The 72,089-nt window shown below is 40.8% G+C and overlaps 1 protein-coding gene and 1 pseudogene across 2 annotated transcripts; both read right to left on the bottom strand.

The window, feature by feature from the left end:
• Nucleotides 1-19,751: 19,751 nt before the first annotated feature.
• Nucleotides 19,752-20,268, bottom strand: LOC127213468 (60S ribosomal protein L12-like; annotated as a pseudogene).
• Nucleotides 20,269-36,683: 16,415 nt separating this feature from the next.
• Nucleotides 36,684-68,342, bottom strand: Elovl4 (ELOVL fatty acid elongase 4). 2 transcript variants are annotated; one of them, XM_051207881.1, is made up of 6 exons: nucleotides 68,194-68,342; nucleotides 47,303-47,490; nucleotides 45,470-45,550; nucleotides 42,572-42,743; nucleotides 41,187-41,314; nucleotides 36,684-38,869 (listed from the first exon to the last, which is right to left on the bottom strand). In XM_051207881.1, exons 1-6 carry the CDS (start codon nucleotides 68,291-68,293, stop codon nucleotides 38,594-38,596), a joined length of 945 nt encoding a protein of 314 aa, XP_051063838.1. In that variant the 5' UTR covers nucleotides 68,294-68,342; the 3' UTR covers nucleotides 36,684-38,593. The 2 variants fall into 2 exon arrangements, with proteins under 2 accessions (XP_051063838.1, XP_051063833.1); XM_051207876.1 differs by lacking the exon at nucleotides 68,194-68,342 and adding an exon at nucleotides 67,628-67,976.
• Between the last annotated feature and the right edge of the window lie 3,747 nt (nucleotides 68,343-72,089).

Raw genomic sequence — 72,089 nt, 5'->3', positions numbered from 1 at the left:
TTTTCTTTAGATAAGCCATGAGGGTGGAGAGCTTGAAATTGGGAAACCAGGCACCTGTAATGGGAATTGCAGACACAGGAAAGGAAGGATGGAGCCATGGGAGTGAGTTCATACTCCTCTGAAGGCAGTGGTTCTCAACCTTCCTAGTGCTGCAATCCTTTAACACAGTCCCTCATGTTGAAGTGACTCCTAGACATAAAGTCGTTTTCATTGCTGCTTCATAGCTGCAATTTTGCTACTGTTATGAGTTGTAATGCAACTATCTGATATGCAGGATGTTTCATATATGACTCTTCTGTGAGGGGTACCATATTTCCCGAACCATGTGAGTCAAGGAGGTAAACAATTCCTTTAGACAGAATTTAAACTTGTCATTGGAATGGATGGCTAGCTACAGTAGATCCTCCAGTAGCAGTGTGTTTGGTCTCCTCCCTTCCACATCTGGCACTCCAAGATTGCTCATGCCCTTAATATCCTATGAATTGTAGCTTGAATAGCTATAGTGATATTTTACTTTATATCCCCACAAACTAAGGAGACTAGTGTTCATTATACTTGATATCCTTTTCCCATATTTTATCTGTCTACTTGTCCCAACTTTAATGATACCTGTTTTTAGTTAGTATAAAAAGCAAAGATTTCATTATGATTTTTATAGATATTTATCAATTCACTTTACTCATATTCATGTGCCCCCCATTACAAGCTCTTGTCCTTTCTCCTGCCTCCTGCTGGTTCTCTTTCTCACCTCAAATGGTACACTTTCTATAGGCAGACTTTTCTGTCCTGCCAGCCCACTCCCAAATAATCACACTGAGACTTATTACTAATTATAAATGCTCAGCTGATAGCTTAGGCTTGTTACTAACTAGATCTTACAAATAAAGCTAACCCATATTTCTTATCTATGCTCAGCCATGTGGTTGTACCTTTTTTCAGCACATCATGTTTGTTCCCTCCTTCCTCTGCATCTTCCAGGTGACTCCACCCTTCTTCATCTCCATGCTCTCTTTTTGTCTGCAAGTCTCACCTAACCTCTACCTGCCTGGCTACTGGGCATTTAGCCCTTTATTAAACCAATGAGAACAACAAATATTCACAGTGCACAGATTGTTCTTCTTTTATTTTATCCACATTTTATGTAACACCATAGCAACCATGTGTTATCGAAAGCATTGGTGTGCCGGGCAGGGGGGGTGGCTGATATAAGGACCTCCCAGTGCCTACGACCGATACCAACATTTCTAAGTGTTCCAGTGCTTATATTAAACAGCATATTTACATATAGCCCACACACATCCTTCTGTGTACTTTGACTCATCTCTAGATTAGGTATCTCTAATACAGTATAACTGCTATGTAAACAGCTATTATTTGTATTATTTGGGAAATGATAACAAGACAGAGGTCCATACACATTCAGCACAGAGCACTTCCCCTTCTTCAAAATGCAGTTTTTTTTTAATTCGCAATTAGTTGAATCCACAAATGCAGAGCCTGATAGTATAGAAGACTATCTGTACTGCTAAAATCCTGTGGTGTGTGTGTGTGTGTGTGTGTGTGTGTGTGTGTGTGTGTGTGTGTGCGCGCGCGCGCGCGCGCACTCTGTGGTAATCTCACCTATTTACATTCCTCTATTATAATGAACATGGTGCACAAACTGTCCTTTCACAGTGCTACACAGGAGCCATGTAGCACAGGTAGTAGGTCACAGCACTTCCCTTCCTAAGAATGAAGAGGAATGGCTACCAGGCTGAGACATAACTCAGGGAAGATTCCTAACGTTTCCACAAGGAGTCACCAGACTTTAGGAAAACTGACTGCATTAAGGTGTTCTATAATACTTTTGCTGGAGGCTTCACATAATTACACTAGTCGAGTCACTAGGATTTCCTTCACCTTCCTGATGAAGTCCGGTGGAAACACGGAAGGTGCTGACACCCGCTCCAAAACACTCCTGTAATTTCAACAATGCTTTAAATACTTATAAGGAACAACGGGATTTTTGGACTGACCTGGAGAAGACACAAAGAGCTCCATTCCTCCAGACCTCGCTTACCATACAGATGTGGATGCCATACATCTTTAATGTCTGTGCCACTCAGTGGGCTGTAACACATGACACCATGACTAATTTGTGGTTCTCTGACTCTGGGTGCTCAGTTTTTTTCTCATTTAAGAATAATGTCAAGAAAGCTCCCTCGTTGTTCCATTTCAGGGTAAGTTGTTCTATGGAAGAACTAATAATTAGGGATGAGTCAAACACCACAAAAAGGAACTGGGTGGAGCTTAACAAAATCTTAGTTTCATGAGATGGGAAATGTAAAAGAGGGCACTTTTTATTTTTTTTAAGGGCTGATGGGATTTATTCCTAAAATGAAGGATTTAGTTTCTAAACTGAGTAGCAATCCTATAATTTCAATGTGGAAACTTTTACCATAAGTGTTTATTTCAGAGTTTATTTATAAATATTAGTGGCTAATTTTTACATCATAGTTTCCCTACTCACCTCTTCATTAAGCAAGTCTATATACCCCAGGCAAAAAACAACTGGAATGAATAACTCTGGTCTCTCTGTTAAGTAAAAGCCATCTGTGTGGCCACACCTAACCATGGGAGCCTGGAAATGCCAGTTTTACTAGGGTCTGTACAAATTACCCACACCTGAGCCTTACCATCTCAATTTGTCATCGCTTGCCTCTCTCACAAACAGTATGAATTCTTTCCTTCTCCATGACACCAAGACTCTAGGCACACTTTTCTAGAACCTGTCCTGACTGCACCCCAAATGTGGAGTTCTGGAGATCTTATCTGCAGTGAGCAGGTTAACCAGACTTTGATCTAGGTTCTCTCTCTCTCTCTCTCTCTCTCTCTCTCTCTCTCTCTCTCTCTGTCTCTATCTCTCTATCTCTCCCACCTCCCCACTCCTCTGTCTTAGTGAAAGGCTTAGCCTTCCTATTTCATTCAGAGGTGGCTTAGTGGCCTGACTGGTCTGGACTGTGACTACTGTGACTAGCATCCAGTGGCTGGTCCTCTGCTGCTTCCCTTGTCATTCTGTCCCCAGATGAACTTCTCAATGGAGGTTCTACAGTTTACTAAGCTTCTCATACCGACATGGCTCATAAAGTCTTTCCCACTCATCAACTCTTTGAGCATCTGCAGGTATAGTAGGGAAGACTGTATGAACTTCATTTTAGAAGTGAAAATGTTTATCGTTAACTGTTTGGCATACAGATTTTAGTGAGTGACTCCTACGCCAAGAACTGAGCCTGTAGGTTGTGATCCCTTCTTCCATGCCGCTAAGTCACAGCTATCCAGATAAAAAAGGCAGGGCCCTGAGTCCTTCCATTTCCAATGGTTGAAAGCACAACATTTTGACTTTTGCTTTTCCAATATATCTTTTCTCCTTGTGAAGCTTCAGAGCACTGAAAATCCATTCTAGGGATGGAAATACACATGTGTTTAACAAGCACCTCTCCAAGGGAGATAAAGCAAGAGGGAAAGGCTAAGGGGGAATGCCCTGGGCATGGCCTTTAGAGACACCAAAACAGTAATCAGTAACCAAGATGAATATTTTAATAGAATAATGTAAAAATAAAAGCTGAAGTAAAAATTCCATGACAAATGTATGGAAGGAACATGGGGGAAATGATGAAAATTGTTTGGAAAATTACATAAGTGATATTTTCAATCTACTTAGAGCACTATACCAACCCAGCACTCTCTGCTTCCAGACTTCTGATTATGAATGCAAGAAATCAAAAACATTCATTTATTAATATGCTACTATGAACTATGTTTTCTGTTGCTTGCAGCCAAACACTTCTGTAAAAATCAATAATTTTGAGTCCCAGTGGCTAAATAAACTGATTTCTTAGGATTATATCATACCAAAGAGGTACACAATAAACATTTATCATTCTGATGGAAGGCTTCATTAATTGGAGATACCCAGAAAATAAATGCTTGTAAATTACAGAGATCATTCAAAATTTCTGGAAACAAGAGGCAGGGTTTTGATAACAGGTAATCAATCAATTGAAGTAATAATGGTAACTCATCTTTACCAACTTTCATTCTACTTCAGAGGATGTCCATTTTATATCTGATAGTAGATGCATTTTGAAGCATTTCTCAAATGTACTGCCCTTTTTTGTTGTTGTTGTTGTTGTTGTTGTTCCTGGATGCTGTCCACCCTACTAATTTATTCACAGGATGAATTGTGCATTAATGACTTTCACTACTAGGCAATTTGCAGCAGCCACCTAAAAACTCCCATCTTTGCAAAACTCTGAACACTTAAACTTCTGCTCAAAGACAAATAATACATTGTCTGTCTTGGCCCTCAAAGAACTTACTGCCCATGGAGAGGTTCCAAGTGGATTTTTCTCCCACCACCTCAATTTACCATGACACCAATCCTAATTCAGGTAGCCCTGATCCAAGAGTTACAAGTCATAGCTTGGAGCTGAGCAGGTTCCTGTTACCCCTGGATATCAGGGAAGGCATTAGCACTTCAGTGTAGGCCTCTGATGGGCTTTTTCTACAACACTGTAGACTCTTTGTGACTACGTTCCAAGTCTAACTTTTAATTTCTCTTTCCTGTGTCCATTGAACCCTAAGTTCATTCACTATGTTGTAGGGAAAGCAGAGTTGAAGCCACATGTGACATAACTTCAGCAACAAAATTTTGGAACACGGTCCAACAACAACTGAAGACTACCTATATTGCTTTTAGATGGCTTGTATAATATCACAAGATATCTTAGGAGCATTTTCATAGTTTCAATCCAAACCAGGAGTGGCAAATCCAAACTTGTTTAGCAGGGCAACTCTGTTGGCATCCTTTGTAAATAACAAACACCAAGTTAGCTATTACTCCAGAATTAATGATTGTCTACATATTTTGGCTTTATTTGATCCAAATTAGCTCTGACTTTTCATATATCAAAACATTTCTTAATTAGTGACATGTTCTCATCTCATGATATTTTTGGCATTTGACAAGTTTTACCACAATTATACATTTAAAAGGCAGATTAAAATTTAGTGCACTCTCAAGTGTCATATCAGAAGGCTCAAATATTATACAAATGCTTGATATTAAATATTTACTACTAGCTATAAAGTTATTAGCTACTTGATATGAGCTTTGTAACTAATAGTAAATATTCACTGGCCTTTAAAATTACAGCATGTTCTTACAGTAACTATACCTACATTTCCCACTAACTATTTATCTACTTCGTTGACACAGGCCATTGGTTTCTAATCATAAAAGAAACAGAACAGACTAAAGTAGGAATTGTGGAGTCTAGTTCAGACTCTCACTGCTTTTTCCCCTGATCATTCTTGATAAAATATATATATATATATATACATATATATATATATATACACATATATGTGTGTGTGTGTGTGTGTGTGTGTATGGATGTATATATGTACCACCTTATTTTGGATATATACATATACATATCCAATAGAAATTAAATGTTTCCATGGACACACTTTTTAGTCAATGGACTTTTTAATTTGTTTACCTAGAAGAAGCACATTCCACTAACATTTTATGTCCATCTCAGACAGATTGGCTTATATCAATATCATGTACAAATCTGTGCTCTCCAGCAGAAAACTCTACTATGATTATATAATGCATTAACATTAATATAAATTAATAGATAATATACTTTGAATGTGTGTATATTCATAAAAGCTGTTTATAGGGAGATGAAAATTTTTATGAGGTGGTTCTAACTCTCATGTTTGTCTAGGCTTCAGTTACAGCATCTTTTGTAATATAATTATTAGTGCCTTTACCCAGCTCTTGTCAATGCTTTCTTCAAAGGGTTGTGGTGTATATCATTATCTTTTTGAGCCTAGTACAATAATTGGTACATACAAGAAGTTCATTAAACGTTTGTTGACTGAATGTGTTCAACAGTAACCTAAGCGTATAAAGTATAATTACCACCAAAATTATAGGACAGGCTTTTTATTTTATCTAAGGTCTAGAATAAGCACAAACTGTCTTATCTCCCAAACTATACTCCTGCCCCCTGGAGGTCTCTATGAATCTGAGCTACAATGAAGAAAGCTCTGACTCAAGATTGAATGTGAAGTGACAAACACTGCCATCTTAAGCATCACTGAAGCTGTTCAAAAATAAATCTTTGAAAGATGCCTAAATTCAGATGTTGGCTGAATTCCACAGCCCACTGTGTCCAAATGATCCAGGGGCTCAGATTCAGATTAAAACAATGCATTAAATTATAATAAATATTTAATAAAACTGTTAGAAAAAATACTAAATGATCCATTTGTCTGCATTTTTGTCATGCCATTATTGTATCTTTCCCTAAACTAGAAAATAATTAGTATTCCATACCCACAAGAACAGGGAATCTTATTAGATTATTTTCTATAACTTGTGAGTCAGAAAACCAGACCTTTCCTCTAGTTGTATATGTTATGCTTATTAATTTTGTGTAGACTATTGCCTAAAAGAAGCTCTGAGTCTGGTTCCTGATGAAGTGAACTTGTCCTGAACTGAACTAGCTGTCAAAGTATGTTTCCTGTGGCTATTGGTGAATGTAGATGAAAACTGGGTAATTTACAAATCAAAATAATTACTATGTGGCATGCATAGTTGATGGGAGATGCCATTATGTATATATGTTTCTCATATTGGTTAATGAATAAAGCACTGTTGGCCAGTAGGAAAGGAAGATAGGAGGGACTAGGAGACAAGGAGGAAAGAGGAAGTAGGAAGGAGGAGTCAAGATGGAGAGTCTGGAGAGAATAGAACCGCTAGCCGCCTCTTGCTGGTAAGACCACGTGGAAATACATAGAAATCGGTTAATAATTAAGACAGAGCTAGCCGATAAGAAACTAGTAACTGGCCAACAGCATAATATCAAATACAGAGTCTCGGTGTATTAATTGGGGCTGGAGCAGCGGCGGGACAAGACCAGCGGCGGCGGGCAGAAAAACCATACTCGTTACACATAGTGTGTATCATTGTTGTGGCAATGATGTTATTGAACGTCTGTAATAAATAATATTTAATATTTGGCACCTGGGGACATGGCTCAGTGTGTAAAGTGCCTGCCACACAAACATGAGGACCGGAGTTTGAATCTCCAGAGAAAATTAAAAGACAGACACGGGGCACTGGCTTGTAACCTCAGTGCTGCAAATCTCTGGAACTCACCGGCCAGTCCGCCTAGCCCAAGTGATGAGTAACAGGTTCAGTGACAGGCCCTGTCTCAAAAAGCTAAGAAGGACTGAGGTTGATATTCAGTGTTGACCTCTATATGCACCTGCACACATGTAATTACACATCCACATGAACACATACATATAGTACACACACACACACACCGATTTTGTAATTACTGAATACTCAATATTTGATAAGCCCAAAGCTGACTTCTTTTCATGCAACTTCTCACTGAATCTTCACCCTTTCTTTCATAACTGAAGCCCAGATGAGTGGTACTGCCCAGCTGACATAGCCCAGATGTGTCAGAGCCTGGACTCACACACTTCAACAGCTGGACCCAGAACCCACACTTCTTGCTTGTATCACAGAGATAAGAGGAAGGTGTTCATTTAACACTGAGAGTCCTGTGAATACATTGCTCACCACTCAGTCGCCAGCTCCATTTTTGAACAGTTTTGTTCAAGGAGATTCTGTACTCTGCCTTCCTATGCTCCTTCTTCCAGTCAACAGAGTGAACATTTTATTACAACAGGTTGTCAGAGTCACTGAGCAGGTGGTGTGACATGATTCTACTGACCATCACAGACAGGAAACATTCCATGATGGATAATTTTCTCCTTGCAGATCAAGTATGCATGTGGTCAGCCTCTCAATAATGTGAGAAAAATCTCATGCAGCTCCCCTATTCATGAGGAAACCTGAGCATGTGGCTGGGACGGTGTGGTTGGTGCCACCAAGGCCATAGGAAACCCCACGGGTGACCATCCATAGTTGTAAATCGGTACTTTTTAAAAATCAGTCTAATTTTGAATACGGTTTTATGAGTTTGAAGATTAGATACCTGGTTTGTATTCCATATACTTTTATTCCTTCAGGGAAATATGTATCTTCATAAGCAAAACCACCACCTTTATCAGAAAAGGCTCATCAGCATGTGATAGCTTTGCTTTATATCTGAGGTGAATCTCCATGCTGTAGTCTTCTACAAGAGCCTTCTTTTTACCTAAACCACTGAAAGTATCATTCTATCTATTACTCAACATGACTGTTACAAGACTAGTTATTATGTTGTACCTGTTTATCATTTTTAAGCCCAGTGTACCTTTCTTCCTCACTCTTATCTCCAGTATAATTTGTCTTTTGTACCTTGTACAAACTGCTGTAAAAGCCAATCCCAGCTCTTAGCAAGTTTTACAATAAAATTTTTTGTCATTGTCTAATCACAGCTCATTTCAGGAAGACAGTCCCAAAGATGATGACACAGAAACCAGATCCACCCTTAGAAGCATGCCAACATTCTTAATCATAGAATAATGATTCACATGAAGGAGACTTTCATAAATCACTCTGGAGCCAGCCTCTTCCTCTTACACTTCCAAGTCAGCCTCACTCAGCATAGGATGCTGGGGAATATGCAGCCAGACAAATAGTGACAATGGACACTAATGAGCATCCACATTTGTCACATAAGGACTTTTCTTGGTTCAAGGTCCCAGCTTTAATAATTCAGCAATTCACTTAAACAGTTAACTAATGAAGATGATGGCTAAAATGTTAACATTTTTTATTAACTTTTTCATGGGCTCTGGTGAAAACTAGCTACATGCATACTCAAAAAACAATAGTTACTTTGCCTCTGACCATTCAACTAAAACAGAGAACTATGCAAACTGACATGATTGTAAATGCAAAAAGGAAATAGAGAGTAAACTAAGGTACCAATGTTTCTCATGTGAGAAACCTCCTTCTCTTCCTCTCCCAACTTACAGCATACTAACTGCAAAAATAAATAAATATTTACTCAACAATATTTAAGATAAAAATGATTATCTAAATGAAAAACATAAAATATAGTAATAATAATAAATTAGAACCAATTATTTATAAATAATTAAAAATTCCAAACGTCTGTGACTGATCATTCTAAGAAGCAGGTTAAATGGCTTTGATAAAAATGTATTATTTTTGTAACGTAATATATTTATAAGGCCATCTTACCTCTAACATGTAAGGATACAATAATTTTAAATTACTATCTGTCCGGTTTGGGAAGCCTAAAGAATGATATATAACTTAACTCAAAAATGTGAGATATCAAATGACAAGCCACAGAGTGGGACAAAGCACTTCTTAATTTTTTATTAACTAGTCAATTAATTAGTTTTTTCAGCCTGATCACAGTTTCCCCTCCCTCTTCTCCTCCTAATCTCTCTCACCAATCTCCTGCCTCCCCCACATCCACTCCCTCTCCCTTCCCTTCAGAAAAGTTCAGGCCTTCCATGTATAGTCAGCCCTGAAATATCAAGTTGCAGTGAGACTAGAGACCTCCTTTCCTATTAAGGCTTAATGAAACAACCCAAAAAGTAAGAAAGGGTCCTAAGAGCAGACAACAGAGTCAGAGACAGCCCCTGCTCCCTCTGTGAGTCTCACAAGCAAACCAAGCTACACAACTATAACATGTTCAGAGAGTCCAGATCAGCCCCATACAAGTTCTTTGGTTGGCTGTTTAGTCTCTGTGAGCCCCCATGAGCCCAGGTCAGTTGACTGTGTTTTCCCATGGGGTCCTTAGTCCCTTGCTTCCATAATCCTTCCTCCCTACCTTCCACAGGATTTCCCAAGGTCTGCCTAATGTTTGGCTATGAATCTCTACATCAGTTTGCATCAGTAGCTGGGCTAGGTAATGACTTGTGAATATAGTACAATATCATTAAGAATCATTTCATTACATTTTTTTAACCAGTCATGTTTTGTTCTATCCTATGTCTCTGAGCCATTCAGCTTCTGGGTCCTGACACTGTAGGCAGTGTAAGGTGTGGGTTCCCTCTCATAGTATGGCTCTCAAGCTGAACCAGTCATTGGTTCGACAATCTCATAATTTCTGCACCACCTTTGTTCCAACATATTTTATAGGAAGGGAAAATTGTAGGTCAGAGATTATGTGGCTGAGTTGGGGTCCCTATCCCTCTACTAGATGTCATTGTATTTAAACACATGAGCCATACTCCACTGTATAAATGTATCACATTTTCTTTATCCATTCTTTGGTTGAGGGACATCTAGGTTGTTTCCAGTTTCTGGTTATTATGAATAAAGTTTGTGATATGAACATAATTGAGCGAGTGTTCTTGTGGTTCAGTAGAGCATTCTTGGGATGTATGTCCAGGAGTGGTATAGCTGGATCTTGAGGTAGATAGATTAAACCCTTTTAATAGATCGATATGGTATAATCTATTATTCCAAACTCAGAGAGAACTCTTAAAATTCAATAGTAAGACAATTAAGAACCCATGGCAGTTTAACTCAGCGGTAGTCTTGACTAGCATGTTCAAGGTCCAAGTCTGTCCTGAAAAAGCAGATGGTGAAGTGACAACCCAATTGAAAGTAAACAACAACAACAACAAAAAATCCAATAGGTTCTTCACCTAGAGGGAAAAAAACTAAAATAAAAAAAAACACACTTTTTAAAAAGTATACATAAGTCCATATAAGATGCTTCATATCACATGTCCTCAGGGGTAAACAGCTTAAAGCAGCAATGAGATGAAGCCATAGGACAGGAATGGTAAAAATCTAGAACAAGGACATTACCAGAAGCACCAAGGGCGAGAGATAACAGGAACTCACCACTGCTGGTGAGAATGCAAAATGGGTCTACCACTATGAAGTAAACTTGGCAGTTCTCACAAAACTATTCATATTCTTGATATTTACTCCTAAAACATGAAAATTACACACATATAAAAACCTGAACACAGACATGGACAAGCAACTTCAATTGTCCAAACAGATACTAGCAAGAAGTCCTTTGTTAGGTGAACAATGTTCCCTCCAAACAATGGGTCATAAGTCAGTGATAAAGAAGAATGAGCCATCAAACCATGGGAAAACATGGAAGAGACCTTAAGCACACACTAACTGAAATAACTGTATCGAAAGGGTCACGGTATGATTCCAATTCTGGGAGATTCTGAAAAAGGTATAAATATAAAGATAGCAAAAAGATTCATGGTTGCCAGGCTTTGGAGGAAGAGCGGGGAGAACAGGCAGATCACAAAGGGTTCTTAGGGCACTGAATCTATTCTGTATTATAAGATAATGATGCATATGTGAGCATGGGGTTCATATAGCACCAAAAGTGAACCCTATTGCAAACTAGAATTTTGAAGTATTGCTTTGTTAACGTCAATGGAAGTCATGAAACTGGGCAGGGTTATATTTCTGCTCAGTTTTCTTCTATGAACCTGAAATTACTCTAAAAATGAACTCTATTTAATAGATAATTATAATCATTTTTTTCATGTCACTTCAAAGAACTGAGTGTATCAACAATAACACCAGTAATATAGTTTTGTTTAGATAATTATTGACACTTTTAAAGATCTGTTTTATTTTTAATGCATGTAGTGTGCATTACTGTGTCAGAACATGTGCATGTGAAAGCAGATACTCTTGTGGTTACAGGCAGTTGTGAGCTGGGAACCCAACCTGGGTCTTAAACACTGAGGTATCTGTGCTCCCCCAATTAATAATAAAATAAATGAAGCAGAGTCTCAAGCCTGGTCTTGTCCTGCGCTCAATTGATTCCCCCTGCCTCTGTTCCCCAAACAGCTTAGGCATATGATTCTATGTCCAGCTAATAAATGTTTTTGAGGTCCTAACACTGAAACTGAAAGAGGTTTGGAGATGCATAGAGTGAAGGGCATGGTATTAGCAATGTTGTTTAAGCCAGGGATCTATGGCAGGCCCCTGAGGATTTATAGTCATTAATTTCTATTATTGTCACAGTGTCTCACCATGAACCCTCAATCTGATTATCTTTCCTGCTATTCTACCCCCACACAAAGAGTGCACATTACTTCCTTCAATAAAGTAGTAAGAGCTAATACAGAAAGTTATTTAGGTTTGTTCTGATATTAAGTAAACTTAAGTGCATAAGTAATTACTTCTTTCTATACTGATTTTTGGTGTCAAAATCTAAATTATAGCCCATCAGTTTATAGTCAATAGTATCATAACTTCAGGGGTACAGTTAATATCCCAATTACTCCTTAACTTGAAAGTTTCTATCTGCAAAGCAAATTTTGCATTTGCTCTGTGTGTGTGTGTGTGTGTGTGTGTGTGTGTGTGTGTGTGTGTGTGTGTGTTTCACAAGGAGGCATCAAATCATGGTAACTACTTGGTTGTGTTATAATGTGTATGTTATATAATCAACAATGCAGATAATCTTCTAAGGAGTAATTAATACACATGGTGCCATGGTGCATATGTTAGCTTTTAAATTATTAAGTCATTGTACTAGATCAGTTCACTATAAAAGCTCTATCATTTTCTCAATATAGCAAAGCTACTTCAGAAGTATGCTTTAATCCATGAAGAGAAAACAAAGTGAAAAATTGTTTTTTGTTGATCCTGCTGCTCCTGTCTCCGGTCCACATCGAGAGCACCCTTGGAGCTCTGATACACCCACACCCATCCCCACTGCCAGCCTAACCCCCTTACCCTGTGCCCTACCCCACCCATGGTCCTGCTGCTCTGGTTGAGCACTGGGACAGAGGGTGGAGCCAATAGTCCACCCTACTTCGGAGACTTCTCTGAGCAACTCTGAACAAAGGAGACCTGACTATCCACGCGGGACCACCCATAATTTCCACCTGCTTGGTCTCTGACCCCACCTCCAGTCCTCTGCTGGAGTCCTGGGCCCCTCCCAGAGATCCGCCTATCTCTGCGGGTCCACTCTGAGTTCCTGCAGGCAAGAACCTTGACCCCCAAATCCGGGCCTCTGCCAAAGAAAGAGGTCTCAGCTGGAGAGCTCCAGTTTCCAGTGAGATCCGACTATCCTGCAAAACCTTCTCAAGTTCCAGCTCAGCCCTTGTCCTCTTCCGCCAGCTATTGGCCAGAGCTATTGGCCAAAGGACCACTGTGAGTGCCTGCTGGCATCTTCTTCTGGATCCTCATCCTTGACCCCATCCCTGGATCCCTGGGAGAAACCTCCTAGAGAGCTTGGACCACACAGAGCTAGAGATATTGAATCTCAGACCCACATAAGCCCATCAGGGAAGTACCATAGAGAGAGGGGGAGACCCCACCAACACCTACTGGAAGAAGCTATGGGAAGACGGCAATACAAGAGAACACCTAACAACAGAAAGACAAGCATGACACCACCAGAATCTAGGGAATCTACACCAACTAGGATGGAACACAACAACAAAGCAGAGGAAGCAGAAGGGTACGACTTAAGAATTACCATCATAAAAATGATAGAGGCCCTCAAAGAAGATATGAGAAAATCCCTTAAAGAAATGGAGGGAAAAAAACAAACAAAAAAGTGGAAGAAATGAACAAATTCTTTAAGGAAAGTACAGAAAGCCAAGAAAAAACAATTAAGTAGGTGAAGGAAACAGTTCAAGACTTGAAAACTGAAATAGAGAAAATAAAGGCAACACAAACTGAAGGAATGATGGAAATAGAAAAGCTGGGCAAAAAATCAGCAAATACAGACACAAGCATAACCAACAGAATTCAAGAGATGGAAGAGAGAATCTCAGGCGCAGAAGATAAACTAGAAGAAATAGATTCATTAACCAAAGAAAATCATAAATCCAACAAATCCTTAACACAAAACATCCAGGAAATGTGGGACACCATGGAAAGGCCAAACCTAAGAATAATAGGCATAGACGAAGGTGAGGAAGCCCAGCTCAAAGGTGCCGAAAACATATTCAACAAAATCATTGAGGAAAACTTTCCAAATCTGAAAAAGGACATGCCCATGAAAGTACAAGAAGCATACCGAACACCGAATAGGCTGGACCAAAGAAAAAAGACCCCTCGACATATACTAATCAAAACACCCAGCATACAGAATAAAGAAAGAATATTAAGAGCAGCGAAGGAAAAAGGACAGGTAACATATAAAGGCAGACCTATCAAAATTACACCTGACTTCTCCATGGAAACCCTCAAGGCCAGAAGGTCCTGGATAGATGTTCTAAAAGTATTAAGAGAACACGGATGCCAGCCTAGGCTACTGTATCCAGCAAAATTCTCAATCACTATAGATGGAAAGAACAAGATATTTAATGACAAAACCTGATTTTCCCAATACGTATCTACAAATCCAGCCCTACAGAAAGTATTGGAAGGAAAACTCCAACCCAAGGAAGGTAACTACACCCACAAAAATGTAGGCAACAGATAATCCAACTACACCAGAAACCAAGGGTAAAGCAGAACTAATATATTCACTATACCACTGCCAACAACAAACCTAAATCAAACAAGCATCAACAATCAATGATCCTTACTCACCCTCAACATTAATGGTCTTAACTCACATATAAAAAGATACAGGCTAACAGAATAGATACGAAGACAGAATCCATCCTTCTGCTACACACAAGAAACACATCTAAGCTTCAAAGATAGACATTACCTCAGGGTAAAGGGTTGGGAAAAGATTTTCCAATCAAATAGAAATAAGAAGCAAGCAGGTTTAGCTATCCTAATATCTAACAAGTTAGACTTCAAACCAAAATTAGTCAAAAAGAGATGAAGACCGTCATTTCATATTCATCGCTGGAGAAATTCATCAACACAAAGTCTCAGTTCTGAACATACATGCCCCTAATACAAAGTCACCCACATTCGTAAAAGAAAACTACTAAAACTCAAAGCTCATATAAAACCTCACATACTTATAGTGGGAGACTTCAATACACCACTCTCAACACTAGAAAGGACCACAAATCAGAAACTCAACAAAGACACAAAAGAAATAACAGAAGTTATGTCTCAACTGGGGTTAACAGACATCTATAGAACATTCCATCCAAAGACAAAAGAATATACCTTCTTCTCTGCTCCACATGGAACCTTCTCTAAAATCGACCACATACGAGGTGACATAACAAACCTCAACAGATACAAGAGAATAGGAATAGTCCCCTGTATCTTATCGGACCACCATGCTTTAAAATTGGAATTCAACAACAACACAAATAGCAGAAAACCTGCAAACTCATGGAAACTGAACAATGTGCAATTGTACCACTCCTGGGTCAAAGAAGAAATAAAGAAAGAAATTAAGGACTTTCTAATATTCAATGAGAATGAGGATACAACATACCCGAACTTATGGGACACCTTGAAAGCAGTGCTACGAGGGAAGTTCATTGCACTAAGTGCCCATATGAAGAAAACAGAGGATAGTCACATAAGAGAATTAACAGTGCAACTGAAAGCCTTAGAACAGAGAGAAGCGAATTCACCCCGTAGGAGTAGACGCCAGGAAATAATCAACTTGAGGGCTGAAATCAACAAAATAGAAACCAGGAAAACAATACAAAAAAAATCAATGCAACGAAGAGTTGGTTTTTTGAGAAAATCAACAAGAGAGACAAACCTTTATCCAAATTAACGAAAAAAGCAGAGACAGAACATGCAAATTAACAAAATCAGAAACGAAATGGGGAACATAACAACAGACACAGAGGAAATCCAGACAATTTTCAGGTCATACTTTGAAAATCTGTATTTCACAAAAATTGAAAATTCAAAGGAAATGGACAAGTTTCTGGATAATTATCACTTACCAAAATTAAATCAAGAACAGACAAACAACTTAAATAGACCTATAACCCGCAATGAAATAGAAGCAGTCATCAAAACACTTCCGACCAAAAAAAGTTCAGGGCCAGATGGATTCAGCGCAGAATTCTACCAGACATTCAAGGAAGAACTAATACCACTACTCCTCAAACTGTTCCACAAGATAGAAACAGAATGTTCAGTGCCAAACTCTTTTTATGAGGCCACAATAACTTTGGTACCCAAACCTCACAAAGACACAAATAAGAAAGAAAACTACAGACCAACATCCCTGATGAACATCGATGCAAAAATACTCAATAAATTACTGGCAAACCGAATTCAAGAATACATCAGAGAAATCATCCACCATGACCAAGTAGGCTTCATACCTGGAATGCAGGGATGGTTTAACATACGAAAATCTATCAGTGTGATCCACCATATAAACAAACAGAAAAAAAAACCATATGATTATCTCCCTAGATGCGGAAAAAGCCTTCGACAAAATTCAACACCCTTTCATGATAAAGGTCTTGGAGAGGTCAGGGATAACAGGAACATACCTAAACATAATAAGAGCAATATACAGCAAACCAACTGCCAATATCAAACTGAATGGAGAGAAACTTAAGCCAATTCCTCTAAAATCAGGAACAAGACAAGGCTGCCCTCTCCATATCTCTTCAATATCGTACTAGAAGTTCTAGCTAATGCTATAAGACAACAAAAGGAGATCAAGGGGATCCAAATTGGAAAAGAAGAAGTCAAACTGTCTTTATTTGCAGATGATATGATAGTTTACATAAGTGACCCAATAAACTCTACCAGGGAACAGCTACAGCTGATAAACACCTTCAGCAATCCAGCAGGATACAAGATAAACTCAAAAAAATCAGTAGCCCTACTTTTTTCAGACGACAAAGAGACAGAGAAAGAAATCAGAGAAACATCACCCTTTACAATAGCCACAAGCAACATAAAGTATCTTGGTGTAACACTTACCAAACAAGTAAAAGACCTATATAATAAGAACTTTGTGGCTCTAAAGAAAGAAATTAAAGAAGATACCAGAAAATGGAAAGATCTCCCATGCTCTTGGCTAGGTAGGATAAACATAGTAAAAATGGCAATCTTGCCAAAAGCAATCTACAGATCCAATGCAATCCCCATTAAAATCGCACCACAATTCTTCACCGACCTTGAAAGATAATAATCAACTTTATATGGAAAAACAAAAGACACAGGATAGCCAAAACAACCCTATACAATAAAAGAACTTCAGGAGGCATCACCATTCCTGACTTTACGCTCTACTACAGAGCTATAGTTCTGAAAACAGCCTGGTATTGGCATAAAAATAGACAGGTAGAACAATGGAATCGAATTGAAAATCCTGATATTAATCCACACACCTATGAACACCTGATTTTCGACAAAACAGCTAAAATTATACACTGGGGCGAGGACAGCATCTTCAACAAATGGTGCTGACACAATTGGATGAGGGTGTGTAGAAGACTGCAGATAGACCCATGTCTGTCGCCATGCACAAAATTCAAGTCCAAATGGATCAAAGACCTCAACATCAATCCAGCCACATTGAACCTCTTAGAAGAGAAAGTAGGAGGTACCCTTGAACAAATTGGTATAGGAGACCGCTTCCTGAACATAACTCCAGGGGCACAAACACTGAGAGAAACAATTAATAAATGGAACCTCTTCAAACTTAGAAGCTTCTGTAAGACAAAGGACACAGTGGACAAGACCAAACGGCAGCCCACAGACTGGGAAAAGATTTCACCAATTCTATATCCGACAAAGGGCTGATCTCCAAAGTATACAAAGAACTCAAGAAACTAGTCAACAAAACACCAAATAACCCTATTAAAAAATGGAGTACAGAACCGAAGAAAGAAATCTCAATATAGGAAATCAAAAAGGCTGAAAGACACTTGAGAAAATGCTCCACATTCTTAGCTATCAGGGAAATGCAAATCAAAACAAATTTGAGATACCATCTTACTCCTGCCAGAATGGCTAAAATTAGAAACACCAGTGATAACTTATGTTGGAGAGGATGTGGAGAAAGTGGAACACTCCTCCACTGCTGGTGGGAGTGCAAACTCATACAGCCATTTTGGAGATCAGTATGGCAGTTCCTTAGGAAGATGAGAATTAGTTTACCACAGGACCCGGAAATCCCCCTCTTAGGCATATACCCAAAGGATTCACATCCATGCAACAAAGACATCTGTTCAACTATGTTCATAGCAGCACTATTTGTAATAGCAAGTAACTGGAAGCAACCTAGCTGCCCCTCAATTGAAGAATGGTTAATGAAGATGTGGCACATCTACACAATGGAATACTACTCTGCAGAAAAACATAATGGTATCTTGAAATTCCCAGGCACGTGGAAGGCACTTGAAGAAACCATCCTGAATGAGGTAACCCAATCACAAAAAGAGGAACACAGTATGTAAGCACTCATATATGGATTTTAGACCTAGATCAAAGGATCACCAGCCTATAATTCACATCACCAGAGGAACTAGGATACAAGGTGTATTCTAAGAGATTCATATAAAGTCCCTCACAGAACTGGGAAGGGTCAAGTCCCCCAGAGCTCAGGTGAAGTGGGGGGGGGGCAGCGAATGGAGAGAGAAGTAGGAGAAAATGAGGGGGAGGAAAGGAAAACATGTGCGACCAGGAAGATTGAGCCTGGTTAGGAATAGAAGATAGGAAAGAGAGAGAGAGACAGAGAGAGAGAACATAAAAGAGGGAGCCAATATTGGTTTGAAGATAAAATTGAACACAAAGAAAGGTCTAGAGAACTACAAGACTGTTCCCAACTAACAATTTGACCTTCCATGGAAAGGCTATCATAAATGCCCTTCCCAGAGAGTGAGATCAACAACTAACTTATCCATGGAGCCCTCAACTAATGCCTATTGGAAACAGGAGCAAACACCCATACATAAACACTGAGTGGAAGTAGAACCCAGATGCAGATGGAGAGGACAAGACCAGGCTGCAGAAACACATACAGACAGCTTACCTGAACAAGGAGGAGCTAACGGGCCACTAGACTGATAGCTGGGAAGCCAGCATGGGACTGACTAAGGCCCCCATGAATATGGGTCTCAGCCAGAAGGACTGAGCAGTCTAAGGGACCTCAGACAGTGGAGCCAGGATGTATCCCTGGTGCACAAAAGGACTTTGCGAACACATCCCCCACAGAGGGATAACTGCCTTAATCTAGAGACAGGAGAGAAGCCATAGTCCCTACTTCACATGACCTGTCAGATCTACATGACCCCAACTGGATGTCATTCCCCTACATATGGAATTGGGGTGGGGGATGGGAGGGGAGGGTGTTTAGAGTGCATGTGAGAGGGCAGAGAGGGTAATAGGGAGGGAAGGAGGGAGGGAGGGAGAGAGGGAGGGAGGGAGGGAGGAAGGGAGGGAGGGAGGGAGAGGGAACTGGGATCGACATGTAAAATAATAAATTAAATTTAAAAAAATGCTTTGACTCCAAAATTTAAGTTCAAGGACAAGTTACTGGGGAAAAGGATTTCTATTTTTGTTTCCACAGAAAATGAAAAGATGTGGATTCCTTCCAGACTAATGTGGTTTGATCACGCCAGACCTCCTGAAAAAGAGTACAAGGTGATCCTACATTCAAAACAGCTGGACAAAGCAGCCTTACAGACTACAGCCAAGATTTCTGAATCTTCTTCGAATCCCCCATGACAGGGCCCCTTACCAGCAGGAAGTAGTTTGGAAAGAACAACGCCCAAATTCCCAAATATCGTGTATATATGTTTGTTTTCATTTAGTTGGACTTTGTTATATAAAATAAAATAAATTAATAAAAAATTGTTTTTTGTTATCAGATATCTTTTATTGAAATATTTTCTCTTGTTGCTTCTTAACTAGCTTGGCATTACACTACATTACTGTTGATGTTATCATTGATGTTATGAGGGTGGCAGCCATCCACATTGCAGCCTACAGACTGTGCAGTACCCAGGATCTCTTTAATAGTTCCAGAAAATTCTCTGGCTAAAGACCGGTGTCTCATTCGGCCGGCAATGCTGACAATCACATCAAAAAGTGATATTTCCACTGTGTTTAATGTTCCTCTGCTTCTTTCTGTCCCTTGGTGCCTCCTTGAGGGCTTTAATGATCAAGGCAGAGGCAGAGGGCACCACCTCAAACTGGGCCTGTCTGTTTTAGATGGTCAATTTCACTGTAAATACTTAGACCTTTCCAGTCACCTGTTGCCTTGGCAATGCCATCACCAACTTTTTTTTTGGAGACAGACCCAGAGGATCGATCTTGGGGGCCAAGGCAGATGTGGCACCGCCCTCCCCTCTGGTGCACCTCAAGTACACGACTTTAATCTCATTGGGGTCGAATTTGGGCGGCATGGTGGAGGCAGCTGGTGTTGGATGAACCCAGATTCGGGATTACCGAAGAAGGTTGCACCGTTGCTTCCTCCGAGCTGAAAAGGGGAAGATATCTTATTATCAAAGTAAGTATGCAATAAGTAGTCTGTTTCTTTCTGTAAGTAGATAATATAACCCTTTTTGGAAATGAACTTAAAGATCAGGTTGTGGATAATTTAGTAGAAAATAGCCTATAATTCATTTTCTTTTTATTACTGTGGAAAGAATACTAACCATGCAAAACAGCAAACTTTCTCCAGAAGTGTTATAAAACAAATTAAGAAATAATAATAAGACTATCTTAACAAGTGGAGGATGGGTAGAACTTTTTGTACAACTTTGAGTTAGGTATGAACTCAAAACTATATATATACATTTTTACTATCTTCTGTTGAGTTAGGTGTCACTAGCTACAATTTACATATAAAGAAACAGCACTAGAAAGATTCAGTAACTTGTTCCAGGTCATAGTGAAGTGACAAAACTCAGATTTTAGTCTCTCTCAGGTCAAAACACACTTTCAGTTTTGTTTTGAAAAATATGAATGAATTTTCTGAGTTCAGGAAACAGGACAAGCTCACCCTTGACCTTCTATCCTCTGATAGCTCTGTTAAACACATAGTAGAGATGATCAAACTGTCAAAACCCATGTTAATAGGAGAATATAAAGGAATTGCAACAGATAATTCAATAACATTTGATAAGATAGAACACAGGTCCTTAGTTGTTGAACCACAAAAATCACTCAAAGAGGGAAAGAAACAGCAAGCTTTTCTTATAGTTTCCACACAAAGACCAATGGGCTATCAGAAGTGAGAAGTCAGTCTGAAAAAGAAAGAAAATGGGCTTAGGAAAGCTTACACCTAAACAGATCAACCATCACTTCCTGGTTACCCTCAGCCATAAAATCCATTACATCAATTAACTTCCAATTTCAGAACTCTTTTAAAACAATTATGGTGAGGATGAGGGTTGGCTTATGTGGGGGTTTAAATGAGGTGTCTCCCAATAGTCTTGGTCATTTGAATACTCGGTCCCCAGTTGTGACTATGTTTGGGAGGTGCAGACTTGTTGAAGGCGTGTCACTGGTGGTACACGTTGAGGGTCTGAAGACTTCCACAGTCTGAGTTTACTCTTCTCAGCTTCATGTTGCAGTTCATGGTGTGAGCGTTCAGCCTTGCTCTTCCTTAGTGGGCTCTCAGCCTCTGAAACCATACGATCAACTAGACTTTCTTCTGTAAGTTACCCTGGTCGTGGTGTTTTGTCACAGTGATAGAAAAGAAACGAATATCGTATAAATGTGGCATCTCTTCTTTCTGGCACTGGGAATCCCTCTGTGTGGCAGCCTTGCCCACTCACATGAAGGGCATCCAAACAGCCAGCATACCCTGAATGACTTCAGTCTTTGTCTTGTGCCATAGTCAAACAGGAACATCAGGTATGAGTTACACAGCTCTGAGATAGAAAAAATAGAATAGACACACCAACTATCTGACCGTAGAGGAAACAAAGCAGCTAAGGGAACAAGACACTTTTTGAAAAAAGTCTCCAAATTAAAATGTTAAAACAAAAAACAAACAAACATACAACAACAACAACAACAAAACCCCGACCAAGGAGAAGGTTCAGTGGGTGAGGCATTTGGTGTGCAAGATGAGGACTGAAGTTGAGATTCTTAGAAACCACATAGAAGCCAGGCATCTGTAGAAGCCACTTGTAATCCCAGCTCTGGGGAAACAGAGAGACGCTAGGTTCAGTGCAGGACAATGCTGTAGTGAGATATCCACCCCGCCCACACCTGCTTTACTGACCACACCCATTGGAGGCATGGGGACAGGTGTGGGTGTGACTGGTGGAGTCTAGGTCTGGGTCCCAACACGTATGCACTTACTTCCAGGTCAGAGACCCGGAGGATCTGAGGACATCCTTGGAGCGGGAACCAATGGCAGTCGTCTGTTTCTCGTGTAAGTGAATTCTCCCCCAATAAGCCTCAATCAGCCTATATTGTGTTCCAGAATCTTATTACCTGCATTACAATGCCTCGTACTGGAGAGAGGAATCAAGGAAGACTCCTGGCATCAGTTTCAGGCCTCCACACCCACATGTATGCACACAAACACACACACACACACATACAATAGTGTGTGAATGTACATATGCTGACACACATGAAAGAATGCATACCACACATGTAAAAAAACATGGTAAACATAATCAAATCTTGTTGTTACAGTCCTGCAATCCCAGCTACTAAGAAAGCTGAGGTCAGATGATTGCAAGCATGTGACTTTAAGACCAGCATGTAAGATCCTGCAACAACAACAAAAAAAAAATAAATGCTCTGAAAAAAGAAAGGGCAGGAGCAGTGATGCACACCTTTAATCCTAGTAGAAGCATAGACTGGCAGGTAGATGTGAGTTAGAGGCTAGCATGGTCTACATAAATGAAGTCCAGGCCAGCCAAAGCTTTATAAGTAGACACTGTCTAAAAAAAAGTAAATAAGTAAAAGTAAAACAAAACTTTAAAAATTCAAAAAAAAAAAAAAAAAGGCTGGGAATGTGGCTCAATGAAGTGTGTTTCTCTACTATGTATGGAGTCTTGGGTGAAAGAAAATAATGATAAGGCATGGTGGTTGGTGCTCATAACCACAGCATTTGGGAGGCCAAAGTGGAAGAATCCCAAGTTTAAGGCTAACCTGGGAGAGATGATCTCAAAACAAATAAGACACACAAAGTCTAGAACCAAGGCTATGTGGGTTCTCACCAAACAATTACTTAGTGTGGCTCCAGACCTTAAGGATCATTTCTGTAGTGCTGGGGTACATTCAAGGAAAATGGAGTGATAGAAAGAAAGAAGCAAGCAAGGGAGGAAGGGAGGGGGGAGGAAAGAAAGACTACCCAAAGAGGGTAGGCATGATGGCTCAGCTGGTAAAGTTCCCTTCCACTGAGTCTCACTGAGTTTAATCCCTGGAACACACATAGTAGAAGGAGGGAGCCAAGTCCCACAGAGCTTCCCTAAACTCCACTCATGCATCATGGCACATGCCCAAGCACTCATTCACACAAAACAAATAAGAATGGGCTTGCATTAATGTATTTATATGTATTTTCTGTGCAAACCCAAATGTGGGTCCTTACACACCAGGTAAAAAGCCAATCACAGCAATGCTTATTTGTAATCCCATCACCAAGAAGGCAGAGACAGGTAGATCTCTGGAGGTGACTGGCCAGGCAGCCTAGCTGAATCTCTGAATGCCAGTACAATGAGAGAGCTTGTCTCAAAAAAACAAGGTGGAGCTAAGGCTGGGAATGTGACTCCTCCGTTAAAATCCTTGTCAGCTCATGAAATTTCAGGTGGGGTGGTGCCTGGAATTCCAGCTGGGAACACAGAGATTAGAGATCTCCCAAGCATGTTGGTTATGAGACTAGCCATATCGATGCACTCTAAGGTCTATTGAGGGATCCTGCTCCAGTGAATAAGGTGGAAGACTGAAGAAGGTTCCTAATATCAACTTCAGGTTTCTTCATGCATGTGCACACATTTGTGTTCACATACACTGGGAAAGAAGAAAAAGAAAAAAAAAACCAATTAGGGAGAAGAGTGACAGAGGGAGACACTTAGAGTCAGCCTCTAGTCTCCACACACGTGTACATACATGTATGCACACTTGCAAGCACACATGCACATGCATACACAAACATATCATACATTCATGGAGCATACACAAACATAAAAAATAAAATTAAAAGGTAAGAATGTTCATTTTCAAATACTATAACCATTCAACTTTTCATGGCTGCTGCAACCTGAGAGTGGGATAAATTTACATCATATTGCACCCAGTTTAAGTGCTTATTGGGTTTTTGTATTCACCTGTAACGTTGAACATTCAGTACAAAGAACAAATACCAGAGTTTTTAAGCAGAAAGGGTTTAACAGAGGAAAGTGTGTGCCTAAAGGCACTACGCTGGACGAACAGAAGGCAAGAGCCCCTCACTCTGCTTTCTTGTCCATGTGATGTTGTGCATCGGCTGAGCCCAGAGACAATTGTTGGTCCTGGTGCTGTCAAAGCTGGCCCATGTTAAAGGAGCAGATGATGTGTGACAAAACACAGGATCCAGCCTGTGCTCTCAGGGTACCCTTTCCCTCCCCAAATCTCACTTCTTCATCTTTTGCCAACAAAGGGAGAATATTGCAAACCCAGAACTCTGGCCTCAAGTACTCCTGGGAATGGGTTTATTGAACACTACCCTTGCAACAGGTGAATTAAGAAGAGTGTAAAGAGAGAGCAGGAAAGGACGCTAGAGTCAATAAACAATATCCCACACAATCTACCTACCATTCACGGTCTTCTCCTGGGGTTTATCTTCCAAACAAAAACCAGAGCAAAATCAACACATGGTATTCAAATTTGCATAGTATGCTTGACTCTCACATAAACTGGGTGTGTCCAACTCTCAGCCCACCGCCACATGCAGTCCAGGATATCCATGAATGGGGTCTACCCAGCACAAAATAAAAAGGCTGTTTTAAACATGAGTGGTGTGCTGTAATTTATGACACAAATGTGTGGTTCTTAAACATGAACTTTGTAGAGAACAACTCACACCACAATGTTACCAAAGGAAACATGCACACTGTCACTATATGTTCACTGCACGCATGGCTTCAGTTTTACTGTGGTACGCTGCTTCTATCATGGTTTGTTGTGGTTTTTTTTTTTTTTTTTTTTTTTTTTTGCTTGTTGGTTTGGCTTTTTTTTTTTTTTTTTTTTTTTTTTTACAAATGCACCATAGAACTGGTACCACAGATGTTACATATATTTGTGTTGACTCCGTAGGTAAAACAGAACTCTCCAGCAGTGTTTTCACACTCTTTTGCAAACAGTGGGCATTTAATGAAGACATTTGGAAGATGTAAGTGTTCTCATCTGGTTATTAAGGGCACCTTCACATCTCAGTGCATTTCAATCACTGCCTGCTGGTTTTACAGTTCTCTTTCTGCTTCATGCTACATCAGCAACTGGATGTGAAAAAACCCAAGCCTTGCTTTCTACATAGAAGAAGAAATAGTCCTTGAGTTGGAGAGATGGTTCAGCAGTTAGAGCCAGTACTGCTCCACAGAGAATCCAACTTTAGTTCTTAGCACCCATATCAGGCAGCTCACAGTCTCCCAGAGGATCTGACCTTCCCTTCTGGCCTCTGAAGGTGCTGCCCCTGTGCACATGTCCCCACACATGTGCACATACACAGAGTTAAAAATATTTTTAAACATTAAAACAATTCCTTATAACTTACTCTGTTTTACTGCAACATGGCTTCTACAGTGTCTCGAAGGAAAGCAGAAGCCCAAGAAAGAGCCATTACACATGAAGGAAGATCATTCAGTGGACCAATGGCATTCTGCTTAATTTGTAGGGAACTTGTGCACATTTTCAAAGGCTGTAATTTGAAAAGGTATACAAAAACATGCTGCCAAATTTATTTTGTATCAGGGACTGTGCCAGGAGAATCAACTAGCAGAATAGGAAAAGAAAAATCTGTCTGCTCTTAAAAATTGTTTTTTAAAAGCTCACAAAAGTTCTCTTGTTATGTTGTAATATATTTAATGGCAAGAGAAACCAAAACCATTTTCCAATAGTGATGAGAGATGTCATTCTGTAAATATGTTACTGGTTATTGAATACTGGTTATTGAATAAAGCACTGTTGGCCAATAGAAAAGAAAGATAGGCGGGACTAGAAGACAAGGAGGATTCCGAGTAAGTAGTAAGGAGGAGTCAACATGGAGAGACAGGGGGAGAGTAGACTCTCTGGTAAGATGAGACCACGTGGAAATACTTAGGTTAATAGAAATGGGTTAATAATTAAGTCAGAGCTAGCCGATAAGAAACTAGTACCTGGCCAACAGCATTATATCAAATACAGAGTCTCTGTGTGTTAATTGGGGCTGGTGTGGCAGTGGGACCAGACCAGCGGTGGGGGAAAAACTACTCCTTACACAATAGTGAGTTTACTAAACAATGTATAGAGAGAATAGCAGATGCAATATGCTCTGAAAAAAAAAAAAGAATTCTTCTAAAATCAACTTTTTTCCAATCAGAGGAAATAAGAAACTGGAGAAATTTATTCAAAAGAGTTTAGAGAATAGAGCCATTGATTTTACTTTTATGCCTTGGCAACGAGCGACAGTGCTGATTACAAATGGGACTAATTTGCCACTTTGCATGTGAGATTAGATTATATGGGATAGGTTCATGTGAGTGAGTGTGCATGTGTGTGTGCAAGTATGTATGCATATGTGTGCTGTGAAAGCCAGACATCACCCTCAGGTGTTGTATCTCTGGGGCCAACTACCTCAGTTATTTTTTGTTTTGTTTTGGTTTATTTATTTGTTTATTTATTTATTTGAGACAGGATATTTCATTTGACCAGGGAGCTCTCCAACTAGACTAGGCTGCTAGCCAGAAAGCTCCAGGCATTGGCCCATTTCCCAACCACCACCACCACCCCCAGCACTAGAGTAATAGAAACATGCTACCACACAGGTTTTTACATGGATGCTTGGTTGAACTTGAGTTTCCATTGCTCATATGGCAAGCATTTTACTGATTGTTCTGTCACATACCCCCACAACTGACCACTAGAGACAATAATGATGAACAGAATCATACTGAATAAATGGCTTATTTGGTGTCATTAAAAGATACAGCTAAAGAGATTTATATGTAACAGTGAATGAAAAGTATATTAAACCAATTTAATTTTGTCTGTTGTCAACATAACTGGTAGAATTACTGGTGATGCCCATTGATGATACAAAAGAGAGAGGCAGTTATCATAAATCTGATAAGAGTCGATGCAGATGCTGTCCCAAGCTCACCTTTAAGGAAGTATCATTGTACAGTGTTTCAGGAAAATGTATATACAAAAGTATAAAAATGAGTAACAACATGAAAACTGTCATCGAGACTGTGAATGTCACAAAGCCCAAAAGATTGAGTTACTACCAAATCCAGAAATTCCTTAACAAGGTTGACACTGATTGTGGCAGCATCATTTACTACCAGGAGAAAGGTAACTGAGTCGTCGAGGACAGATGTTGAGGTTTTATTATTTGCAACATGTTACCAAGTCCTTTGTGGTATCAAAAACAATATTTGCATCAGAAGTTGACAATAAGAGCTGGCATACAGATTTAGCACTGTTAGTGAATTAAATATTTAAATGAGATAAATGTGTGTCTTATGGTGAAAACCAAGTTAGCAATACAGTTCAAACGAATGAAACTAAAATACAACAAGCTCAAAAGAAGGCCAATGATTCTGTGCATTTTGACAGGTTGGCCAAAAAGTCCTATGAACAATGAAAAGTATGTAAGTGGTTTCAATTTGATACAAAGCTTAGAAAACAGATTTTAAGACTCCTTGGAAAATAATCAGCATTTTGTTGCATTTGCAACCCTATTTTCAGTCAACACAAATGTGTTTCTTGCCGATTTTCAGATGGAATGCCTATAGTTTCAATCTGGCATTTGACTTAAAGACAAATTCATTGTGCTTTTTACTAGACTGTATAGGCCCTGTCTTCCCAGAGACAGATGTCCTTTCCTTCCTTTGATTATTACAATCTTGCCCTATTCATGTCATCACTCTCTGACAGCATCGTTCATGTGTGAGCAGTTGCTGTCAAGAGGAGAACTGAGAGCAGAGTCAGAATCAGGCACCCATGAGCACCATGGGCGGCTCAACTATTTCCATTGAGCCAAACACTAAGGTGTTACTTTAGCATTTCTCAGTCTGTGGGTTATGACCCCTTTGGATATTTAATGACCCTTTTACAGGTGTTGCCTAAACAATTGGAAAATACAGATATATGTATCATAATTCATAACAGTAGCAAAATCACAGTTAAGAAATAGCAACAAATATAATTGTATGGTTGGTGGGGCAAGGGTGTCATGAAAACATAATGAACTGTATTAAAGGATCACAGCATCAGGAAAGTTGAGAACCACTATATTAGTTTCTCAAATACAATGTCAAATATCCCACTAGTTTTATATTGTCTTTTTTCTTTTGTTTTTATAATAAAAATACCAAAATAATCCATAAAACTTTATTACTTACTAAACTCATTCTCTTCATTAGAAACAACTTGAGACACTGAATGGGTCCCATATAACCAGGGTGGTTAGAGACATCTGTGCTTATCTGTGGCATCTGCTATGTGAAAAATATAAAGACTTCTTTGCTATCCAGAAGTCTTTGCTCTCCAGGTTTTGTGTTTCTATATTTAATGTGTGGCCTACAACAGTTCATTTTTGTTCCATGCAGTCCACAGAAGTCAAAAGTTTGAACATCCCTGGTAACAAAAAATATGCTCACCCTTTCCTACAACTGGCAGGTCCAGCTAGTGGGGTTGTTCACTTCTAGTGCATGTGTAATTCCACTTGGTTTCTCTATTATAGATTAGATTTCCAATTCTACCAACAATAATATACCTTCAGTCAAATAGTAAAGGGAAAAGAGAGGTTGTGCTTTCATTTTGTTTAGCATACATCAATATCAACATCAACATGAGCTAAAGAAAATATTCAAAGCTATCACAAATAGGCCACTGTAGTCTACAGAAAGATGACTAGATGTCTTGAGAGTGTATCATTTATTAATAGGTAAATTTCTGAGTAATATGGAGCAATGCTATGAAGTTCACAAAATAATGCTACTACTGGCAAATCATTGAGTTCATAGTGGGTTATCCCAATTACAATGGACTACTGTGTTCTCTGCAATGAAAGCTATCAAGTGGCTGTCTAGTCCAAGGATAGCCCTGCACCAGGATCAGCATCAGGCTCCACTGTGGGAGGCTGGCCACTCCACAGACTTGCCCACCAGATCAGCCTATTTGAGCCCCACTACATGAGTTACAAAGCAAACATGAGCTGTCTAGAGAAAGCAATGGATGGATCACCTGTCATGTGTTAAAAGCCTCTGTACAGTGAGCATCCACATGGAAATCAAAATGTGTCTCGTTAAGAACTTCTCAGGACACCTTGTCATTGGTCTTCAATGTTACTCTTCTTACTCCTTCATCATTTGGCCAAACAATTACCCATTTGTAATTCTGATCATTTTTCTTGTAGGAAAAGTCACCAAGAAGATGTATAGCTTAATGTCCTCTCCCAGGAAATTTTCCACACATCTTTTAGGGCCATCGTGTGTGTGTGTGTGTGTGTGTGTGTGTGTGTGTGTGTGTGTGTGTGTGTGTGTGTTACATGAATATGTGTTGCATACCTGGCTTCTTATGTCTGTGTTGGGTATTTGAATTCCTGTCTTCACAATCTTACCCACCAAGGCATCTCTTTGCAGGCCACTTACAAACTCGGGTATAATGCTACTGCAGCCCATTTCCAACTAAATGTTAAATAAAACGATTTGTAAGCCAAGTTTAATTATTTCCCTTTTCAGTTTCTCAAGAAGGGGCCCTGCACGAATCAGATTTCGCCCCACATGGCTTGCATGAAGAAGCTTTAGTGAAAGGGTGGTGTGCAGAAGTAGAGACAGGGAGGAAAGAACAAGGAAGGATTGAGGTTCAGGGAAATGAACAAGGGTTGGGAGCTGTTCTCCCAGAAGTGCAGGAAGGGAAACTCTTGACCTCCGTGAGAATCAGGAGGAGGAGGAGGAAGAGACTTTGCCAGTGGAGGCTGTGTTTTTTGACTCAGCAGGCTGAGTTGGAGAGACAACCCAAAGTAGGGAGAGGGAATGGTAGAATCCTTATCACTCTGGAATCTTTGGGTCACCTGTTCATTACCTGTTGATTGAAATAACCTGGAGGCCAGTTGGCCAGAGAGCTTGCTGTCTTTCTCCATTTTCTGTGGGTATTGCAAAATTCCATACCCTGGGTATTTCACAAAGAAAAGGGTTAATGAGATTATAGTCTTGGAAGATTGCTTGGCATGTGGAGAGGGTCTTCCTACAGGGCTAAAACATGATGTAAAGTATCACATAAGACAGCAGGCTAGCCAGAGAGTTCACTTATGTGACAAAGCCATACTGCATTCATTCATGAGGGACAAATCCCTCTGTCCCACAGGTCCCACCTGCAAATACCACTACCACATGACTTCATGAAGCCACGGAAGGAGCTGAGATGATGGAGTCTGTATGGTTTAGCGCTTTCGAACATGTATCAGAGGTGTGCAACCCATCAGCCACTGTTTAAATAAAGGTCTTAATGAGACTGTTGTGGCGTGGAATGTGTGATATGAGGAAGGCATGAAGCAAGAGCAGGCACAGTGGGAGTCTGAGGGCAGCTCAGGCCGTGTACCTGTGCCTCCCACTCTAGCTTATGAGATGGTGGGTCAGATAACACCCAGTCCAGGGTGAGCAGCTCAGTTTGCAGAATCATTGCATGCCATGCTCTGTAGTCAGAAACAGAAATGCATAGCAAAGCCCAAGCATAATCTTGGATATGTTTCTTAATAATTTGGGGACTAGGCCGGGGCTTTTACCTAAAACACTAAAGGATTGCACCTTGATTCTAAATCAAGGGTTTTTCGGATGTCAACCCCAGAACACTTTCTGTCAAACACTTCAAGCACCACTTAATCTATTGGATCCTTAATCTTAAACAGCAGAGCACCTTGCACTGCAATTCATGATGCCTGAAAAGCCTTTTCTTGCCTTTGACCCCATTCAGATCTGGCAAGCTAATGGCCTACCTAATAAATGAGAAAGAGCAACACCCTCAAATGTGTGTGTTGTTACAAAAGTCAACAAGATAACAGCTATCTGGTGATTGTTTAATAGTTATTGGTGGTAGACAGCAATGTAGGTACCATACACATCCATGACCCTTGAATTTACCATTTATTATCCTTCCTACTGCTGGCATACATTTTCCTTTGCCAAAGAATCTGTGGTATTTGCTACATTCTCCTCATGGCATCATTCAGTGTGATGCTATCCACAGTGGACTCTTATAGAAAAGGAATGAATGGCATTATTCTCTCTTGAAAATGAAGGAAAATTACTAACACATTGATAGCTATCAGCTGCCAAAAACCATGTTGGTTTGCTTATTTACAGACTACATCTGCAACAGCTTTGCATGGTTAGTTTATAATGAAGAGTCACTCTCCAAGACCCAACTGTTTTTTTTTTTTTTTTTTTTAAGTAAAACAGGAAGAGTTAAATAGGGACATGGCAAAGACTCACTAACTTGAATTGTCCAGACCTTGGAGGACAACATGAATAGCTGACATTACCAAGTAATATGGCGCTCATTACTCGTGGCATTACTTGTTTTGACTGGGAGAAAATGTTTTAGCTTTGACTTGTTCTTTCATACCAGTCCTCTCTATATTTCATGAGCAAGGGAAGCAGTGTAGAACCCAAGAAAGATGGTATGTTTAATCAGCTATACGTGTGGTAACTGAGGTGTGTGTGTGTGTGTGTGTGTGTGTGTGTGTGTGTGTGTGTGTGTGTTGATGGGGATTAGTGAGCTCAAGTAGGATGGACTCAGACCAGAATTCCATTTATCATCCAGCTTCTACTACCCTCATTCTGACTGGAGACCCTATTATTAACTTGGATGCTTGATGGTGGAGATGTTCCATGTTCCAGCATCCCCCAAACTGTTTCTTTTCTCTCTTGGTGAAAGGTAAGAATATGTACTTCTTACCTCATGGCACTACCCTGGGAAATTCCCTTCACTGGGGTAGCTCTGTGGTCAGACATCAGGGAGCATGCCTGTAGTCCTACCCCTCTAGAAACAGGTGAGAGGAAAGTTGGAGCCCAAAAATGCAAGACTAGCCTAGGCAACATATTGAGACCCTGTCTCAAATGAAAGAAGGCAAGGGAGTGAGGGAGGGAGGGAGGGAGGGAGGGAGAGAGGAAGAGAGGGAGGGAGGGAGAGAGGGAGAGAGGGAGGGAGGGAGGGAGGGAGGGAGGGAGGGAGGGAGGGAAGGAGGGAGCTCCAGATCTGTGCCCTGGATCAGATGTGGGAATTGGTAAGGGAATGTTCCTTTCCATTGTGGCAACTCAGGCCTGAGTTCTCCAGATTTTGTCAATTACACCAATCAATAGGACTAGAGTAAGTTGCCCATTATTTCTGACTCAGTCACATCGTAAGCAATTATGCCCACATCCTCAAACTAAGCCATTCTAATATCCATTGTGACTCTACTGTTATGATGGTAGACATGGCCACACTATCTGGCATTTAGGTACCTCTCCAGCCTCAGCCTGTGACACTATTATTCTCTTCTCCCATCATCCTCAGCACTTTTTCAAGCATCTGGTGGTCCTTACCAAACAGTGAGGGAAAAGCAAAAAATGACAAAACCCCTAACCTTAGTAGCTCCATAAGCCTTTTGATTCTCACAAACATGTTATTCCAATACTTTTCTGATTTCCGTCTTATTTTAAGTAGGCTATAAGTCCAGGTTCAGTTAGACAGCTGACAAACCATAAAGCCACTCCTCACTGGGGAGTTCTAGCCTCAACTCAAGAATTCCTTGTACATTATACAACTATCAACAATTTCAATTCATTCCATGTATGTGTCATCCTGCCTTGGTTAGTGTCCTGAGAATCTATTCCTATGTGTTACTACAGATAAAAATCAGCCAAGTCCTACCATTGCTCACCATACAATTCTCCTAGATGCAATGGCACAGCCGAGTGGAAAGTATCATGGGAAGGGTAGCTACCTTGGTTAAACTCATAAGATTTCATGTAACAAAGGCCTATGTCACCTGATAAAGGAAGAAGCCTTGCTTTAATTGGTCAGGCCTAGGTCAAAGGGATTGAGAGATTCAGGTTCTCATGTGCAGCCAAATCTACACAAATGCAATGCAGTTCTTTATATCCCTGTCATTTCACAACCAAAGTCACAACATTCGCACAGAAAACTGTTGAGGTTGTGGACTTAAGTTTTGGCTCTTCAACCCACAGGAATAAACTTTGGATCTTGTTTGGAGGCGTTTTGGGTTTGTAAGTATGAAGCACCAGGAAGCCTTTTGCAACAAGATGCTCCTTGTCCTACTCTGGACCAAGAATTTTAGATGTGAGCTAACTCTGTGATCTGTGGTGCAAGCAGGGGCAGCCTTGTCACGAATCTTCATGTCCCTCATTTGCATCATAACGGTACAATACAGCAAACATTTGGTCTGTCAAATGTTTGCCTTTAATTACAATCCCATTCTAGATGACCATGGGTCAAAACTTAGCTACATGTCTCATGGAAATACTATTGCATTTCCCACTGAACATCAAGTTACTACTCCCTATAACAACTAACTCCACATAGTTTTAGAGTCATTTCTTGATCATGTTTAGTGCTGTATACATGCTGAGTTATATATAAGGTCCAATGGAAAAGATACCATTCAAGGTATCTCAAACACACACACACACACACACACACAGAGAGAGAGAGGGGGGGGGATTAAATGCTCTTAAAATTAGTAACTTGGAAATATGAAGGTCAGAAAACCTCCTTTAACTTTGACTTCAAATGTGTATGACTGCACCTGCATGACTGATGTTACTAGAACTGTCTGCATCCACAGCACTGATGTAGACAGCAGAGCATACATGCTAGCACAAGAAAGTGCTTCTGCCTTCTTAAAGTTTCAGTCAATTGCCTTGCGGTGACAAAAGTTGTCAGAGAAACACAGTTCACAAAGGAATGGAAGAAATGGAAATTTAGTTTTTCATTCTCTGCAATGCCACAGGAAAGCAGGAAGAGCACCTCAAGCGGAATGGATTCATTGTGCCAGTCAATGTCTAACACACTATCAAAGATGGAACTAGAATTATGGAATAACTAATCTTTAGGGTAGGCCTCTGGGATGAAAGCTCCAAATCTCAACTGTAAGATATCTGTTCTGCAAACTTATTTGGATGCTCTTTTGCCTCGTCGCCAGGATATTTTCTTAGTTCAGAAAAACATTAGGTTTCACTTTTATAAGGGCTGGCCATAATTCTTCAAGCAAAACCACAGCTTTTTTTTTTTTTTTTTTAAACACAAACTTGAAGAGAGGTTATTTTCTCTTTGGTGATCACAAAACATCTTTAAAATTTTCCTAATTAGAACTGAAATTAGAAAAACATGAAATCTAGGGATGTAGCTCAGGGGTAGAAATATTGCCTGGTATGCATAAGGCCTCAGTTTGATATTCATCACTGAGGGACAAAAAATATATATTAAATATCTATGAATGGAACTATTTATGAAGAGCTAGTGCTCTTAACTATATAATGTGCCTGTGGAATGTGTTGTCCAGGATGCCCAGATTAAGGACATTAGAACGTAAACCACAAGGCGGGGCACAACTTGTTAGCATAATGCTTCCATATCATGCAAGATGATGACATCTAACCACTCCCTCATTTCCAAATAACTAGGTAATCATTATTCTTGAAAGACTGGTTTGTAGAATCCTTTCTTCACAGGGAGGAGAGACTCGGTTAAATCTAATGTATCACAGGTGACAAAAGAATTTTAACTAGTGCTTTCCTTCAGCCCCTGGCAAACACAAAGAAAGGAATTCTAAACAGAGAAGAGGAACAAAGAACTTGTGTCTAAAACAGAATGGAAGGAAGGATGGTTGAACAGGAAGCGGAGGGAGCAGGGGAGAATTCAGATGATTGAGGTGAAACTTTAAGGAGGAAAGAGCTGAGAGAATGGCTCAGTGTGAGAGGTGGCCCACTCTGATGAGATGGAGAGGGGGGGAATATTCACTCTGATGGGATGGGGGGGGGACTATTCACTCTGATGAGATGGAGAGGGGGGACTATTCACTCTGATGAGATGGAGAGGGGGAATATTCTGCCCCAGTAGGCGACATATAGTGCTCAAATTGGTGAGGTATCAGTCAGTAGAAAATCATTTCTACTTCCAGGTGTTTTGGTTTCTTTGTTTTGTTTTCCTCATACACGGAGTACTTACATTGCATATATAGAACAAATCTACAAATTAAGAGTTTCTTTTTTACAGCTGTCCACCTCATCTTTTATTTTTAAAAGCCTAAAGCTTAGATATGTCCAAGAGACGTGTAAGAAACTGGAAACAAAGCAAAAGCAACAACTCTGGAGCTAAGCTCCAGAACATTAAATTCAGGTGCAGTTGTTAGGAAAATCCCTTTATGCTGTCAGACAGAAATGCACTCTCACAAGTGATGGCCATCTCTGCCTGTCACCATTAGCATCATCTCTCCTGTGTAGACCTCATTAACACAGTCACCTCAGTAATGGGAGAACCTAGAGCAGACAGACACCAGCCTGGCAAGCAGCCTGCAGCCTGCCGAAGCCCACAGGAGCAAGCCAACGGCTCTGCTAACTATAATTTTTTTCTCACACTAGCGAACCCAGGGGCACAAATAAGCAACGTTGCCAAAGTGCCACCAAGGGACAGCTGTATGACTCGGTCATAATGTCTCCTTTCTTTCTTCCTGCTCTTCGTTTGGGGGATTGAACAGGAAAATCACTGAAAGCCCTAAAAGTCTCTCATGAATATCTACCTGCCCCGGGCTTTTAGGACGCCCTCTGAGGACACTGTGGCTCCTGTCCCTCCCTAAGCAACAGCCCTCAGTCACAAACAACAGAATCCACTAGCAAGAGCCGTGACAGTTCACTGGAACAGTTCATGTTTCAAGACATGAACATCTTGAATGTTCAGATGCCTGGAGTGCGGAATGGAAGAATGGATGAATTAGTAATGCTGAAGCGTCTGTCCGGACACCGATACCAGTGCCGGAGTGGCGGGGGAGGGAGACTACAGTCATTTACTATACTGGAAAGCTGGCTGTTTCAGGTGTTTATAGTCAAATATGAGGGTGTGCAAACATTTAACAATTCTCTATTTTCTACTTAGGAAGGTATTTTCAAGAAAGACATTTGAGTACAAAGGAGGTGGGACCCTTGTTCACTGGGTGTCAGCAGCAAGGCATATGACTATCCTGTGATGATTCAGAAGTTATCAAAGCTATTAAGAAACCCTGTCATTTTGGCATTTAAAGTCATCTTCCATAAACTTATAGGAAGGACTTCGTGATTTAAACATGAGATTCTAAGAGCCTCCTCTGGATTATTTAGAATATGTTTCATGTCTGAAAGCAAATAGAGCTAATTTTTAATAATAATAAAAAAAACATAAAAATGAGTTTTTAGTTCTTCTGTACTCCTGTAATCCCAGGACTCTGGAGGCAGAGGCCAGTGGAGAGTGAGTTCATGGTCAACCTGAGCTACATAACAGCACCCTGTCTCAAAAATAAACAAATAAATACATACAAAAATAATAAACTTTGAATCAAAAACTCAGAGGCCCAAGATCTAGTTCCATTGCTTGTAAGAAGTTGTCAACAGAAAATAAATTAGAACAGAAACAAACTGATTAACAAAAAGAATCACTTTTCCCACGGCAGTAGTATATTTATTGTGCTGAAATCGGATAGCAGGGAATGAAGGGGGTCTGGGAAGCCAGTACAGAATGTTCACAAAGATTTACACATCTCTAGTCATTACACACTGGCGAAAGACAAAGTGTTGAGTCTCTTAGACCGCACTATTACTGTATGTGCTGCTAATTTTCTGCAATGTTCATGACTGCATGCCTTCAGGGAAAATGGAATCTCAATGCACAATAAATATAGTTTACAAAACATTTGGAAAGTCTGTACAAACAGCAGACATCCTCCTACACATGCAGTTTCAACAAGTTGGAAGGTTTAGAAATATTCATGCTATTTTTGTCATATTTTCTCTTTCCACATGATCCCTCTGTGACATCCCATAACAAAATAATCTGTTTTTAAAACAATGTGGAACAGCATCACTTCTGCAGCTGTTGGTTGTTTATTCCTATTACATGAAATACGTCTTGACTTTTTTACAGTTGTTTGTTCCTATTACATGAGATACATCTTTTTCCCAGTTGTTCATTTGTAGTACATGAAATACGTCTTTTGTAAACACCGAATTTGACTTGAGAGACCTGACTCAGACTCAGGCTCACATTTTCTCATCTTGCAATTACAGGTAACACCTTGTACCAGCAAGCACTGAATTTATTGATCATTAGCACCAAGGAGTCAAGGTATTGCACCAAAATGCGTTGATACTTCATTTCTAGTTAATAAAGAAGGTTTTGCAATGTTGTCATAGGGGAAATGAGCATCACACAAAATGAGACACATCGAAAGAGATGGATGACATCACAGAAATGTTTGGTATGTGCTATTTGTAAATAAAATAAACAAAAAAGGAAGTCTAAAAGTTAAAATTAAATTTTACATTAGAGGACTCCTTGATTTGTTTTAAGTAAAATTTATTTCATTTTATTTTAGTTAAATGTTCTTTCCAACAGAAGAGGTAGGTGTATGTCCACATATGAAAAAATCAGCAACAGCCACAAATCAAAACAAGGAAAGCCTGATATAATCAATATGCCCTTAGAGTTCTAACTGTGTATAAATGTGACTACCTTAGATGTTACTAACAAAGACATGAGTTGTTTCATGTTTCAATCATTCAATAATTTTAATCCTCATAATACATTTCTGCTAACAATACGAGTATTCAAAGGCTACCTTCCTCATCACAAAAACAAAATAAAAAAAAATTGTTTCCCACAGTGATTTGCGCCGTTATGTCACGGTGGCCTTTGGGTCACAAGACAAGATTTTACTGGTTTTCTTTCTTATTTTCACCAACACCATCATCATCATCAAGCCTCTAAGATTCTACAGAGATTAGCAGAGTTTTCAAATTTAATTACAGCCAAAAGGGACTATTCCGACTAGAGGTGGAGAGATTTGACCACAAGGGTCAACAAATGAATCCAAATTCAAATGTATCCACAACTCTATCTCTGGACAAGAAAACACCAGATCTGCAACCAGTGGGGAACTGGTAATTTAGAGAAAAAAAAAAAAAAAAAAAAAACTTTTTTTTTTTCCATAAAACTGTGTTTCTATGATCATCTAAAATTCAGACTGAAGAAGGGGTGAATGTAAGATGGGTGACATTGTCACCCACTGAGCAGGTGGGTGTGAACAGGAGGAGGGGCTCCAATGTCACATTGGGATTGCTTTGGTCTGGACAACTTCGAGGCTAATATAAAAAAAAAAAGGTGTTTAAAATAAAAAACTTCATAAATAAAACATCTGGGTAGCATTTGGAAAGGTCTGCTCAATCTGAAGGTGCACGGAGCACATCTGCCTCTCTCCCCACACCAGGCCCTCTGCTTCTGTTGCCCCTGAAATTTTATATGACACAGGAGTTTCCTCACTGTCAACCAGGTAAGGCCCAGGTCAGTCTACTCCCCTTTTGGCTTTCCATTTTTCTGGGGTTTCCCATTTTCTAACACTAGCTGCTTTTCTGACTTGCTCACGCCATTTGCTGAAATACCATTCACGGCTGCCTTTCCAGGTTTTGACTGCTTGGGTTCATTGTACGTCCGGGTGTAGAAGTTGAGAAAGAGGAATATGAAGCTGATTGCATAGGCGATTAGTGCCCAGTGCATCCACTTGGGGAAGGGGCAGTCAGTGTAGAGAGACAGTGCTGTGTGCCCAATGGTGACGTGAAACTGAACCTGAAAAACAAAAGCAGCAGTGCAGGGAACATTTAATCACGGAAGTAAACAGCGTCCAGTGCCGGCGTCACAGTCTCCCACACAGGGCCTTACGCACTGTTTGAAAGGTTATCAGTCTCGGCCTCTCTCCCTAAGATTACAGTTCCAACACCACCTGCTTAACAAGAGCAGTCTAGTGGTTTCCATGGACCTTCCACCCATCACAGCACTTTTGTGTCTTGTTTTTAAAAGTCACGTGATAGCCATGTGTAGCTGCCCCTGTGTCTGTTGACTGTCTACTGTCTAACTCTTCATTAGACTGTAGCTCCAGGAGGCAGGGCTCCGCCTTACTCAATGACCATTTCTGAGTCCTTGGCACTGAATGTGGACATCTGAATACTTGCTGAAGGGCATCAGAGGAGAGGGAAGCAATGGCTGACAAGCATAAAGGGAAAGTATTTGAAGGCTCTTTTTTAAATTCCTACAGCTTAGAGTTCTTTTTTCTACTACTAAGCTATCGGCAAGTCAATACATTCACTGTTTTTTAATTAAATTTTTAGGCAAGAGCGCGCGTGTGCACACACATACACACGCGTGCACACACACACACACACACACACGGGCACACACACACAAAATGGGGTTCTTTAACATTGTCATACATGTACACCACTTTAATTGGCTCAGCTTCCTTCTAAATACTCCCATGTCACATGAAGCACATTCACCTTAAAGATGAACTTGAACTCATCTGGCTGGCTCACGGCCTCTCTCTGGCAGCTAAGGACCCAGAAAGTTCTTATCAGAATGAACACCACTCTTTAAAAACTTACATTCCAATTAAAATCAGTAAGCATAAAAAGATTCACCTTCAGTTTTATGAATCATCAAGAGAGAAATTCAAAAGGTAGACATGCTCAAATGATAAATTCTGGCACACTAGTCACTGAATGGGCTGGGGCACAGAGCTACAGGTGCTATAGCATTAGCAAGGGTTGTACCTTGTTGTAAGATCCATATGATTTAAGAGTTTGGAACAAGTCTGACCCAGAAATTGAAGTTCAGCATCCCATCTGTAATGTGCAACTACGGTTTCTTTGAGAAAGATAGCATTACCCTTATATTTCTTTCATTAAATATTAAGGTAATTTGTTCCATACACATCATCTATTTATATTAAATTTAACAATTCCCATGGCAAAAATCCAAATTTTTAGAACTTTTGATTTCACAATGGCTCTTAGAACCTGTACCACTGAAATAGGGTGTGTATAGGGTGTGATTGAGTGTGATGTGGCTGGAAGAGAGCCCAGGCAAACCCCAACAAAAGAGACTAAACAATTTGTATGATTTGGGTTACCTTTTCATTATCTTGGGACCACTTAACTCTTACTGAGAACAATGAGTTCTACAAACTGTATCAAGCTTCCACAAATTCTGGAAATTTCTTGGAGCATTTCTTTCCTAATGAATCCTTAACACCCAGCATTCCCCAAAGGTTGTGGTTCCTGTTTGGTCAGGCAGCTATGTAGCAACTCAAGGCAGAGATGGATATTTCTAAATGCGATCCCACTGATAAAAATTGTGTGTACACTATGATTAAAGCATATTAGAATACACTCTGAAGCCTGGAGATTAGCTACCAGCTTGGATTTGCATTTTCAGTTTGATTACAAGGCCACACCCAAGTTCTCAACAGTGCTTTGATGGGATACAATGAGAAGCCCTGCAAGGAAGAGCTGCTGGGAACCATCTGCCTGTAACACTAGGAGTTCAAATCCTTGGCTCTGCTCTTCAAGCACAGTTTTACAGAACTAGAAAGAGTTCTCTATCCTATGTTCAAACTCTTCCCCAACCCATACTATTCCTTGACTTTGTGCTTTCTCTGCTATGTGCATAGGCACAGGGTCTGTTAACAACAACCAGTAAATGGAGAAACTGGAAACTTAAGCAAGAACAAATGAAATAGTAGGTTTGGGGAAAAAATAGTCAACTCATGGAAAGTATTTTCTAGTCACCCATAAATTTATGTACTTTGTGGCATATTTACATTTTAACCATCCTTTCCACAAGTAGTTTTACAGACCTTCTCACAGAGGAACGGGTTCTGAAGTCCAATCTTAAGGGTATTATAAAGTAAGTGGCTATGGCCAATCCACCCATGAGTTATTAAGTAGAACCAAGCCAGCCTTGACACTGCACCTTGCTTATAAAGTAGATTTTGTGAAGGAAAACAATCTAAAACAACTTAGCACTGGACAAATAATAAACTTCAAGTAGTTTAAGTATTTTGATCTTGGCAACAACCAGAACTAACTTTTCAAAACATTCAACTCACCAGCTGCAGCATGGTAAGGTATCGCTTCCACCAAAGATATTTCTGGATCCAGGGGCCGAATGCAGTCAGTCCATAATAGGAGTACATGATCACATGGATGAAAGAATTCATCTGGGCCCCAAAAAATGCTGTTGAGAAATAAGAGGCAATTGCAAGAACAGTGTTACCGGGCAATGAATGGCTCTGAGATTAAAAAGTAAACGAATCTACATTACTTTCTATTTTAGTCTCAAATCTAAGTTAAGCAATACTGAGCAGGAAACTTCTCAAATTAAGCTTGATGGGGTTTTTTGTTTCGTTTTGTTTTGTTTTTTTAGTTTTGTGGTTTGTTTGTTTTTTTTATAATTTAGCTTTGAGGGCTTCTTTTTAAAAGAAATAAATTAAAATTTGTATTGCTGAAGTGCAATGCATTTTTTGAAGCAGTAAATTTTCAAATGGGGTACCTCAGTGAGCTACATTCAGCAAACAATGTAAAATGATGCTGCCGCCTCCTACTTTCCTCTATTTTAATCCTACCTAACAGCAATTCCTTGGAGAGAGGCTATGGTGCCTCTAAGTGTTTATGGAGACTTGTAATACGTTACATTATAGTCTCTAGAGACACCAATGTGCACACCCGTGGCAAAGTAACACTCATTTCTTAGGTCTCTACATAGTGTTGTTAAACATGACAGCATTACATACATTGAATGATGAATCTGTTTAGTTATACAGATCTAGCCATATCCTTACTCAGTAAAATATAACAGAATTCTTTCTCTTTAGAATACTAAGTATAATGCCTTTTGCCAAGATGTGAGCTGTGGGACCAACTGACATTTACTAAATATCCTTGAAACTCAGAGTTTCACTTTAAATTTACTAGAAATTCTGAAGTGTGAAATGCCCAGATTGCAAATAGTGACATAACGGCACCTTGTGCCCGGAGGAAAGGGCTCTTCCCAGCCCACCCTGTGTATCACCCTTAGTCTACAGCCATCTGAAAGATTAAACTAGAGGTCAATCTCCACCCATGTGTGACTTCTCTCCTCTGTAGCATTAGTGGGCTATGTAAAAGTTCACTTAAATGAGAAGCAGTGAGGTTATTCGAGGTCTGTAAACTGAGGGCTTGGACTGAAAATGAGGCACTGTGTGTCAAGTTTCCGTCAGATCAGAACTACCACTCCCCATGCAAGGTAATAGTTTTCTGGCATTCCTGCTTAGTGGTTTATGCTCATCTTGGGGGCAAGTCTTTAGGTGCTCAATTCTTCACAGATAAAGAGGTGAAGTTTTTAAGAAGTGAGATGAACATGGAGATGATTACCCATGAAAGCAAGTTAAATGACCCACTAGATAAACTGACTTTCCCTCCTTGGGGACCTCATACAGGCAGGTGGGATCCTCACCTTGGCCCCCTGCCACCCACTTGATTCCAATCCACCACAGTGTGAACATTGTGCAGTGATGGTATACATGAAGGAAAGACACCTGGTTGTTTTTCTTTCTCAGGATAAAAAACACTGTATCCAAATATTCAACTCCTTTCGATACAAAGTACCACCACAAGGCAGCAGCTATCTGTAAAAGGGAAGAAAGGGAACAGTGTCAAACAAAATCCTCCTATTGTGCGGCTTTCTACCAGGTATTAGTAAATGCAAAACGGTGCACACACAAAATGTACAAGGTGTGCAATCATGCTGTCACCAAGTATGTTGATACCTAACCACATACCCACCAGAAGACAAATCCAAAGCTTTCTCTACTTAGAGCCAAGCAGTGGCTACCTGCTGAGACGACCTAGCCATAGCCACACTACTATGGTTTGCATCTTGTAGAGAAACCAACATACCTGTGTATAGTTCAGGGTTTCCTACAGAGCCTATGTTTATGTAGCAGCTAGTGTATTACCATCTCTCTCTCCATTCCCCTTAACTATGCAGGGTTTCCAATCACTGTAGCCTGTATTAGTAAAATCCTTTAAATGAGCAATTAAAAAACAACAACTATTTCCTAGGTCACAAATATAATCCTGTTTACAAAGGTAAGTCTTTTCTCAGGCTCTAATTAAGACACCAGATGGTACAACAAGATTATGTGGCATGCTGGGGGATTAAGGATCCAGCAAGAGGTGACCTCTATATATGTTTTCAATCATTCTACAAGGGTCTAATTGTAACAATGAACAAAATGTAAGCTTCCTATAATAAACATTTTCTAAATCCCATATCCCACATAAATATATGTAAAAAAAAAAACTTTAAAGTCAGTTTACAACTGAAGTGTATTTATAAATCTTACTGTGACAGAGGGCTAAGATGCCTTCCTCAATGTATACCTGAATCAAATGCTTATAATGAGTTTTCGTTTGTTTGTGTGGTTTAGGATTTTTCTTTTGAAAAACAAAATTCTTTCTTTTAAGTGCTGGGATCATAACCAGGGCTTCAAGGCAATTTAAAGTTCTTAATTCTAGAATCATGCATCACTTAGAATAAGCATTCTCTAACATTACAATTTTACAACATGGAGGAAGAAGAGAAGAGAAAGACCAGAAACAAAAGAAAACATCATGTTTAATAGGCTTAAAAGCCTTTACTCAATCTAAGCAGTACTGTTACAAACCATGACATTAGCTGAAAATCTGCTTGACATGGTTTAGTTTATCCACACTATAAAGTCCCTACTTAAGTTGCTGTAAGACAAAGTAACTACCTGTTTCCTCCCCGTGGACCTCTAAAGCTCCCCCAGTTCACATGTAACCATATTAGACGGTGAGCTGCAACTGGTTATCTTTGAATGGGATACCTCAAAATGAGGTTTGACACATGCTGCATGCAAGGCTTACAAGAAAGAGTCTGAGTAGTGTTCATGATACCATGTTCACTCTTAGACCTGAAAGGTAGGCAGAATGAGACTTCAAATGCAATCTGTTCAATTATCAGATTTTTTTTTTTGTCCTAGATAGGTTTTCACAATAGCTCATTTTTTGTTTTGTTTGTCTTTGTTTGTTTGTTTGTTTGTCTGAAAGAGTGCTGCTGAGTTTGACTGTGTGGGATATCCACTCACTGAAGTGGTTGAAGTCTGAGAGTGTCAGCAGAGTGGATTCACAACTAGCAGGATGGAAATTTGGCAGCTTTTCCCTATATTATGAACACACTGCCTGTCCAAGGGACTTTCTAAGCATCCTCCTGAAAGAAGGGAAGTCGGCCGCTTCTCCTTTTCCCACCTTTAACAAGAAGCCAGCTCCCAACTTGGCAGATTCTTTGGCAATATAGCAATCAGAAGAAAATCTGTCTCTTATCCTGTGAATCTGAATGAAGCAACCTCCCTCATTCTCCCAGCCACGCCCCGGGTTTTATTTTCTTAACTGTTTCCTGACATGCTGATAACCTGCCTCCCGGCCCTTAGCAGAGAATAGGAGCATTTTTCAGGGAGAGACTTAACCTATCTTTTTGCTTCTGTGGTCAAAGCCCTGCCACTACATGGAAAGAATGCAGACTCAACATGCGTGTACTGAGTGAATGAAACCAACATGATAAGCAAAGGTGTGAATTTTCATCTGTCTATATGCCTTTTAGTAGGGAAATTACAGGGACACAAAGTACTAACTACATTAGAACAATTTAGTTATGGTTCTTGGTGAGTGTCTATACATCTACTTCCTAAAATTCATGCCAAAAAGAAAATGTTCTCAATGAATGTTATTATACATATGTAATATTATTGCATGTATATATAAAGCAGATATGTGGAACATACAAAACATGCATTTGTATGTAAACTACGTTTGAATATAATTTTATAGTGATCATGGATACAAGAGTTCATTAAATATTTAATAAGTTGTTCCCTCTTCCACTTAAATGATAACTTTACTAATGTAGGTAACTGTAAAAAGAAAATGTAGCATTATATTAGTAATGGGTTTTTTTTATAAATTTAATAAAGACAAACTTCATATCCATATAGTTTATTCTGTTTCTTCCTAAATATTATATGATTAAAATATTTTCCTCAAATAAGTTAAGCCTTCTTTCCCAGTTTCTATTTCTGACACAAAACTTTAAAAACAAAATTGGAAATAGAGTTCACTATATAGCTCTGAATGGCCTGAAATTTGTTATTGAACTGGGTTATCCTTGAACTCACAGAGATCTACCTTCTCTGGTGCTAGAATTAGAGGTGTGCACTACCATGCCTGGCAAAAATTGAAAATACTTTCTACATCAAATACAGAACAAACTACTTTAAAAGTACTATATATTATCAATTCAACAACTGCTTGTAGTATTTTGTGACATACTTACCCTGACTTCATTAACATTATTAGAATAATCCACTGTCTGACAAATATAGCTGTATCCTGCGTTGTATGATCCCATGAATAGCTGGGAAGAAAGGAGTAACATTTGGAGTGAAGGTTTGGTAGACACAGCATCGAAAACAGTAAATCCAACTCACAATCTTTCAAAGTATTTTGAAAGCAGTTATTTTCTTTAAAAACACTGCAACTGCATTAAACATTTGAAGGTATTTTGTCATTGTTTTGTGGTGTGGGGCATCAAACTCAGGACTCACATATGCTGGACAAATGTACCAATGGAACTACATCCCCAGTCCTTGAATGGACATGTAATATATTAGAAGTTCTAAAATTCTCTGTGTGGCACCTTTTACTATAATTTTAATACAGACCAAATTTAAAAACAAGCATATTCTTTCTCACAAGACATCAACTCCATCAAACACATAATATTCATTCGCTATTTAAAGAATAGTTTACTAGTTCCTATCATTAAACTTGCTTAGGCAAGACCTTACATATCTAGCACGGTGCACTATTTCTATAAAAAATAAGAAAAATACATTTAATATTCCTACAGCAGTATAAATGCTGATTCTATACAATGTCAACTCAATCAAAGAGAAACTTTTACAGCCACTATGCTGTCTAGTTTTATGTCAACTTCACACAAGTTAGAGTCATTTTGGAAAAGGGAACCTTAGTTCAGAAAATGTCCCCACCAGACTGCCCTGTGGGCAAGTGTGCAGAGCACTTTCTTGATTGACAGTTGACCCGGGAGGGCCAAGCTCCCTGTCAGTGGTGCTGGCCCGGGGCTGTTTGTTGGTCTTGGGTGCTATAAGAAAGCAGGCCAAGCAAGCCAGTGAGCAGTGCTCTTCTGTGGCTTCTGCCTTAGTTCCTGCCTTCAGGTCCCTAACCTGACTTTGTCTGGATTGTTACCTTGAAGTGTAAGATAATTCTCTAGATACTGAGGCAAGACCTGTCCCGCCTTAACTGATTTACACCTTGATCCAAAGTGGTGTGTGCCCAGCAAACTAAGTGAAGGTATCCAAAGAAAGCAAATGAAAGTGTGTGTGAGGCTGAGATCCTATCAGCTTAGTTGTTGTTGGAGGCTTGTCTAAAGAAAGCTTAATTTTCTTAATGCCTGTTGTTTGGTATCAGCTCACACAGAATTTTAAGAAGTCTCGTAGGAACAAACTCCTCAGACTTTAGCAACTTGAAATGTGCCAATCCAGCCTGCAGGATTTTCTTTCAAAATACCCTGAAGAATTTGCTGATGTCCAGAAAATGGTGATGATTAGCAGCCACACCTTCATGACAGCCAAATCCTTTCAGCTCCAACACATAACAAACACAGTAAGTTACATAAGATTGGACAGCGTAAAACTGGTACTTCCAAGTATTTGGATCGGGTGTCAGGCCTGAAACTGATGAAGAAGGGCTCCGGGTAGCTCCTATGGCTCACCAGGTACTAAATATGTGCCAGACACCCTGAAAACTCACCTCCCTCGCCTCTAACGATAGCCTTCCTTACTTGGCAGGTGTCTCCCCATTTGAGACATGAGAAAGACAGAGCTAGGAGTAGCTGGGTAACTCCCAATGTCAAAACTAAGGTATGCTGAGAGTCCATTCTGTGCTTCAAAGTCTCATCTAAACAGCCACCCCACACTCCATTTCCTACTTCTGTTACCTAGAAACTTTAAGCTCAAAAAAGGACTCTTCCAGTAGCTATCAGCCACTCCGAGGTGCGAGGCTGCAATGGCAGTTTCAAGTGTCTCATTTTTACATCATTCCCAACAATCCTAGGGAACTATTAGAGTGACGTTAATAAACCTACCTCTCTGAAGATGAAAAGGTTAAGCAAAACCATGCCAAAATTATAGATTATGAGCACTAAGCGCATTTGAAATGGCTCCCGGTCTTTCATCCACTTTGGACCCAGCCACACGAACAGGAGATACAGTGTGCTTATACTTAGCGTTGGCCATGGAGACTGCATCAGCGGCCAGTTTTCTACACGTTTATCTACGGAGAGAATGGAAACAACCTGGAATTTACTGAGCAATACACATTTTACAAAACAAAATGTTCGTCCTAGTTTCTTAATTGGAGTAAGCACAGATCTCTGTCCCTATAAAAATATGTGGTATATAAAACAAATACAGACACTACCAACTCCTACATGTATCAGTGGAAAATCACTTATTTACATAGGTTACAAAATATGTTTTATAAAGGATCAAAGAAACAGAAGAAATGAACTAAAAATATAGGCGATATGCTTAAAATGAAAGTGAAGACTTCATACCTTTAAAATAACTGATTTGAGGACATATTCAGTTTCTGCGCTAGGCATGTAAAATGTATCATGCACTATGGCACTGTTCTCTATGTCTACTCCTAAAGCAAGCATGAATCAGACTGATGAGGTGCCAGGCAATGGAAGCCAAGAGATGGGATAGGAAACAAAAGTTGCCAAGCAATCACACTTGTGGAATTAGGGTAATCTCTTTACAATTCAAATTTAGCATAAATGGGAGCCATATTCAACATATGTTTGCTACTTTTTCATTGACCATGTGTATCGATTTTACTACCTATGAAAAATGTATTTCTATGCTTCCCTTCCCTTAATCTACATATTTGCAAATATCCATAAAGGAACACGTGATTTCATTTATGTAAATTGATTGCCCATAATATTTAAATATGCAACCAACAATCAATTTTATAATTTAATATTTTCAAAGTGAGGACGTTGGTAAAATAAGAAACAATAATGAAGTAACAGATTAAGAAAAAATCTATTCATATGTAAAGTATATTAAGATTAAACTAACTATATTTCTAGAGTTAAGCAGTATTTCATTCATTCATAATCAAATGTCTACTTTATGCCTTGCAATACAAAACACATTTAACATTCTATTTTCAGCATAGTTTATTTCAAAAGAAATAAAGAAAAAGTCTTTTGGCCAGTTCCTAGATCCCAGCCTAAATGAACCTAATGCAATGTTAATTACAGTAACTTCTATGTAAACTAACTTGTTTACTAAAACTATATACGTAAAATGGTTCTGGATTAGATACTAAATACTAGAATGTTGTTTTAAAATATACTAATCAGGCTGGGGGTGTGTCTCAGAGGTAGAGAAAATCTCTCTTTCGGTATACCTACATATGCACACACATCAATACATATGCTTAAATGCACATTAATCTATTTCTATAGACTGTCAATTGGAAATACAACACAAGAAAACATTAAGGTTCATGAAATAATCTTCCAAGTCAGGAAGAGCCACAATTATGGTTTCAGAGTAGGTGAGAAAGACAAGATTCAGGCAGAAGGATTTTGAGCTGGAGGCCAGTCTACAAATTATAAGAGACATCTTGTCTCAACAAAACAAAGAAGGGGACTTCCTTCTCTAAGGTCTAGACAGACACATGTAGTTCTCACCTCTCATCAAGGGAACTTTTCTTTGCAACAGTCAGAGACCATTATAGAAAGTGACAACAGGTCAAAATACAAAATTAAAGAGCCTAGTCCCAAAGCAGACATCTACAACACAAATCCCACACCTATGGCTCAGGAATCATTGCAGAAAAGGGAAACCGTAAGAGCTCTGAGGTTATGTCTCCTAGAAAAGTCAGAAAATACACATGAAGTCCCACCAACATGGCTATCTAAATGTGAGCTAGAAAAGGATGATACCAAGAGGCATGTAAACATGGACAGGGCAAAACCTCACAAGGCTTGAACCTTACACAAAGAACTACAGACATCTAAGGGATGCTGAGAGTAGAAGAACAGTCTTCCCCAGGGAAGAGCACACCAATTGGTTATACCATACCAGAATAGTCAGCTCTGAAAACATACACAGAAGGAAAACACACACACACACACACACACACACACACACACACACACACACACACACACACGCTGCTGCCGCCGCCGCCACTGCCGCCACCAACAACAACAACCACAACCACAACCACAACAGTAGTCAAAGGAAAAGAGACCATGAATTTGAAAGACTGAGGAATGGGAGTACATGGGAGAGTCTGGAGGGAGGAAAGGGAAGAGGGAAATGATTTGACTGTACTATTATCACAAGAAAATATTTTTTAAAAAATGGGGAAGGAAAGATAATTACTTTAAGGAAAAACATACATGAAACAAGGAAAACTGCAAACACATTTTATTTCCTTCTTCACTAAGGAGGTCTATATGGCTCATGGTAACCATGATTATACTGATCAAATCAAATACTACCAGATTTAAAATATTTGAAAAACAGAAAAAATCGTAAGGCAGTCAGAAGAAGGAAGAGACTTAAACCATGATGACCTGTGCTGACGTTTGTCACAAGCCATGTGACTTTGATACATGCTTGGTTATGGCTTAGAGGATGTGTTACCCTTCAGTGATAATTATCCTCCTACAGACAGCTTTTCTCTTCCAGAAGCCCCCATAAAAATCAGTCTAGGTCTTCAGTGATTAGTACAAACTCCTGAAGCCTAGAGTCTTATTCTAGGGGCTGGAGAGATGGCTCAGCCCTTAAAGGCGAGGCTCACGATCAAAAATGTAAGAGTCTTGTTCTAGGTCACAGCGGTGTTGCCGTGGGGGTCTGTTCTGCACAAATGCTAGGGCAAATACTGACCCGTCAGGTGGAAGCCAAGCGCTAAAAGGATAGTCAGCATGGCAAGGAAAAAAATGCATTCTTCAATAGAGAGACCGTATCTGAGATCTTGGAAAGAAGAGGCATTCTTCTATAGAGACCTTAACGTCTGAGATCCTGGAGTATGTCTCACCTTTTATCTCACCACACAGAGGATTCCTACTGACTTCCAACTAAGTTCTGAGCAGCAAGTGAAAAAGAAAAAAAAAATAGAAGACCAAGTTCAGAGGCTGAAGGGACAGCTCCGTCAATAAGGTCCTTGCCGTGCAAGTATAAGGGCCTGGATTTGATCCCTAGGATCCATGTCAAAGCTGGCAGCGGTGCTGTATGTTATAGTCAAAGAGCTGGGAAGGCACAGACAGGAGGACTCCTGGGGCTTGCCGGACAGCTGGTCAGTGAGCCCTGTCAGTGAGCTCCACAATGCATAAGAAAGCCTTTCTCAGGTCGAGGGAACTACAAGACTGCTCCCAACTAACAATCTCAGCTTCCGTGGAAAGGCTATCATAAATGCCCTTCCCGGAGAGTGAGATCAACAACTAACTTCTCCATGGAGTCCTCAACTAATGCCTGTTGAAAACAGGAGCAAACACCCATACATAAACACTGAGTCAAACTAGAACCCAGAAGCAGATGGAGAGAGGACAAGACCATGCGGTAGAAGTACATAGAGACAGCTTACCTGAACAAGGAGGAGCTAAGGGCCACTAGACTGATAGCTGGGAAGCCAACAGGGGTCTGACTCGGACCCCCCTGAATATGGGTCTCAGCCAGAAGGTCTAAGCAGTCTAAGAGACCTCAGACAGTGGAGCCAGGATGTATCCCTGGTGCACAAAAGGACTTTGCAAACATATCCCCCATGGAGGGATAACTGCCTTATTCTAGAGATAGGAGAGAAGCCCTAGTCCCTACTTCACAGGACCTGTCAGATCTACATGACCCCAACTGGATGGCATTCCCCTACATATTGTATTGTGGTGGGGGGTTGGGAGGGGAGGGTGTTTAGAGTGCATGGGAGAGGGTAGAGAGGGCAAAAGGGAGGGAAGGAGGGAGGGAGGGCTTGGGGGGAGGGAGGGAGGGAGGGAGAGGGAACTGGGATCGACATGTAAAATAATAAAAAAAAAAAAAAAAAAAAAAAAAAACGCTTTGACTCCAAAATTTAAGTTGAAGAACAAGTTACTGGGGAAAAGTATTTCTATTTTTGTTTCCACAGAAAATGAAAAGATGTGGATTCCTTCCAGACTAATGTGGTTTGATCACACCAGACCGCCTGAAACAGAGTACAAGCTGATCCTACATTCCAAACAGCTGGACAAAACAGCCCTACAGACTACAGCTAGGATATCTGAATCTTATTCGAATCCCCCAAGACATCGCCCCTTACCAGCAGGAAGTAGTTTGGAAAGAACGATGCCCAAATTCCCAAATATTGTGTATAAATGTTTGTTTTCATTTAATTGGACTTTGTTATATAAAATTAAATAAAAAATACTCTATATGCATAAAAAAAAAAAAAGAAAGCCTTTCTCAAAAAAGGAGGTGCCAAGTAATTAAAGACATCCAGCATTGATCTACGCACACAAAACACACACACACACACACACACACACACACACACACACACGAATACATATATACACATTAGCTTATACACAGAGATCCATATAAAAGGAAAAAAGAGAAAACGAAAACTGGGATCCATAAGCCAGAAATTAAGAATAGACAACATACTTCTATGCTCAGTCAGAGGTAGGGGCTCTCATTCTGCCATCTAGCCTGTGCTTGAACATGTGAATTCAGGTGATTCTCCTGCCTCAGCCTCCTGACCTGTTTCCTTGTGTTGATGTGCAGTGTGGTATACCATCTCATTCTCTCATTCATTAAAAACACTTAGAGAGGACTATCAAGGAGCAGCAGAGGACAACACAAGAGAGAAGCGGAGGGTTCTGCAATGCCAAACACTAAGGGAGCCGGAGACACAACTGAGAAGCCAGATGACAATAGAAAAGGACAGGAAGCATACAGAATGCAGCTGGTGGGTGACTGAGCTCCAGCGCCGACCCTGTCACTGTGCACAGGACTCGAGGGCACAAATCCCTGTCGTTTCCTTCATCTATAAAACTCAATGGTTAGTGTCAGTATTATTCACAGTGCTGACACTGACTACACCGTGACAGACACTACTGGTGTGTGTGTGTGTGTGTGTGTGTGTGTGTGTGTGTGTGTGTGTGTGTATGAGAGAGAGAGAGCCTCTCCCCTCACAAGTTCTTGGCATCTTCTAGGGCTTTTATATAGATTACTTATAGATCACAATGCTATGATCACCCTTGAGTGTGTCAGACATTATACACACTATACATACACACACACAGTGAGAGGGAGAGAGAGAGAGAGAGAGAAAGGGGAGGGGAGAAGGTGAAGTAGATTAGTGGCTCCCTAGCTTTAATGAAACAACAAACTCCAGGAGGACTAGACACACACACTGATGCTTTGGTCTGTGCTGCAGTCCATTACCAGGAACACGGCATTTTCTGTGAAGCCTCAGCTGAGGCCTGGGATCCTCCACATTCTCATGAGTTACTCCAAAAGAGTGTATGAATATTCTACCTTTATTTCCAATGTGCCCTTAGTGCTTGGCCTGGAACTCATGGTTCTCTTACCTCAGCTTCTTGGGTTTGGAATGACAGGCAGGTGTCATCATGTCTCACCCTTAAAGGTTATAATGGCTTCCATTTGTAACATCATACAGGATCACAGCAAGCTGGACTGACCTGCTTACAAGTGTCAGTATGGACAGTAACCACATAATTTTAACCTATGCTGAAAAGGCATACATAGTTACTTAGCCATCTTATCAAAACTTTCAAAGTATTGTTAACAAGGGGTTTGTTCATCTAAAATGGGCATTTATTTATTTGTTTGTTTGTTTGTTTGTTTATTGGGATAGGGTCTCACTGTATAGCCCTGGCTATCCTAGAACGCCCTATGTAGAGTAGGATGGCCTTGAACTCACCAAGATCCATCTGCCTCTACCCAGTGCTAGAATTAAAGGTGTGTGTTACCCATTCTTGAACACACCACTTACATATTTTTTATCTCTAACTTGATCTCTAACTTATGATCACACAGCACTTAATCCAGGCAACTCTACCCACATTGTGGCTTGGGGGAGGGGGGTGTAGATCACTTGGTCGATGACCTGTCAAAGTTCATTATTTATTGGAGGAAGAGGCACACTTGAAAACTCAACTGCTCTGCGGCAGAATGAGAGCCCAAGCTGAGCAACAGGCAGACACAGGCCAAGACACAGTTCAACGACAGACATTTGAACTTTTACTCAATGAACAAAAGTAGGCCAGGCAGACAGGTAGGCAGAGCGGTCCTGTTTCAGAGAAGGGAATTGGACAAGTTGACCCAGGCCTCCCTCAGTTGACTGACAAGCCCCTGCCTGGTAGCAGTGAAGGACAGACTGGAGGGGAAGGGGGACGTTCAAGAGGCATGGAAACCTTGCCAGGCCCACCTCCACTAGAGACAAAGGAGCAAGTGCAGTTTAATGTGCTGTTTCCCAGACCCATCCCAAGTTCTCAACTGACACTTCTGCAGCTGGGGCCCAGCTCTGACTGCAGGGCTGCCACGGCTTCCGGCATGGCTCTACAACTCAGGAGGTGATGGAAACCCAGGCTCCAGGCGCAGCTAGGGAGAGGAGGCAACAGGAAGGTCATGGGAAAGTTATAGATGTGAGAGGGAAAGGGGGAAGCAAAGCTTGGGATTCCTGCCATATTTATGGCCAGGTGACAGCTGAGGAGTCGGGACAGTGCAAATGACACCAGCAAGAAGAGCAGGTTTGGGAGGAAGTGAACAGGAAATGCCAAACATCCCTGTGTGAGGTGCATCCCTGTGTGAGGTGCATCTCTGTGTGAGGTGCATCCCTGTGTGAGGTGCATCCCTGTGTAATGCACATCCCTGCGTGAGGTGCATCCCTGTGTGAGGTGCATCCCTGTGTGAGTTACATCCCTGTGTGAGGTGCATCCCTGTGTGAGTTACATCCCTGTGTAATGCACATCTCTATGTAAGGTGCATCCCTGTGTGAGGTGCATCCCTGTGTGAGGTGCATCCCTGTGTGAGGTGCATCCCTGTGTAATGCACATGCCTGTGTGAGGTGCATCTCTGTGTGAGGTGCATCTCTGTATGAGGTGCAACCTGTGTGAGGTGCATCTCTATGTGAGGTGCATCCCTGTGTGAGTTACATCCCTGTGTGAGGTGCATCCCTGTGTGAGTTACATCCCTGTGTAATGCACATCTCTATGTAAGGTGCATCCCTGTGTGAGGTGCATCCCTGTGTGAGTTACATCCCTGTGTGAGGTGCATCCCTGTGTGAGGTGCATCCCTGTGTGAGGTGCATCCCTGTGTGAGGTACATCTCTGTATGAGGTGCATCCTGTGTGAGTTACATCCCTGTGTGAGGTGCATCCCTGTGTGAGGTCCCTTGGTGGAGCTGCCAGGGCTCTGGGTTTGCAGAGGAATTTACAGGGCAGGAGACAGGGGGAGGGATCACTGACCATGAAAATCACATCAGAGCTTAAGGTCACAAGCAAATGTACAGAGAATGAGGAAAAAGAACCAAAAAAGTTCTGTGCCTGGAGTCACCAGGGAAAGAGGGTGTAATGGCAGCAAATCAGACAGGGAGACGGGTTGAGAAAGTAGACAGACACTGGGAATCAGCTGTGTCCTCCCTCTGTCCCTTCTTTAAGGAACTCACTACCTCAAGAATTGACATGGGAGGTTCAACAAACTAAAGTGTTCCCAGCCTATAAGGGTTCCACAATGTCCCTCGTTCCTTTCCGATGCTCTCTCCCCTACAAATCTTCATAGGGTTGCCTGACTCCAAAATAGTGTGAGTCTCTACCCTTACAAGGCCTTGGTATCTTTTTCAGCTTTTTGTCTGCTTCCCAGAGTCCTCTAGCTCACGCTATCACCAGCGTTAGAATCCTTACTCACCAGCCAACTGAGAGACTTATGGGTGATCACAGCATTGAGAAGAGTTAAGTAATATATGTATTATATATACATTCATACACACACACACATATACGTATACACATACATACATACATACATACATACATACATATATATACACATGGGTAGTGTCTGACACAGTGTAGTCGGGATCAGCACTGTGGATAATACTGACAATAACCACTAAGTTTCTCTCCCCCCCACATTAGAATTAAACCAAATTCAAGAAGAGCGAACAATGTTAATTAAGTGAGGAACAGTTTACACTGAGAAGGCAAGGATATTGATAACCTATATACTGAGAAAACAAAGTATCTTATGGTTTACTCTTAACTTGTTCTCACTGACTGAACATTTTTAAATGTTACTTACTTGCCGTTGTGAATATATTATGCCTGTGTGAGTGCTGGCATGCACATACATCATGCCATGTGTGTGGAGGTCAGAGGGTAACCTCTGAAGTCAATTCTCCCCTTCTGCCTTTATATTTGCACTCTGAGGATTGAACTTGGGTTGCCAGGCCTGCACAGCAAGCCCCTTTACCTGCTGAGCCATCCTCCCAGTCCTCACTAGCTTCACTTTCAAATTATGCTGAATGGCTATTTTAAAAATCTTTTTAAATGACAACATAAAACAAAATTTAGTAAAGAATAAAATACTGGTGATCCACTGGTTTTCAGTATCTCACATAACCTCTGCTTATACACAAGTAACTATGAACTGGAGAGATGGCTCAGCCATTAAAGGCTAGGCTCACAACCAAAAATATAAACAAGTAACTACAATGACTCCTTAGGAACCTCTAACAGGTCTCCTTTTCCTCCTTTCTTTTCTCTTTCTTTCTTCCTTTCTTTCTTTCGTGTGTGTGTGTGTGTGTGTGTGTGTGTGTGTGTGTGTGTGTGTGTCTGTGTCTCAGGATTTCTACTAGCCAAAATGAACTTTCTTTCTATTAAAATTCTACTATCACATCCCAGAAAAAAAAAATAGTAGTAAACTTAGACATTTTTGGAATATCCAGATTCTTAGAGTAGATGGAGCGAGTCAGTGCTGTGGGAAGGGAAGGTTGATACCCTGGGCAGGCTCACAGAACAGTGGAGCACAATACTGGGGCAAAATAAGACTTGTAGCAAGAAGAACTGGACCCCAGGTTGTGACACACACCTATAGTCCCAGCTATTCAAGATGCTGAGGCAAAATGACACACTCCAAAACCTGGGTAGCAACATAGAGCATTAATTCTGAATCCTCATCACTCCAAACACCACCCCAGAAATGTTTGATTTGGTCCTTGAGTCTACCTGGAAAAATCAGCCACTTCTCTTTTCTTCTAACAGCATCTACATCTGCGTAATCTGCCGTCGTCAAAAGAAAAACACATGTCTAATGACCACTAACCAGACTAGCTTTGGGAGTTTATTCAGGATGTCAGAATTATGTCCTCAATGGTACCAGAACATAATCTGCCTCTGCCTGCTGAGCACGCGGATTCAAGGTGTGTGCTACCACTCCTGGCTGAGCTCCTGGTTTGTTTTGTTTGTTTGTTTTGTTCTTTTTTTGGTTGTTTTTTTTGTTGTTGTTGTTGTTTTGTTTTTAAACAAGCAAAAACATCCATTTCCACTAATATTCTAAGTGGCAATGCTGACTGCCAATTTCTCTTTACACAAAACAAAGGCTACATTCATTAATCACAGTCTGACTGCAAGTCCTTTCGTTAAGAAGGCCTGTGTCTTCCTCTAGCTCTTACTAATCAACAATCTCCTATCTATGATGGAGAGTAAACAAAGAGTCCCCTTAAGGCCTCTTCTAGTCTCTCCCTAACACAGGATGTTCAATGTACAAAGTTAGCAATGTAAGGCAGAAGGGGCTTCAAATGCTTGGATAGATTAGGACAGGTACAGGAGAGGCATTCAAGAAAGTGAGGACAGGTTCTGTATGGCGGGGGGGGGGGGGGCGCTAAGGACCTCAGAACCTCTTCCCTTCCATAGGAGGAACTCCTGTTTTTACTCTCAAGCTCTCAGGAGTGAGAACAGGAAATGCAGCATTTGGATCAAAAGTCAGGGGAAGGCAGCTTTCACAAGGAACGATGGAGGACTCAGACTGAGGCTGGGAGGAAGGAGAGCTTCTGCCAGCAAGAGAGGGGTAGGTTGAGTATCTGATGGCAAGAGGGAGCAGGTGGCCTCAGAGTAGTTCAGACTGCTATATGTACTAACTCAGTTGTGTAACAGTCACAGGGGGAGGGAGGGGGATAGAGAAAGACGCTAAAAAGCAGAGAGGAAAGCATTTTGATTGTGAGTCTAAACAGCAATCATAATAAAAGTTAAAGGGGAGAAGGACATGAAGTTTCCTGCAGCAAGCAGAAGAGGATGGCTTTGGAAACTACAAAGGAAAAAAGCAAAATAAAAGGCTAAGGAGAGAGCAGATCGGTGTGAGATACACGCTAATTCCTCCTCAGACTTGAGAGAGTTAAGTATTTGAAGTCCAGGGGAAGTCTGTTTCCCCCCTGAGATGAGTATAACAATGAAACCCTATGAGAAGGAGTTAAGAATTGAATGTGTTAATAAAGTCAAAGCACTGGCTACAGTGTATCTCACTCAGTACTCATGGTAAATGAAGAGGTGGGTAATCTGTGTTGTAACAGAGAAACTCTCATAGGAAAAAGATCCTCCTTCTACCCCCATACTGTGACTCCAGTGGTGTGGTTCTAAACTTTCTTAATCTCTAGATGGTTAAACAATAACCAAAGTAAAGGGATGCTGTGAAGCACTACTGCAGCCTCTCAAACTCCACAGACGGCATGGGAGTCACTGTTTGGTGGGGATGTCTGACTCAGTTTAAAGGCTAGTACACCCATTAAAACCAGTTCAAGAGAAAGGGAAGGGAAATGTGCAGCTAGGAAAACGTCTATAATCAGAGGGAGATCTGAAAAATGAGATAATGATGTACATCCTAGATCAAGAGCACAAGGAAGCAGTTTCCTCTGTCCCTGTTTCATGAACTCTCAGTCTGGGGGTTATGGGTCTCAACCCTTTGAGAAAATCACAATGCTGCTGCCCAGTTGATAAGGGGGCACATTTGCATCTATGTGTGCATGCATGTCTACATGTATAGGGTGTGTGTGCATGGGGTGGGGTGCTTTGGCCTTAACCGTTCTAGAAACTACATATCCACTGAGCAAAATACTATCCATCCTGAATTATCACTAACGTAGTTAGTGGTTCTTGTCCCACGCCATTGGGCAAACAAGTTCACAATCACTCTGAATATAATTTTTAACAATTCTAACTACTCCATCTTATGGAAGGCAACTTCATCTCAGAATACATGTCTTATTTCTTAAATATACATTTCTATATGTAGTGTCAGCTTATAGATTTTTCTAAGAAAATATCACTTCTTAGTTTATCTTTTAAATATATATTCATTTTTGCCTACATATATGTCTATATACCGCAAGTATGGCTGGTACCTACAGAGACTGGAAGCAGGCATTGGGTACCCTGGAACTGGAATTACAGATGGCTGTGAGCTCCATGTAGGTGCTTTTTAACTGCTGAGCATCTCCAGCTCCTAGATCTAATAGTAACTTTGAGCATTCTAGCTGTTTTTGTTGTTTTGTTGTTGTTGTCATCTGCGATTTTGGTCAGATTTAGTATCTTACGGGAATACAAATTCAGTAATGCTATATAGGTAAGGTAGTAACAAAAACGATAAATTAAAATGATGCATAGGTAATGTTGTGCCTACTAAGAAACCCCTCAACCTCCAAGGAACTGACGCCCATCTGCAAAAGCAAAGGGTTTTTATTGCTAAGAACCAAACCGGCTGGGACCTCACTCTATTGGAAGAGTAAGATACCTGCTTACAATTGTAACGTTTTTTTAAAGGGAAAAGGGAAAGGGAAGCTTGAGACCACTAGTCTCGGCTCACAAGGTTTCCAAGGTTACAGAGATTTTACAGCCTCTTTACAAGGTCATCATGCATCAAAGTGAATAGTAACTGTCATCCATTTAGGCAAGATTGATCAGCACACCTACAAGGGGGGCAGGGGTCTTTCCTCTTTCTTTCCTTATTTTTTTTTAACACGGGCAGGCTCAGTAGTTTTGTTCTCGAGGTAATGGGGCAGGGAGGATGCTGGTGGTGGGCTCTGGCTTCCTTCTTTATCTCCTGAGAACAGCATGTAGGCTCTGGTCCTGTACTCTACAGTCAGGGAGTTATCTGCTGGCCTACAATTCCTGTTCTTCTAGTTTTCCCTTCTTGCCATAAGCCCTACTTTATATCTTTTAGTTATTAATTTTCCATCACAGGTAAGAGGCATGAAAACTTCTATCTTGGACAATATGATGACAAGAGCATCAGGCTATGTATGGAATGTCACATTGTCTCGTTTTCGGGAACATTGGGGACTAGTAAGCATATGGAAGGAAATAAAATGTTTCAGGCCAGTCTTCCAGGCTGGCTGTAAAGCTAAAACAAAATGCAAAGCCAACCCTTCTGCTTCTGTGTTTGCTGTGTGCTAGCCAGCAGGCACTCCTTCAAGTCGGTCAACACCCTTGTACTCCCTTTATAAAAAGCCATTTTGCATTAAGCTGAAAAATTTTAAAAACCATTTGTTTCACCATCCAATACTGAAAAAAGGTCAAGTTTAGGAATACCATTATATTAATTTTATAGTATGTGGAATTCTTGCCCATGTTTTATTAGCCTATATTAATCATACATAATAATGGGTTTCACTTTGATGCTTTTATAGGTGCATATGCTATTCTTTAATGACAATTCCCCCATTCCCTTTCTCATCCCTACTTCTCACTTCCACAGATCCCACATCCACTTTCATAACATCTTGTGCGTGTGTGTGTCTGTGTGTGTGTCTGTGTGTGTGTGTGTGTGTGTGTGAGAGAGAGAGAGAGAGAGAGAGAGAGAGAGAGAGAGAGATGTCTCAATGAGTTTTCTTGAATGTGAGAATTTACCATTGTAATTGTGTTAGGTGCCTGCTGGTGTCAGCAAGCGTACTCATAATGTAGTACAGCCAATCGCCACAACTAGTTTCACATTGCAAAACGGAAACTTCCTACCTCTTAAATACCAATCCCCAGACAGTTTCTTCTCTTTCCAGTCCCGGCAAACAGTGCTTTAATTCCTATTAATTATTTTAGAAAATTCAGGTAAGTGGGATGACACATATTTGTCCTGTTGTGTTGGAGTTCAATGCTCCTTAGAGGCACCCACATGTAAAATATTCTTCTGTCTCCATGCTACACATTGCGTTCATAGGCTCACTCATCAGTGGACACATTCCAGTTGCTCCTACTCAGTATGGCGAAATGCAACCATCAACAAGGAGTTAGCAAGATATAAATTGCATTAACACATGTATGTGTGCCTGAGTTTATATTTGATAAATAAAAATGAAAACAGAAATGCTTAATCCTTCAAATGTTTCAGTTCAGAATCACAAAATTGGGTATTTTTTAAAGAAAGATGAAAATTTGATAAAAAGCAGATTACACAGAGGATCTGACAAGAGATGCCATGTACTCTATAGTTCAATTTCCATATGGTAAAGGTAGCAAGAAGAGACCTGGGGCTGAACAGATGGCAATGGCTAGGAGCATTTGCTGCTCCTTGTAGAGGAACTGAATTAGACCTACATGGGTAGGTAGCTCACAACTACCTGTAACTCCATTCCAAGGGCTCTAATTTCCTCTTCTAGCTTCCACACACACACACACTCACTCACTCACACACAGGCACAGAGTCATACATGCTCATAAGTAAAAATAAATTAAATCCTTAAGAAAAGAGACACAAAGAAATAATGATACTTGCCGAGAATACCTAAGAAGCCATCATTAGAAGCTGCATATCCCATGATAAAAGTACTACATAATTGAGATCACTATGTATTTTTGTTCCTGCTCCTGCTTTTAGCAAATCAGTTCGTTCATGATTATTCAAGGGATACTGAGGTAATTAAATGGCTTTGATGATGTGATGCCACACCCAGTGCTGTCCCAGGTAGTTACCCAGTGTCTCTATCTTTCCCTGTTCCTTTACTTGGCTCTTACAGAACAGACAAAACAAAGCAAAAACGACTAATTACATATCTACTCTTTTCACCAATGGGGAGGTACTAAAAAAAAAAGGTTTTGAAAAACATTTAAATCAAAAGATTTCCAGATTAATAATTGACACACATTTTTGACACTGCTCTCTCTATTCAAAGAACAGAAAAGTAGCATCTATACAGAACTATGGATCCAGCTGGGCATGGTGGTGCATGCCTTTAGTCCCAAGCGAATCTCTGTGAGGTGGAGGCCAGCCTAATCTAATAGAACTATGGGCCCAGGAAGATCCTATAAGATTATTACCTATTTTAATCCTTGGAAATTACACATGGAAAGTGTTGAGGGTTGGCGAGGAAGGGACTTGTCTAAACTTTTACACTCAGTAGCAATAGCCTCGCAATAGCCCAGCCCCTAAGACTCTCCACTCACTGTGTTATCCTCAACTCCCACATTACAATGTTTCTGCATGTATGATGAGAAGAAATGAGTGACTATCTAACTATATATCTTCGTTATGTGCTACTAAATGATTTGATAGTTGATTCATTAGATTTGGTGGACATCAACAGAAATTATGATTGATAATGATAATTATTTAAAAAAAAAAACTTTTCTGTAGAGCTGGAAATAAAACTAATGGTAGAATGCTTACTTAGTATGTGAGAGGTCTGAAGTTCCATTCCAGCCACCACCACCACATACACACACACACACACACACACACACACACACGTGGGTGGTGGGTACCATTCTGCAATCTAGTGTCATCTAAAACTGTATTACCACAACATTTCACTAATCAAAATTATGTGAGATTGGCAGATGTGGACTGAATTTCTGTCCCACCTGGCCTTACAACCTTTTAGTTCCAAATGAACACACAGAGGCTTATATTAATTATAAACTGTTTGGCCTATGGCTCGGGCTTCTTATTGGCTAGCTCTCTCTTAATTATTAACCCATTTCTATTAATCTATATACCTCCATGTAGTCTTGGCTTACCAAGAATGCCCAGATCTCTTGCTTCCTCAACGGCTACATGGTGTCTCCCTACCAGCTCCTCTCTGCATTCCTCTTCCCAGCCTTCTCCTAGTCTGATAGCCAGCCCTACCTATACCTCCTGCCTGGCTATGTCCTGTCTGTCCATTGGCCAAAACAGTTTTATTCATCAACCAATAAAAGAAACATATATTCACAGCACACAGAAGGACCTCCCACTTAGATGTGTCAGCACTAGACTGGAGTGCCAGCACTCAGGAAGCTGAGATAGGGGATCACAAACAATGTCAAGGGCTAACGAGCAGTGAGACTCTCTTTCGAAAATGAAAAACAAAGCTAGATTAAGGGGCTGTCTCTTGACACTTGTGTAAGAGCAAGAGAGAGATTTTCCAGGCCATGTGGAGTGGGAAACCATAAAACAAGGTGGTAGATCTTAGGGATGGTTTATATAATGTAGGACTAGAGTCAAGATAACAGACAAGGATTGCTAAAGACAAGGTTTCATGTCAGAGGACCCACGGTTGCTCCAACATATCATGTAGACAATAGTTTAGGAAGCAGAGCTATATGGTGTCTGAAGAGGTGAGTAGAGGAATGTGAGCAAGGGAATGCTGTATGGAGAAGGAAGGGTGAACAGGCTTTCCTTTTACTGGAGGACAGGGACTTAAACCAAGCTGGCTGGAGCTGCAGGCCTGTGGGTAGAGGGAAACTGCCTGAGAACAGAAAGCTAACCCAGAAGCTGATTGTGGAAGCTATGATTTTCCCCTCCTTTCCATTTCTAAGTGTCAGAATCCATATGATTTTAAAGTAACAGACTCTGATACAGTGATACAGTAAGATCTTGGCTTATAGATGGAATGTTGTACTATCTGGAAAAAGAGACCCTGAAAGTGAGGAATGACACAATTCATTAAATAACTCTTGTCTGCATGGAAACATATACTTAACTCAGAGTAATGGCTCAGATGAAAAGCCATACTCATGCTAAATATTTCACAGAGGACAATATTACATGACTTAAGGAAAATAAAACACTGAATTTTCAAAGTGATAACCAAATACTTTGTACCTTACAACACCACAAAACCATTGTCCAAGACCTGTCACCCTGTCACCCTAATTGAAAGTCTCTAACCACATAAAACTGCCCGGAAACCAGTCTCAAGACTGCACTGTTTGTCTCTCTGGGACCTGTCCATGAGGGGTGTTTTGCTATTTGCTGTGGATGGAGAGGGTACAGGAGGACCAGCTAAGTCCAAAGTCAGACTGTGGTAAAGGAAAAACATCAATCTACCAAACTCACTAAAGCTGTCTGGGCCTCACAGGAGCTTCAGGGAAGCTATGAGACAAGACTTCAAGAACACTGATCAGGGAAGAGTCTAGAAGCAGGTGGCCATATTCCACACATTTGTTTTCATGCTAGTATGTAAGCCTGTACTTGGCAGGTGAAGGCATAAAGATCTTGAGGCTAGCCTTGGCCACACTGTGAGTTCAGAGCTGGCCTGGTTCACACATCAAGACCCTTCCTCAAGCCAAACACCCTTGCAGAGATAGAGAATTTGTTTTGTGTCAGATGCCCAGAACTTAAAATGTCTGCTCAAATATATGTGTATTATGTGTACCTATACACATATACATATTTCCCAGACTAATCCAAACACAAAACCTACTTTAGAAAGTAACACAGATGAAAACTACACATTAACTGTGTCAAATAAAATGAATGTCAACGTGCTGTACAACATTTAAAACCTGCATTCCTCCTGCGCAACATGGCAAGCCATAGGCTAAACCTCCTCTGGCTCCAGTTTATTACAGCTGAATTAAGCATCCCCTCCCACGGCAGGTTTAAATGACTCACTGGTCCTTCTGCAGTCCTGGTTTCCCTGGTTCAGTCCCCAGTTCAGCCCCTGGGCCCTTTGCCTCTGGCACCTTTGCCCTAGTCTACCTACTCAGATGTTTTCTGGCTGTTCCCATCAGTTTGCTCACCACTGGAACCTGTGGGAAATTGATAAAATGCTCAGAAAACAGAGCCAGTTAGTCTGCTGCTTTCGCCACTCTACCACTGACACACAGGGTGGGGACACTGAGATAAAGGAGGGAAGGACTCTTCTGATTGTCCCAGGGCCCTCAAAGTGGTATTTCAAAAGGACAGAATGGCAGTGATTCCCCCTAGACTTCATAAATTTGGGACCTAATGGCCTCTATCCCTGACCTACCTGTATTCTGCATGGCAAGTACATGAGGAATAAAGAACTATACACCACCTAAGTGTATTTACTTACACAATACAGCCTGGCTTCTGAAGTCTCTCATTATCTTATGGGAAACACCCTCCCTCCTCTGCCACTCCTTTCTCCCTCTTCTAAAGTGAATTCAAGAAGCCAGCTGTTTATGTTCTAACTTCAACGAGACATAAACAAGTACCCAGGTATGAAGTAACTGAGAAGCCAGAAGGAAAATGGCAGGAAGAGATAAAGTGGGCAGGCAATGTAGCACTTAACAGAAAGGGAGACCATTTAGATGTGTCCGTTTAAATTTTTCTTTATGAGTTAATTAGTTAAGCTTTGTGAGTCTAATCATTTTCACACATACAAAGTCAAATCAGAGAAGAAAAAAAAAAAAAATGCAAGGACGTCAGACCTGTAACTCCAAAACGGACGACTGGAATGAAGTTTCACATCAGCCCATGCTTTGTGCCAGGACAGACAACAGTAGTTGCCTTGTTGCATGCATCGAAATGCTTAGTTTTGGAAATTCAAATCTGTTTTTTTTTTCTAAAAGTACATTTTTAAATCTTAAATTTCAAAATATAACCTGTTAATGATACAAGAAAAGTACCATCGTTCCTGCGAGCACAGAAACTCGCTTGCTAGATACATGCTGTTGAAAAAGCATAGTTTGTAGACCTCCCTTTGGCAGGGTTTTATTAAATAGTATCATTTGATAGAAGAGTTCGAAGTTATATGTTCCCAGAAGCTATTTGCTGTAAGCAAAAATGTCCGGCAACCTTATTACACTGAGAAACAGAACCACTTTCCTTGTGCTCATGTAAGAGCTTCAAGAAGGGACAAACACAAGGAGCTAGCAAAAGGGAAAGAAAGTAGCATATGCCCGCAGTGAGGCACTCAGGGCAAGGTGCCTAGCTCAGCTTGCTCTTCCTGAATAATGTGACCCTTTCATCACACTCTGCACCATTTCTCAAGAGCGTCCCTGTCTCCCACCCATTTTTATTTCCCTCTTTCCAAACACCTGACTCATCCACTTTTCTCCAACACCACCGGCTAAGCCTCCCCTTCTACCCTGTAGCCCCCTTAGCCAGATTTGCAATACTCATGGAAGAGATGAATGTTCTTGGAAGGGGGCAGTGTGACCCTGGTTCCCAGAAGTTCATGAAGCACACAGAAGTGTAAGGGAAGCTCAGGAGCTCCAGGTGTGAAAGCAAAATCAAACAAACAAACAAAAAGGTATGGACAATGGTCCTCCTTATGCGGCAGCAATGCCAAACAGACTCTAGCCATTGAGCTTCTGGGTAGACGCATCCCTGCACCAGGCAGCTCATTACAGAAGGAAGCCTTCTTGGGTTTCCTAAGTGGATAGTGAAGAGCATGGATGAATACCTTCCCACTGACCTGCTAGCAGGAGGTCACTTGAGTGTCCCTGTGTCTACTCATTTCTCAAGCCTGGCCCATGGAAGTGTGTTACTTTATAGGTCCCTCAAAATGTAGGAGCAAGCTTCACTTGAGTGGACATAGAAAACTTCCAACTCCATTCACGATCTTTTTCACAGACTCATTCTAGCTTTGCTCTCTCTCAACTTTTCTTTCTGGGGCTTGGGAGATGAGAATGTGCCAGGATGGGAAGAGGGTAAGAGACAAGACTGAAAACTTCCTAGGTGTGGCTCTGGGTATAAGGCACCTGGAGGACCTCAACCACATTGTCACCTGCCAGCAAGCATGTCTGATGTTCAGCTCTGCACAGTTGTGTAAGGGGATGCTCTGATGCAATGCAGAGCAGTATCACAGAGATGAAGGGAAGGCTGCTTGCTCCCCAGGTATTGCAGGGATCAGTGTTTAAAGAAAAACTCCGCAAATAAGCGTCCCATTGCAACTGCCTTTAAGCCACCTCCAGCTGGGAACTACTGCCTCTCCTAGCCCAAATTTGTGATCTCCTGAGAAATATCGCGCTTTTCTAAACAAGTCAATGAAGCCTCCTCGGCAAAAAAAAAAAAAAAAAAGAAAAGAAAAGAAAAGTTTGTCTCATACAGAAACAATTCAACAAACATTTTGTCCACAGCACATACCTCAAATGTCATACTGTATTCATGGTATATATAACACACTGTTTCATTTGCCCTAGCAAAAAACACAAAAGCTTCAAAAGGAACTTTCCATTTCTAAAGAAGACAACTGTCATAACCTGTATTGCTAACATCCTCACATCCTCCTCTGCTAGGAACAAAGTCTCACTTCAAACAGACAACAAAAATTTATAACATAAAACCATTCCTAGAATCCTTTAAACTTGACGTTTAAGATTTTGAGCATTTTAAAGCAACACAGTAAATGAAGAAATGGAAAAACAAAACAAAAAACGTGAACATTTATGTTACAAACACTTCTCCTAGGAAAACTATGTAAGTTACCCAAACTGACAGTCCTGTCCCACAAGCTAAGGGGTAGGTTCACTAATTTTAGTATGCTGTACTTATGAAGGCTTCTGGGCCAACCTCTAGGTGCTGCTGATGCGGAGACCCCCTTCCCAAAGACTGCCTTTCTCCCCCTCCCCCGATGGCACTGCACTGCGCAAAGCCACCACAGGCTGTAGCCTAATAGATTGCTACTGGGGAACCACAAAAACTAACGTTCCTCGGGGAGCTAAATAAGGTTATTTTACTTTTTTTTCAGTCGAAATTAAACTACAGAGAGGTTAGCTTATTGGAAGAAGATAGGAGCGTTTTGTCAAAGCCTTCAAGGAAGCTGAAGCAGCAGAGAAATGTACAATCAGAGCCCTCCTCCGTCTTCAGGCCTCTTTCTACAAGGAGTGTCAGTACATAAAAGAAGTCTGAGGCGAGCTCGGGAAATGCGGGCAGTCAGGGCGCAGTGGTTCTTGGCTGCACTGGCAGCATCTGGTAAGATAGCTCCAGCATCCGCGAAGCTGATGAGATGGAAGTGTGGGGGGAGGGAGGAGGATGCCTTAACGTTCGCATCAGATTAACCAGTGCACAACCGCGGCGCCCGCGCCGCCGCATCAGTGGGGACCGGGTACCCCAACAGCCTTAGGGCGCCGGGTAGGGGGCGCAGGGCCTTCCCTGGCACTGAGGCTGGGGACTAGTGTGCGCCGTGCGCAGCCCGCAGAGAACCCATCAAGGATGGGTGAGGCCCCTTGCCTGTACCTGCGATGGACCAGGTCCAGCGGTAGAACTCCACAGTGTCGTTGAGTGCAGTGGACACCGCGTTCAGGACGCTGCCGGGCTCTGAGTCCAGCAGCCCCATCGTGGCGCGGAGAGGTGCGAGCCGCGGCGAGAAAGAGAGGCCCCGAGAGACTGTGGGAGACTGCGGCAGGGACCCTGCAGGCAGCGGCGTCTCCTCCTCCTCCGGGCGCCGCGGCTGGGGATGCAGGCGGCGAGCAGCGGCGAGCAGCAGCGACAAGAAGCCGGAGGGCGGAGGAGGAGGAGGACCCGCCGCAAGCGCCCAGCGCTGCTCCTCTCTGTCGCCGCGCGCTGCGGCAGCTCCAATCCCCTCGCCCGCATCACGTGGCCGCGCGGGGCGGGGCGGCGCCTCCTCTCGCCCGGGGCGCGGGGATGCTGCATTCGCGAGTGGTGGCCGGTCTGCGCAGGCGCGCTAAGGCTTGCCCCCCGGCCGCCACCCAGGCAACCAGAGCGCCGGAGGGAGACACCTCGTACCCAGTCCACCTCCCCGCGCTTGTGTCTTCCTTCCCTGCAAGCCTGCCCACGGTTACCTCTGCTCCGCCGGATGCATCGTGGGAAACTGGGCCGCAAGGAAGGGGAGTTTGTGGACAAACATGAGTAGGCGAGGCGTTTCTGGTCGCTGCCTTTCATTCACCTCCATTTCATTTGTACTTTTGCTGTCTTCACCTTCGGCCCGTGCTTGTCACCCAGACAAGGAAATGCAGGTGGTTTCACTCTAAAGGAATGCCATTTGTCTCATGCAGCGCCTGTGGCAGTAGTCCGTGGTCATCCCATGCATGTACTGATACATCAAAGCAATGTAATTGTGCTGAATTAAGCAACTGGAAGTTCAGAGAGGAGGTAACCGTAAGAATAGGTTAAAAAGTCTGCTTGATCAATCTGAAAGGATGATGCCGAGGACACAAGGGACAATTGAGAAGAGGGCCAAGTAATTTTTTTCATTCTGGAAAAAAAAAAAAAATAGTTCAGATAAGATGGGAGGCAATAGAAGAGGCCACACCTATGGCAAGTAACAAAGAAAATTTACACTGTATAAATTTGATAGTTTCCAACATAGAGCAAAAATGTTGTGAATGGTCCAGTAACGATTTCATCAGCACTTTATTCAGACGTGCTACCTCCTTTTGCCCCAGCTTTTCTCTGCCTGCCAACTTAAAATGCTCATTCTAAAAGCCACCAAGTCAAATGTCTGACATTGCTGACATGAGTACTACTTGAGCCCAAACTCAGTGCTCTTAAATAGCAACTCATAAATATTTATGGTGACAAAATATAACACCACTCTCAGAGCTTCAGGGAGAAAATGGTAATTAAAAGTAACTGATTTGTTGTATAACTCAGGTCACCATAGCAATGTGATATGGCTTATTAACTTGGCAAACCTACCTGCCAAACTGAAGTTTCTCTGAAAAATTTCTCAAGTCTCAAATTCCTAGTTATGATCCTAGTCAACTGTAACCTGTGAGTTGGTTTTACCTTTGCTTGTGATATTGATTGCTAGCTCTCTGTCTTGGAGTGTTTTTAAGGAGAAAAGATTCCTCACCTCACAAACCTCTCCATATTTGCTTATTTAATATCATATGAAATTATTAAAGCAGCTTTATCCAAATATCTCATTGGTGCCCCAGTAGAGGCCAATTTAAGCTCCTTATTCACTAGGGGGCGCTTGTCACATAAGGAAATCATAGACAAGCCAGATGAATGATAAGTTACAAATGGCAACTGTACTTAATCACTATGACTGCCTTAGTTGGGAGCATACTCATTTCTATTTATACTTATGAACTGTTCAAGCATTCAAAGAAGAAGCAAAGTCTTAGGCTGTATACATTATTGAGCTCTACTACCTGGCATGAAAGACTACATGTAGTCCATTACTTAATTTATAAGCAGTTTACAAATTCGGTGATTGTCCAGAATCGAAGCCTGCTGCTGTGATTTGAATAGATTCCTCAAGGTTAATGTGTTAGAACTTAATCCCCAATACAGCAAGGTAGAAAGATGAGGTCAGCAGGGAGTTGTGTAGATCATGAAGGCTACACCTTCAGGAACAGATTAAGATACAAAGGGTTCTAAGTTTCAAGTTTGGTCTCTCACAATAAATACTTCTTAGTTATCTACCTTTTTATCATGGAATGATAAAGGGGAAAAACACTCACCAGATCTAGGGCCTTGATCTTGGGTATCCTGTGTTCTCTATAAGTCACTTAGTCTTTGTACTCTTTTGTGGCAACATGGAACAGACTACGAAATGATGAGAAGTGGGTCTATGGCCACTACAGATGCCAGGAATATGGAAGTGGATTTGGAGTGAAGTGATGGATAGATACCAGAAGAGTTTCAAGGATTAGTGTAAAAGCTAGATTTCATAAAAACAATTAGAGCAGTGTGATGCAAAAGAGAGAACTCGGGGAAGACTGCATGCGGACAACCTGAGTGGCCACTAGCAGAATGTTGATGGAAATACAAACAATATAGGTCATTTTGATGACACCTCAGATGGAAATGAGGAAGAAACCATAGGAAAGTCATCCTTGTTACAAGATGGCAAATTTGTACCCATGCCTATGAATGAATGGAAGGCAGATTAAGAGTAATGAGCTGGGATACACATATGGTAAAAGAAATGTCCAATTAAATGATGGGGGCAGTTGCTTTTAGTTGGATTCAGTTAGATGTGATAGACATAACAACTCTTTGACTAAACCTATGCCCATCCCAAAACCTGCATGTGTCTCTATGGCTCTTTCTACTATCTCAAATCCCACAGAGGCCTTCTGGGACTAGGACTTTAAAAAAAAGGAGGAGGAGGAGGAGAGTGGTTCAAGTCTGGGTTGTTTTTTTGAGGGGGGTGGGAGTTGTTTTGGCCAGATACAAGTACAATTTTTTTTAAAAACCAACAAGAATATACACTTCTTTTTAAAGTTTAATCTATTTATTCTCAGGTGAAATACACTGGAGCAAGAAATGCATTTATGTGTCCAAAGCAAAGAATGACACAGTAACATCATGACTCCTGACAGAAAACCACACAAAAGGAAAGCAAAGTGGAGAAAGGTGGCTTTCTCATGACTGACTAACTCCCATTGAGTTAGTCAAATTACAAACACCATTTCTGCTAAGAGCATTGAACCCAGAATGCATGTAGGAGAGTACCTTCAAATATTCCAACACATGGAAAGTTAGCTAAATAAAAATGAATTTATCCTTCACACAGTTATTTGTAGTGGTTTTTACTTATAATCACTTCATGCAGCAAACAAAACAGGTAAATAAGTAAATACAGATTGTCACAAAAGAATGTAGTAATGTTACAAAATACTTAGAAGATTTCCCCAGGTTCTTAAAAGGAAGAATTCAGAGAAGACATAGGCAGTTTCAACAGGAGCTTATTTAACAAAACAGGCCAAAGAGAATAGTACACACCATACAAAGATTAAAATAGACTGACCTCAAGTGCATTATGGAATTTTAAGAATAAATGTATGAATATTTCTGGTGGACAGCACATTTACTGGGGTAAGAAGACCCTTTCCTCCCCTCCCAAATCATGGTGGATTGTTACCCTTTTAGGGTAATGCTTCCCATAACCCTCTTGAAATGGGGTAGGGATGTCCAAACAACAATGTAAATATTATTTTAAGAGTTAGGGTCTTTTGGAAATGCAGACTCTTCATTTAATGGTTCATGCAAGTCAATTTGGAAAGTTTCCTGGTGCCTTCATTTTTAATATGTCAATAAAGAACCTGGTTCCAGATTCAAGGATATTTAGCCAGAATGAGGCATTCTGTCAGTAGATAGATCTGTCTACATCCAGCTAGAATTTCCTTTAATTCCCTCACACATCTAACTTATTTATTTGCTTATTTGTTAATTTTGTTTTTCAAGACAGGGTTTCTCTGTGAAGTACTGGCTGTCCTGAAACTCACTCTGTAGACCAGGCTGGCCTCAAACATAGAGATCTGCCAGCCTCTGCCTCCTGAGTACTGTGATTAAAGGCATTCTCCATCACTGCCTGGCCAACATCTAATTTCTTTTCTAACCAGGAGACATAGTCATCAATATACAACCTTTCTTGGTTTCCTTATATCCAACTTCTTGTCTTACTTAACTCAGGAAAATTTCATTGAATGGGGTCAGAGTATAATTTGCTGAACAAAATAAATAAGATTAAGGCAAAATGGCAGTGCCATCAGCTAACCTCTACAAGCTGAGGATAAGACCCTATTGCTGAAGACAGAGTGTTCTTAATGTAATAGGACATGAATAAATCAAGCTCACATTCAATTGGAAGATTCACCACCACCCCTGCTGGCTAGCATTCATAGTGCTAAAAGATGTAATTGATGATATTAGAGGAGAAAGGTATTTATCAGTTCATTCAGCTATGAATCCTGTAGGCTATAATAGCAACCTGCCTGCAAAG

The sequence above is a fragment of the Phodopus roborovskii genome, unplaced genomic scaffold, assembly GCF_943737965.1.
Source record: "Phodopus roborovskii unplaced genomic scaffold, PHOROB, whole genome shotgun sequence".
Lineage (NCBI taxonomy): Eukaryota > Metazoa > Chordata > Mammalia > Rodentia > Cricetidae > Phodopus > Phodopus roborovskii.
Note: the sequence above shows the minus strand (reverse complement) of the source record. Positions and strands in the feature narration are given on the sequence as shown.

Coding starts and splice junctions, on each gene's coding strand:
- Elovl4 (XM_051207881.1), bottom strand. CDS start 68,293: ATGAAAGGCAGCGACCAGAAACGCCTCGCCTACTCATGTTTGTCCACA. Junction 45,551..47,302: donor ACCTTTTCATCTTCAGAGAG/GTAGGTTTATTA, acceptor CTTTCTTCCCAG/CTATTCATGGGATCATACAA. Junction 38,870..41,186: donor ACCTTACCATGCTGCAGCTG/GTGAGTTGAATG, acceptor TTTGTTTTTCAG/GTTCAGTTTCACGTCACCAT.